We start from the raw sequence: 60948 nt of genomic DNA, 5'->3' as shown, positions 1-60948 counted from the left end.
TAGACGGCAGAGCCTCTCTTATGAACCAAGCAATAGATAGCCAGTAAGGACTCTATGTCCAACAGCTGTGTTTCAGGAACATTACTGAAAATGCTCATTTGCACTCTTGGAAGAGTAAGCATCAGCTGGGAGAAGTTGAACCATACCAGGACCTCTCTATGGGGCACACTCCAGCCTTTGGGGACACGAAAGTGTCCTGCTTGATCCCCGGCATCAAAACTTGCTGCCTGGCACCCTTACGTTCTTTCTGGTATTCGTAATTTCCAGTTCACTTGGATCACTTTTACTTCTTGGAAACTCTTTCTGTCAGGGCCATGAGAGGAGACCCAGAGCATAAGACACCCAAGACGTCAGGTCCCTGGAACGGTGCATTACACCCACGGCAGGTGTCCCTTATTGGGATGCTGCAGGCGGGTGGGGTGGGGGCGTCTGCGCTTCGTCCTCCACACGCCTAGGGGGCGAACGCGGTCTCAGGCTCACGCTCTCCCTGGCGGCGCCCGGCTTGGCCACAACCTCTACCCAGAAGGCGCGTCAGAGTTCCAGGCCAGCCAATCACAACTGTCCATGTACTAACGGGGGCGGGGCTGCCAAGGGAGGAGGAAGATGGCGGCGGGGGCGAGGTGAGGTGTTGGCAGTAGAAAGGAGTTTGGGCGCGGGGGGTGGGGGGCCCCGGAGCGATGGCCCGCGCCGGCAGCAGGGGCGGATAAAAAGCTGTCGCGCCGCGGGTGTGGGAAGGAGGGAGAGGAGGGCGCCCGAACGCCACAAGAGTATGACGGGGCTGTACGAACTGGTGTGGCGGGTGCTACACGCGCTGTTCTGCCTGCACCGCACGCTCACCTCCCGGCTCCGCGTTCGGTTCGGCACCTGGAACTGGATCTGGCGGCGCTGCTGTCGCGCCGCCTCCGCCGCGGTCCTAGCGCCGCTCGGCTTCACGCTCCGCAAGCCGCCGGCGGTCGGCAGGAACCGTCGTCACCAGCGGCACCCTCGCGGGGGGCCGGGTCCCGCCGCCGCCCACCCGCGGCTGCGCTGGCGCGCGGACGGTTGTGCCCTGCAGAAGCTGCCTGTGCACATGGGCCTGATCGTCACTGAGCAGGAGCAGGAGCCCAGCTTCTCGGACATCGCCAGCCTCGTGGTGTGGTGTATGGCCGTGGGGATCTCCTACATTAGTGTCTACGACCACCAAGGTGAGGCCCGGTGGGAGGTGGGGTGGCTGCACCGGGTTTCCCGGACCTCCGCGCCGCCAGTTCAGCTTTATTGAGCATCTACTAAGTCCCTGCATTTGACTCTGTAGGTTTTTAAGACTCTAAGACTATCTCCTAATCCTTCATAATACTCCAGTAAGATAGGTGTATTTGTGTACCTTTGTTTCACAAAAGCGGGAGCCGAGGTTCGAAAACATTAACTGATTTGTATAAGGTCACAAGGGTAGTAATGGGGAAGTGGGAATTCTAGCCAGTCTATGCTTTTTTCACAGTCTTTACGATATGATGACACCTGAGTGTCTTCTGAGGTCAAGGCACTGCACGTAAGTGCGGTCAGGCTGTGTGGAAGTACTGCAAATTGGAGCGGTTGGGGTCAGGTGTTACTTGAACTGAGTTTATGAAAAGTATGTGAGAAACTGGATAGGACAGGCAAAAAGGAAGATGAGTTTCCCTTCTGTTTATGGAAGTCTGTGATTATGTGATCCGTAATCTTCAGTGGCCTGTACTGTATCAACTGTCTTCCCATCAGTTCTGATTGAGGGAATGAATTTCATTCATCACGGAATTTTGCAAGTACAAAAACGCAACACTTACTTGGTGGCAGCAAGCCTAAAGCACAGTGGCAGGCATATTCCTTGGAATCTTGCTTTTCATCCCATGAACTCTCAGGCTTGTGGGGAGAAGGTCATATAACTCACCTACGTGACATGGGACATTTAGGGGAGTGAAGTCAATACAGAAGGGAGAGAGAAGTTCTGAATAAAGGAACTTGAGAGTTCATGCAAAGGAGTTGGAATATGGTGGGACACTGAAGAATACTAAGATAAAGTTGAGGAAGGCTCTAAGTGTCGGATTTGGATTTCAATTAAATTCTTAATGCATTGGAATTTTCTTAAAAAGATGTGGTGATAGTGATTTAGGAGTATCAGTATGAAGGAAAGAAAATGAATCTTGTTTTCTGTTCAATAACTGAAGTTACCTGTATGCGTGGAGAAGTTACAACTTGAGTTTTATCTTTAAGTCTTCATCAGGTAGGTAGATCTAAGAGCAGGACTTTGTCGGTATAAGCAGTAATCTCTGCCTGCCCTATCATCTTCCTTGCAGCCACAAGGAATGTGGTTATGGAATATGGTTATGTAGAAACCTGTCATCTCAAGTGATGATTTGCTCTCTAGGGTAAAGTTTAATATATTCAGAGACTGATGTGGAACTTTCTGATGAATTTAGCAGACCAATAGAAATCCTGAGGCTGTTAGGAGGTGACACAGCCCTTGCCTGAAGCAATGCAATCATCATTGTCTGGGGAACAAAGTAAGTGAGCCCGAAATGGAAATTAGTTGAAGACATTAAGCAGTGTGGTGGACTGATTTAAATTCAGGTGATTCTTTGAGTACCTTTATCTTCCAGTAGGGCTGGAAAACATATAACTAAATTATTTGACTTGGTGACTGCCTCCAAGCACGGATTATAATGTTGTCACACTTCCTTGTTCCTGTAGTTCCTGTTACTGAATTTCTGATGTGATTCAGACATACTGTGTCATACCACTTAAAAGAAGAATGGTGATGAAAAGGAAGAAATCAAGTCAAACCAAGTTTTGACTGAGAAAAAGGAGATTTATGGTGCATTTTTCAGAGAATGGATTTAGAGATTTTTGTGACATAAAAGTTTTTTTTTTTTTAAACAGATAAGTGATAATTTCATTGCTTCAGTAAGAGACCTTCAATTGACCTGTCCTTGTTTTTGACTGATTCATTCATTCAACAAGTGACTGTTGGGTATATATTAAATACCACATACTCTTCCAGGGATGGGCATGCAGGAGTGAACAAAACAGACAAAATTCTCTGTGTTCACCGAACCTTAGGTTCTGGCATCTAATACAAATGGATAAAACATGAAGTATTAGAAGTATAATGAGGAAATATAAAGCAGGAAAAGGAGATAGGAGTGTTGAAAGTCAATGGTGTAGGAAGTGGTGCAGTTTTAAGTAGGGTGACCCAGGAAAGCCTCAGTGACTTGTTGATAGACTTGAGTTAAGGAAGCAAGCCATGTGGATATATGAGAAAAATCCACCTTTTTTTCAATGTAGATACTTATGTATAGATAATAGTATAGATATGTAAGCTTTATTCACTTTTTTCCCTAAGCATGCTTCTATTTAAGCCTATTTTCATATAGATAGTTAGCTTATAAAAATCCTATTGACATACTCACAAATCTATATTTATTGAATACCTATTGTGGTATAGAGCACGGCAGTACTAAGAAGTACATGAATGCTGCCTCTTAAGAAGTTCACACTAAAGGAGGGATAGCTATGAAAAATTAATGCAAGCTAATATGCAGACTTTATTTAAGGAGATAAAAGGGGGGAATTCCCTGAGGAGCATTATTACCCCAGTGTGTCTCTAGGAAGAACAGGAAATAACATTTAAGCTGAACCTAGCAAAAATAGAATTTGAGTCAGCTTGAACAGTATAGTCTTCTGTGAGTCTATGTGAATGGGGAATTCCCCAAAGGTAGCATTCCCATTAGACTGTCCTGAATAATATCATTGAATAGAGTGTTGGCAATAGCTAATGTAACAGATACGTTTATGTAATGAAAAGTACTAGAGTTAGGTATAGATGAAGTTTTGGGCAACTGTTCTATTTATTTATTGCTTTGTAGAAATCTGTTACAAAGTACAGTGTTTTGAAACAATCTTACGTATTTCTCAGTTCAGTTGGGCATTTTTCCTTGAAGTCACTTACATGATTGTGGTCATATTGCAGGCTGGAACATACAGGTTTCTCAACATGTGTCATCTGTCTGTGATGCTGGAATACCTGAGAGCAGATTGTTCCATATGGGTAGCTTAGACTTTGTCAACTTAATAATGGCCTCAGGGTTATTAGACTTCTTAAAAAGTAGTGAACTTCTTCCAGATCAGATGTTCCCAGAGGCTGAGCCAAAGACCAACATGGCACAGATTCTTCTGTCCTATCTTAGGAAATCAAAGTCATATATCTGCCCGTAATTAAGGAAATGAAGAAATAGGTTTCACTTCTCACTGGGAGAAAGGTAGGGAGTTGGGGGATAGATAGCAGCCATTTTTGGAGAGAAGCTTATCACCTTCATTCTTCCCTGCCCCATTCTGCTTCACCCAAAAATTTATATTTAAGTAAATATTCTAAATATGATTGGATTAGGTTATTCTTAATCCTTAGGGTAAACTATCCACTGATATTTACCTTGATTTGACTCTGCTAGCAAACAAACTGATGTTTTTCGTTTTAGTTTTTTGAAACAGGGTCTCAGTGTGTTGCTCAGTCTGGTCTCAAACTTCTAAACTCAAGTGATACTCCTGCTTTTGCTTCCCAAGCAGCTGGAACTATAGGTGAGCTCCACTTAGTCAGGCTAAAAAACACTTTTTTCCTCTCTTGAGGATCAAACCTTAGACCTTTTGCATGCTAAGCAAACACTCTACCACTAAACTACACTGAGCCCTAATCTTTTTATTTTTCATCTTACCTGTAGTATATCTTGATTGTAATAAATTCTGCCAGTGTTTCTTTCATCTAAAGATCTTTCAGAAACCAGAGTTGTTTTCTAGCAAGAGTGGTCAGGAATCTTTTTTGAGCTCAGGATTCTTGTAAGGAGATTTGGCCATTTCATCTACATGATTATAATTTTAAAAAATGACTGTAACTGGATTGTACAAATACTAGGCTTTGGGGCAAAACTGTGACTTAAGGCTTTTGGTGTTGCAGCCTTAGGGATGCTGTGCTTGCTAGTGTCTCACTTGAGGTAAGTTATCTAGATATGTGTTATCTTCAGTGATGGAACCTATTCTTGTTACCCAGCTGTATTGGTGCTGTGCTGGGAAACTTGCTGTAGGTCAGTATTTTTTCAAAGCACCTGTGGATGAGTCATCAGGGATGCTTACAGGAAATACTGATTGAACACCTTGATTAGGCTGAATTAAGGGAGTAGGAACTCTTATTTTTGTCAAGCTACTTAGGTGATACTATGTACACCTTAACACAGAACAAAAGGTACTCTACCTCTTGTCTGCTTCCCTTATTAAGATTATTCATCCTTCATATTCTCCCCCTTGCCCCCCAGTACTGAGGATTGTACCCAGGTTCTTGCATATGTTAGGCAAGTGTGCTACCACTTGAGCCACCAACACTCCCCTCCATCCTCCCCTCACACAAGTCCTTCATGTTCTTTTTCAGAGTGAGAATAACTTGGGATGCGATTTAGTGTTGCTTACTTTTTAGTTGGGGGCACAGATTTCTCACACTACCCTTAAAAAAGGTCTGCCAGTGCCATCCCAGCCTTCCCAACCTATTTCTTACAACTCTGTACCTTTTATTTTATCTATATCTGGGTAATGTGATGTTACCTCCTTCTGGAATGTTCTCTTTTTTTTTCTGGAAAATGATTGTGTACTTCCAGAAGACTATTATCAATCCTGAGTCCATCTGATCACCTTTTATTACTCTCTCTCGACTATTCCTCTATCTTGGTCTGTCTTTGAATCTCCTCAGAATTTCCTGGATCTCTGAAGGTACTTCTATTCTCTACTTTGTATGTATGTGTATCTGAAGTTTCTTGATGCTATCTGTCCTTCTCATTTTTGCTTCTCTTACAGAGTGTGACTTGGTGTTATGCCTTTAATGGGTGATCAATATGTATTCCTCAAATTCTTCAGGACTGCATTTCCTGAATATAAACATAATGAACTGAGTTGAAATTTTTGTTTCCTAACACAAGCCCTAGAAAGCTTAAGGAAAATGAACTTAGTTAGCTCCAGTTTATAATTTGTCACATTGACACTGGGAGGTATGATTCTTATGATTGTTCTCCTTTTGTTGAAATTCTCAGGTGCTAGAATTGTTAAAAGTCCAAATATGAGTATATTTGATACACTGAACAGTACAACCTGGAGTGCTTGTGTCCTGTCATGTGGAAACTCATGTCAGGGAACCTTCTCTTTCTAATCCTCACTTCTGTATAGTTCAGTCTTGTCCAGAATTTTTTCATTTTTCTCAACATCCTGAAATGTCCTCTTCTTTTTCAGGTAGCAGTCTAGCTCCTTGGCAAAAGGTTATCATTGATTCTTGATAAAACTGTTCCAAACTGTCACCTCCTAGGTAGGATGTTTTCAACTATGTCATTTCCACGCTTTCTCTGTCTTTGAATGGATCTATCCTGCATTTTTCTAACTTTTTAAATGATTTCATTTTCTGTGTATTCTTCTATTTAACTATAGTACTAAGTCTATGTATTAAAAGTAAACCTTTATCTTAAGACTAATAATTATCCTTTGTTGAGCTTTTACTCTGTACCCCCATACTATACAAAAATGCATTAGATTTAGTGGTTTTACAGATCAAGAAACTGAGAATTAAAAGTCAAGACCTGGCCGGTCGTGGTGATGCTCACTTGTAATCCTAGTTATTTAGGAAATGGAGGTAAGAGGATCATGGTCTAAGGTCAGCCCTAGAAAAGCCTGGTACCCTACCTGAAAAACAAAGCAAAAAAGGCTGGGGGGTGTGGCTTAAGTGGTAGAGCCCATGTGATGCCCTGAGTTCAATTCTCAGTACCACCAACCAAACCAAACAAACTTGTATCTATAAGGAACAGGTCAAGAATTTGAAGCAGATTTTATTCAAAAGCATTTGTACTTACATCATTTTCATTTTACAGAGAATATGGTCACAGTAGTCACTTTTAGTACTATACTGATTATATCGGGCCACCTTTTAAGGCCTGGTAAAGTGGTACTTATCTACAGTTATTTATAAAAGAAATTTAAAGGCAAGTAGTTTTCTTTATACCACTGATTACAAACATTCATTCTGAGCTATAGGACACTTTTTAATCAACTCAATTTAATTTTGTGGAGCTCTTGCTCTGTATTGAACTATTACTTTGTCAGAGGGGCAGAGTCTGTGAAGATATTTTCGTGTTTAAAATGTGCATCCTGAGTTGGGGATGTTGCTCAGGGGTAGAATGTTTGCCTCATATGGGGGGCTTTGGATTCAATCCCCAACATTGCTGAAACAAACAAACTAAATAAATAACTAAAATGTGCAACCAGAAGCTGTGAAAGCCCACATGGCTTATTATTTGCATACCTTTTGTGCTAAAAAAGGTTTGGAACTTATAACCCAACACTTGTCCCATTGTACTGTGCCACCTTTATGTATATTTTTTCCTTTGCTATAGCATGCTAATTCCAGTGTTATTTTTGTTCTGTGAGGTATCCCAAGGCTCTCTTGAAATAAAAGTTTAATAACTTTAAGATTTATTTTTTATGACTATGTTAGTCATATAAAATTTTAATAGATTTCTAAGTAATTGTACTGTAATTATGTATTTTCTTCTCCAAAGATTCTCCTGTAATAGTTGGTTGTTAGATAAATTAAATGAGGGTAACCACTAGATAACGTATGTAGTTGTCTAGTTAGACACGTAAAAAAAGGCCAAGTTGAAAACTGGGCATTTGTATATAAATGAGTATTTTTTTTAATTCTATAGCAAGAGAAGTGCTTTATAACTAGGAGAGATTGTTTCAGTGTTTAATTTTTTTCCCTCTTTGTCCTTATAAATATTTATTAGCTATTTCTTTTTTTTTTAATTTTAATTTTTTTATTATTCATATGTGCATACAATGCTTGGGTCATTTCTCTCCCCTGCCCCCACCTCCTCCCTTACCACCCACTCCACCCCCTCCCTCTCCTCCCCACCCCCTCGATACCTGGCAGAAACTATTTTGCCCTTATCTCTAATTTTGTTGAAGAGAGAGTATAAGCAATAATTGGAAGGAACAAGGGTTTTTGCTAGTTGAGATAGGGATAGCTATGCAGGGAGTTGACTCACATTAATTTCCTGTGCATGTGTGTTACCTTCTAGGTTAATTCTTCTTGATCTAACCTTTTCTCTAGTTCCTGGTCCCCTTCTCCTATTGTCCTCAGTTGCTTTTAAGGTATCTGCTTTAGTTTCTCTGCGTTGAGGGCAACAAATGCTATCTAGTTTTTTAGGTGTCTTACCTATCCTCATATCTCCCTTGTGTGCACTTGCTTTTATCTTGTGATCAAAGTTCAGTCCCCTTGTTGTGCACCCTTGATCTAATGTCCACATATGAGGGAGAACATACGATTTTTGGTCTTTTGGGCCAGGCTAACCTCACTCAGAATGATGTTCTCCAATTCCATCCATTTACCAGCAAATGATAACATTTCATTCTTCTTCATGGCTGCGTAAAATTCCATTGTGTATAGATACCACATTTTCTTGATCCATTCGTCAGTGGTGGGGCATCTTGGCTGTTTCCATAACTTGGCTATTGTGAATAGTGCCGCAATAAACATGAGTGTGCAGGTGCCTGTGGAGTAACCTGTGTCACTGTCTTTTGCATATATCCCCAAGAGTGGTATTGCAGGATCAAATGGTAAATCAATGTTTAGCTTTTTAAGTAGCCTCCAAATTTTTTTCCAGAGTGGTTGTATTAGTTTACATTCCCACCAACAGTGTAAGAGGGTTCCTTTTTTCCCCCCGCATCCTCGCCAACACCTGTTACTAGCTATTTCTTAAAAGGTGTGTTTTTGTAGAAGAAATGAACAACTACAGTGAAATAATTCTAACTTCAGATTTAAAAGAAGATATATTAAATATGTATTTTTAAAGTCTCATTTTATAGAGCTGATTATACGTTTCACATGAATTTTTAAAGAATCAATATTTAAGGAGTATAGATAAGATTTGTTGACTGTATATAATTAAATTCCTTGTTACTTGGTTCCCTTAATTTGAAGAAGGTATGTATGTCATGACTTTTATTACCGAGTTACTGTGTGCATGCTTTGGCATAGGAGTAGACTAAATGTTGAGACTGTAAACAGTTCCAAAGTGTCATTTTAAGTCTTCTAGATTTAGTAGACTCCAATAAGGAACCTGAAAGCAATATATAATCTAATAGGAGATTGGGCATGGTTAATTCTACTCTCCTTGAAGTATTTTCTGCTCATTTGTTTCACTTTTAAATGTTGTGACATACTAGAGTTTTGAGCTGTGTGTATGTCCTTTTCTTTCTGCTCAATTCTGCCAGTGTAGCCTGAGAGCATAAATGACTAGGTATGGCTATCTATGTTCCAGTAACAGTAGTTAGCTGACCCCGTTCCAGAGAATCTCCCAATTCTATGATTTTAAGTATCATCTGTGTGTATTTTCAGCCCTGATCTTTTTAATAATTCCAAATTTCTGTATCTAAAATACCTAACATGTCAAAAACTGTAGTTTTGAATTTTTTTCTCTCAAACTTCCCCCTCACATCTTACCCCATCCCAGAAAATATGACTACTTTTCATCTAGTTGCTCAAGCTAAAAACTTAGATAAATGTGAATCTCCTCTTACATTATGTACAAATTGTCATCAACAGGCTCATTGGTCTTACTTCTAGAATATATCTCAAATCCTCTACTTGTTTTTGTCTCCATTTGCAGCTGCCCACGTTTGAGTTACCATCATCTTTCACCGTGTATCACATAGGTCACTGGTTGGTCTTTTATAATCCATTCTCCACCAACCTGCAAAGTGATCTGTTTTTTTGGGAGGGAGGTGGGGTAGGGACTGTGCTGGGAATTGAACACTGGGCCTTACACAAGGTAGGCAAGTGCTCTACCACTGAGCAACATCCCCAATCGTTGGTTCTTTTGAGATAGGGTCTTTCTGTATAGCTCAGGCTGACATTGAAGTCACTGTGTGGCCCTGGCTGGCCATGGATTCTTGGTTCCCCTGCCTCCTCCTGAGCTGGGATGGTAAGTGTGCTACATGATTTAAACTCTGAATAAAACCTTCTAGCAGTTTCCTACTGTACTTAGAATGCTTTCGAAATAACACCCTTCTTTCCACTTTTTTTCTTATGCTCATGTCAATATTTTCAAGATGAACTCTCAATGCTGAAAAAACATGCAACAGAGTGAGCTCTATAATAGTAATCAGCTTGGGAAATACTAATGAATCAATCCATTGATTGATTTTTATGGTGCTGTGGATGAATCTAGAGCCTAGAGCATGGTAGTCAGTGGTCTACCACTGAGCTACATCTCTAGCCCTCAAAATACTGATTCCGATATCTTAAGAACTGAACAAAATCAGCAAAGGCCTTTTTTGTTAAATAATGCAGGGTTAAAACAAGGATTAGAGTGGTGCCAATGAAGGATACATGCAATATAAGTGAAAAACAGATACAAAATTGCACGGTCATGTATACTGGGAATACATGTGCATGTGGACATGTACTAGGGAATATTAATAGGTAGAAATTGGTGCTTTTTTTGTGGTACTGGGGTTTGAACTCAGGACCCACTTCACCAGTCCTTTTTTTTTTTTTTTTGATGGGTTTTTTTCAAGACGGTTTCTCAAACTGTTTGCTGGCTTTGAACCATAATTCTCCTTATCTCTGTCTCATGAGTAGCTAGGATTACAGGTGTGAGCCCCCAGTACCCAGCTAAAGTTGTTTTTTTTTTTTTAAATTTACTTTTGTCAGCACTGGGGTTTGAACTCAGGGCCTCACATTTGCTAGGCATATGCTCAACCACTTGAGCCATTCCACTAGTCCTGTGATTGGTAAGGTTGGGGACATTTCACTGTGTTACTGAAAAAGGTTAGGGAATGTTCTCTTACTGTCTAAACTTGGAACTTCCTTTTTATAGTTTATGTCATTGATACTGTAGTTTACAACAAGCATTTCTTAGAACGTAAAAAGAAATCGATATTCGGCCCACAAAGTGCATAGCTGTTTGTCAAGAAATACCAAAAACATTGTAGTCTTTCTGAAGTGCAGTTTTTGTAGAATATTTTATTATTTTCATGGAATTTGGAGATTTTCATGCACTTGTGTTTTCAAAAATGTCTTTTTCATGTATCTTTTGTATATATAATGGTTTACATTTTGGTAATTGTGGCTTCATGAGATAGTTGAGGAGCAGCAAAACAATGTGAAGTTCCTTATTCTTTATTGCAGAAAACTTATCTTAGATTTCCAAGTTATTCTTAAAGAATTAAAAATATCTGTTGGCCCTGTGAAGCCTCCTCAAAACCTTTTAAGAAAGAGCTATCATGGGAAAAAAAAAGAAGAAAGAATAGAACTGCAGTCCTAGTTGTTTCAAAAAATAGTACTCATAAAATTAGATAAATTTTATTTAATAGAGTTCAACGTTTTTAGAGGGAAATTCAAATTTTAATGGTACAGCAAGTTTAGCATTGTTCATTTGTCAGAGTTAAAAATAGTTACTGTGTGAGTGTTAATTAAAATAGGAGTCCTAGATTTCACGCCAGATTCTTAGCTATTGAAGGACAATTGCTTGACATTTCTGAGTCTATTGTTTCATCTGTAAAAAGATATAAATTTTTGTAGCTTAATACTACCTGATTCTATAAAATATATTTTTCTCAAAATTGTATTTTCACGTGTTTTTTCCTTAAATCGGTTATTTCTGCATGAATATGTTCTAAATTTTACAAAAAGTGGCTTTATTTATTTATTTATTTTTACTTTCAATTCATCATTTTGGCTTTAGTTTAGGTTCTAGAAAGCAAGCAGGATGGATTATGATATAAGAACAAGAATCTATATATACTGTGCTATAGCTAGAGAAATTTCCTATTTGAATCAAAGCCACCCTTATAGCTTGTTGCATTTCTTATATATTACATGATATACATACATACATATACATACATATATATGAAGAAAATTGTTAGCTGATAATATTGTTTATGGGTGAAATAAGTACAATTGTATATAATCTGATTTCTATATGGGGGTCATGTTGTAAGGTCTTAGGAATCATCTTGCTCATAATCTAAAAAGTAAACTATTAGTTTATTAAGGGGTTTGAATAAAATGTGAGCCCGTGGAGGGGTGTGAGTGAATGAAAAGAGGAATGAAGCACATCTGACTGGAGCAATTGGGAAAGGCCTGTTGAGGATAGATGACATTTCAGTTGGCCTGTGAAGAACTAGGAGAATTTTATAGGTATGGGTTTGGGAAGGTAGCATAAATTATAGGGGCCAGAGTCACATCTGGTTTTGAGAAACATATGGCAAACCTAATTTTCTGGTGGTGATGAGTACTACAAAAAGTAAATTCATTTATTTCATAAAGACAGTTTTCTTCTACCATAGAAGCATAGACTGAAGCATTATTGTTGGGCTAACCAGTTTGTTACTAATACTGGACATTTTAGGAAGCATTAAAAATACTAAAGATAGAATGTGCCAAGATTGAAGATGTACCTAAAGATAAGTCTAGTGATATATACATTAGAGGAGGAAGAAAGACCCGTGGATGGTTGTTGAAATATAAACAGTGACTTGAAATAGTGGGGCATTGGACAAATGTAGATACAGAAAACATTGCTGTAGAGGAGCTTAGCCTTTTAGTAAGGTGTGTGGCGGGGGAGGGGAGTGATACTACTAGAGAGTAGAGAAGATGGCCTCCATGACTGGGCCGGTAGTGATACCTTTATTATTTTGTTGGGGTTTGATCTGAGGGTCTCATTGCTGTATCATTTGAGCCACTTGGCCAAACCTGTGATACCTTTAATAGAAATAGAATGCCAAGCAGAAGGGCTATGGGTTTTTAAAAAAATTTATATGAACAGCTTTACAGCAATTATAATTTTAAATTTGTTGTTGTTCCATCACCCTCATACATTTACTATTCTCTTTTTTGCCTCTTCAATACTTTATCCCTAAGTGCATATAAGTTTTACTCTTAAAGTTCTACTCCCTCTTTTTCAACTTGATGTACTTTAAGTGTTCTGAGAGCTAGCTTTATGAGGTAAGCTGGCAAGTTTTAGCTTTGTTCATGATCACATGCTTCAAGGTAGAATTAGGTGTGGGAATAAACTAAATTTTAAGAAACAAATAATCCCTTTTTTACTTAAAATTTTAATGTTTTATCATGAATGCTTTCACATTAATTTTTACAGTTATTGCACTGGGCGGGGGAAATGGAGGTAAAGGAGAATAATGCAGGAGGTGAATGTAAGATATATTGTGAACATTTTTGTAAATGTCACACTGTATCCTCAGTACTACAATAATATAGTAAAAAGTGAAAAAGACTTAAAAAAAATAAAGTTACTGCACTGCTATTTTGCCATATGCATTTTAACCTTTTCCTGGTCCATAGTGTTTTCAAAATCTTGTGAATGACTAGACTCAAGAAGGAGAGGCATGTGAACATCAAGAGAGGGCTGAGGAATAATCTTCATTTGGGATGGAAAAAGGAAGAGGATTCAGTTGGAAAGTGAGAGGAGACTATTCAAGGAGCTAGGAGTTGACTCAGGAGAGGACATTCAGGCATTCTAGGGTGAGGATGGAATTCTGAGAAGGAAACAGAGTGCTAATTAATGGTAATACTTCAGAAAAGCTGAGAAGAAAAAAGATTGAGAAGTGATAGGACTGTTTTGGTGATTAAGACTGTCATTCTGTAGAGGGCTGGTCTAATCCCAGCATTTGGGAGACTGAGGCTGGAAGGTCTTGAGTTTGAGGCCAGCCTGGTCTACATAATGAGTTCCAGTGAGGCCTCGGCTAATCCATTAGAGGTGCCTACCTAGCTTGCAGGAGGCCTTGGGTTGCCTTGAAGAGACAAGAGTTCCTCGACAATTACGATTTTAGTCTGGAGGTTAAAGTAAAGGTGAAAGAATTCCTAAGAACTAATTCTTTCAAAAGAGGAGTATCAGCTAGGCATCAGTGGCTCACACTTGTAATCCTAGCTACTTGAGAAGCATAGTTCAGGAGGATTGCGGTTTGAAACCAGCAAGGGCAAAGAGTTCAGGAGACCCTATCTTGAAAATATCCAACACAAAAAAAGAGCTGGCGGAGTGGCTCAAGTGGTAGAACACCTGCCTAGCAAGCATGAGGCCTCAATTTCAAATCCTAGTCCCTCAAAAAAAAGAAGAGTATCAGAGGAGGGGATCCATGTGATTGAAATAGACAAAAAGCAAGACTTCCTAGTGTTGAGTTAGTATTAAAATGAATAAGTCTTAGTTCACATGGGAAATAGATTTATTCACCATTTTTAAAAAATAAAATCTCACTGGAATGTTGTAGAGATTTTTGCAGTTAAATTAGGAAATTTTTGAAATTCATATGAGTTCAAGAATTTATAACATGTATAGTCTGTATCGTACATTTATATACCATTTGCAGTGGCATATACTTTTTTTTATCATGTTTGCGTTTTGATTTGGGGCTAATGATTATATCTACATCAGTAGTGTCACGGCACAAGTGTGACTATTGTAAAGATAGCACTTTCATTATTAACCATTTTCCTTTTAAATTTTTGCTAGTATTTAGGAATTTTCTGTTAAATCTTGCAGTGAATATTGGTGATCCAGACTGTTCATTTTATGTTTCTAAATGTAGAACTCTGTAATTGTGGGCATTCATAAATCTTAACCCTCTTTTTTTTTTTTTCTATTATGCCCACTTACCTTTGGGTATCTTAGTGTTTCTTGGATATATAGTTCTCTCATCTTAAGGAGGATGACTCTGGATGTATATCTATAGCTCAGTCTCTGACCTCCCCTCTTTCAGCAGACATTTGTTGAGTATTTGCTGTATGTCCCTGGCACTATGCTAGGTCCTGATGGACTAAACAGACAAGATCCTTATCCACATGGTTCTTGTATGACCTCATGTCTCTTAATCACTTTTATAGGAACCCCCCAAATATTCTATCATTAGCTTTCTAAAACTGAGCGTATCTTTTCCTACTAACCAGTTCTTTCTTAGAATACCTCTACCCACTTTTAAAATTTGTTACCATTTTCTGCTACCTAGGATAAAAGCCATGGAATAGTTCATATTCACCTCTAAATAAGTCATGTGCCATTTTTTCCTCAGTTCTTCCTTTGTGGTGAGCCCTTCTTTTCCATTGCTTCAACTAAATTGTATATGGAGTCTTGCAGTAGTCTGCTATCTGTCCTTCCTTATGCCTACATTAGGTACACTCTCCTTGGATTAAATTGCCATACATTTCCACATTGCTCACAAATTGTTGGTTACCTGTTTGGTAAGCAGTATAGAATAAAATTAGAACTGTTCCCTCACCCCTTTTCTCATATTCCTTGTATCAGCAGCATTTGTTTTTAAACATCATGCATACACATACACACACACACACACACACACACAAAAGTGTGTCAGCGCTTGGTAAAGATTTTAAAACGTGGTCTTGTGGTTTGGGGTTTTTTCTTCTCCAATTACAGCTCTATATTAATTTTATATTAAATGTATGTCACATAGTTCCTTTGTCTTTCTCAACAACATGGTAGTAAATTACATGTAAACTTCTGTGTGTAGTTTGTATCTGTGATTTGCTTAAATTTAAAATTTTTTCTCTCTTCTTTTTACATAATATTAGTTCCTTGTAAAAATAAAAAAAATCAAATTGAGGCAATAGTATTTAATTCACATAGTAAATCTGCAGAGCAAATGTTAGACTGAATTTAGAAACAAATAAATTCTTGGCTAAGCCCTTTAGGGACATTGGGTTTCATTTCTTAATCAGTAATAAATGATTCAAGTAAATGAACTCTTAAAATTCCTTTTTAATTTTAAGTTTCTGTCAAGTTCACTTTGCCATTAAGTAGTTAACCCCTGTCCTTTGTTTGACTTTACCCTAAAGCCAGATTCTTTACTAACAAGTTTTGTTGTCATGTTTTGCCTTTAGACTCTGGTTTAGGTTCATGAGATTTGTTCAGTTCTGGATCTAGTATTGTATTCACAACAGCATCCATTAATCATTGAAGAGGTTAAATTAATCTACTTGTGATTTATTTGCTTTTAATTTTCTTTTTAAGGTATTTTCAAAAAAAATAATTCTAGATTGATGGATGAAATTTTAAAACAACAGCAGGAACTTTTGGGTCTGGATTGTTCCAAATACTCAACAGAGTTTGCAAATAGTAATGACAAAGATGATCAAGGTAAGCATGAGTATAAAATTGAATATGAAGACATGTATTTTGTGTTTCAGGGAAAATAATGTCAGTAATTTTTTATTCATTTTGGTCTTTAATGTCTTTATTGTTAATATCTTTAATTACCAGATTTTCCCTCTTTATTTTGTTAAAAGATAACTTTTAGAAAAAAGGTAAAATAACAATTCATATTAAAAAGTGAATACATGTTAAAGACTTTATTTAACCAAGCCAGATTTTATAACTGGTTTAACAGAATCAAAAGAGCATATACATTTATAGGTCAAAAAATTAAATGAGTATGTAACTAGAAGCAAAACTATTTTTTTTGTAAAGGATGAAGGGAAAGATAAGGAAATTATGAGTCTAGAAAGAGCTTGCTGGTCTGTAGGTAAACCCTTATAGGGTTTAAACTCAGGACCTTCTACTTATTAGGCTCTACCACTTAAGCCACACCCAAAGTCCCTTTTGCTTTAGTTATATTTCAGGTAGTGCCTCCTGCTTTTTACCCAGGCCAACCTCAGACCATGTTCTTCCTACCTGTGTTTCCCATGTAACTAGAATTACAGGCATGTACCATAGCATCTTGCTAACATAACATATTTATCCCAGGCTAGCCTTGAACTACAGTCTGCCTATCTCTGCCTTCCAAGTAGTTGGGATTATAGGTATGAGCTATCGTGTTTCACCCTTAAAGATTTGCATTGTTACTAATTAACCTTGAATCCTAGCAGTTTTAAAGTAGCTCCTACAGAATTAGATAAGGTGTGTGTACTATAGACAATATATATATTCCATTGAAACACAGGATTTTTTTTTAGTGTCCACTTTTTTCTTTTATTCTGTGTTACTGCTAACTCTACTATGATTATAAATGGAATTTTAGGTCAGAAGTTGTCAGGTAGCCTATAATTAAAATTCCTATTCTAAAAGATTTTTTCACAATGCAAGGTTATTCTGAGGACTTGGGAAAAAAAAAGCAGTATATAAATAAATATGTAAATGTGATTTTGGGTGTGTAAGTCTTTTCAGAGGAGAGTAGCTAAGTATGGTTTGAGACTGTGATTGCTGTTTACCATAAAATCTGTATCTTTATTTTGCTCTGAACTTACTATTTTATAAAACTGACTTTGAAATAAGTCTAGAAGTGTTTTTACAATATTTTATTTGCTTTTTCCTCTAGTTTTAAATTGCCATTCAGCAGTGAAGGTGCTGTCCCCAGAAGATGGAAAAGCAGATATTGTGAGAGCTGCTCAGGACTTTTGCCAGTTAGTAGCCCAGCAGCACAAGAAATCAGCAGATTTGGATGTAGATATGTTAGACAATTTACTTCGTAAGTCATACGTGTTTTTTAGTTTTGTCCCACAAGGATACAGTATGAAAGAAAATGCTTAGGTTTCTTTCATTCTGTAAAGCCTAATTTTATTGTTATACTTTTTATAGTTATGAAATTTGAAGACTTACATGTGCAAATGGTATTACGATGATGAAATTTGTAGATCAGCTTACTTACATGAGGACTTAATGGTAAAGGACAGGATTTGGGGACAGTTTTTTTAATTTCGCCATGATGACTTTTTTAGAAATAGGACTTCTGCTTGTCAGCCTTCTTTCTCCTCCTCTCCCCTAGTGTGACTTTCTGTGAAGTTTGAACTTAATAGCTTTTTATGAGGTAATTCCATAACTGTTCTCCATTTTTAATATTCGTTGTGTTATATAAGTGCACCCTTGTATTTATCATATTATACCAAAATATAGCATTATGTATGCATATATTTTTCCACACTGTTTATACAAGCCTTTGGTTTGCTTATTCTCTAGCACCCAACTAGGAAGTTTTGGCTTTAACTTTATGGCTCTTCTTCTTAGCATTATTCTTGACCCATTTGAGGAAAGGCAGTCTTTCAAACAAATTTGTGTCCATTGATACCTTCTGCAGCCATATGATAGCACTTGTTTTTTATTTATTCACATCAGGTATCCATTTACTCTACTTGTTAATTATGCATTTTCTGTCTTAATTCAGCTCTTCATTCTTCATTTCTTCTACATGACCATCATAGAGTACAGACCTTTTGTGGCTTCTTGTTCTCACTCCCTACTTTCATTTACTTCTCATCTTTTACACTACTCTCATACTCCCTTTCATTGTGTAACTATATTTGAGCTCAAGGAGCAGTAGACCCTTGTAGTGACTGTCTAATTGAGATTACTTGGATATTGACTGTTTACTGGACCCTTTGAGGCCCAACCAGAGAATAATTCATGAGGACATACTAAAAGTTGGATGTCCCATAGGTGGCCTTCAGGTGTCCTTTGGGAAAGTACTAAAGTGTTGAGCCTCTTCATGGGTTGTAAACTTGTAACAAAAATGTACACAGTACCTAACACTAACTCATCAATCTGACATAAACAAATACCCTGAATATCATCACTCTCTAAAGTTCCTTTGTGACTGGGGTTCAGTCCCCTCTTGTATCTCTCAAACCAGACAACCACTGTTTTGCTTTCTGACTTATTTTCATGTTTTCTGGAAATTTTATACAAAAGGATTCAATATGTAGTCTCTTATGTCTTGCTGTTTTTACTCAGTATAATATTTTGATATTCATCCATGTTTAATTAAAAGTCACTTTTTATTATTGAGTATGCTATTTTATGTATATAACACATTTTGTTCATCTGCTCATCAGTTGGTACACAATTGATTGTTTCCAGTTTTTGAATAATGCTGCTGTGACTGTTAACATATATGTCTTGATGTAGACATCTTTTTCTTTTCTCTTGGGTAGATAGCTAATAGTGGTACTGCTATGTCATGTGGCGAGTGAGTGAATGTTTAATTTTTTTAAGAAGCTGCCATACTGCTTTCCAAATAAGGTATGCATTTTACATCCCTACCAGCAAGGTAAAAAGTTTTTCCACCTCCTTGCTGAACTGTGGCATTGTCTAGTTTTTTTTTTTTTTAATGTAGTTTGGCCATTCTAATATGTATGTGATAGCGTTTTGTTGTGGTTTTAATTCTCATTTTCCCAATAATGTTGAAATTTTTTATGTGCTAATTTATTACCTGTATCTTCTTTTGTGAAATGTCTTTAACTATTTTGCCCATTTTTAATAGATTGTCTTACTGAGTTTTAAGAGGCTTTTACGTATTCCGGATACACTTCTTTTATGCACAATAAGATAAATGTTTTACAAATACTTTCTCCTCTTGGCTTGTTCATTTTCTAATTGGTTTCTTTAAAGTTTTAAATTTTTATGCACTCCAATTTATCAGTTACTTTCTTTAAAAGATTAGGCATTGCTTTCTTATCTAAGAGATCTTTGCCTAACCCAAAGTCACAATTATTTTTTCTTGGTTTTCTTCCAAAAGTTTTATAGATTTTGCTGTGACATTTAGGTCTGTAATCCATTTATAAGGTAAAAGAACCAAATAGTTTTTCTCTCTACTCTTTGTTGAGAAGACTGGCTGTTAAGGAGCCTGGCTTTTCCCCTTACATTACTGTGGTTTGTTTGTTGAAAAAAATCATTTTACTATAAATCTGTAGGTTTAGTTCTGGGCACTCTATTCAATTCCATTGGTCTATATGTCTGACCTTATATAGCCTAACTGACTTGATTACTATACTGTAGTGTAATAAGCTTAGAAATTAGCTTCTAATCAGATAAGGCCATCCACTTTTATTTTTTTCAGAGTTGTCTTGACTCTTCAGGGACCTTTGCATTTTTCATATAAATTTTAGGGTAGCTTTTCAGTTTCCCAAAATCCCTACTGGGAATTTTATATGGATTGAATTGAATCTATAGCTCAGTCTGGAAAGAATTACCATCTTAACAATATTGACCTTGACATGAACATAGTTTTATTGATTTGTTAGGATGCTATTTTTCTCACAAAAATATTCTTATAATTTCAGGGTTTAAATTTTTTACTTTTGTTAAATTCATTACTGAGTATTTTATTCATTTTGATACTATTGTTAATGGAATTATTTTCTTAGTTTTATTTTCAGACTGCTAGTAGTATTTGGAAATAAAGTTGTTTTTTAATATTGATTTTGTATCCTATAATCTTGCTGAAATTCACTTAATAGTTCTAGTAGCTTTTTTGGTAGAGACTTAGGATTTTCTAAATATAAGATCGTGTGTCTATAAATAAAGATGACCACTGCTGTCTGTGCTCAGTTTTTGAGTTTCTTTTTTGGTCTGGCTTGTATCTGCGTAGTTTAGTAGTCATCTAGTGATTTATACGCTGTTTGTGCTCAGACACAGTTGTTCTTTGGGTGGCAGACAGATATGTGTTCTGCCTAGCCAACATAAACTTTTAAACGGACTTTGTCATGGAAATAACTTCTCACTATTGCTGCTAGGTCGGCCTGCCTAATCCAGTCTCCTTACTTTTTGGGAGATGAGGGAAGGAAGGTGGTGTTGCAGGGGATTAAACCCAAGGCTTTGTGCATGCTAAGCAATATCCCCAATCCCAGTCACTTTGCTTGACAATGAAGAAACTAGGCCCTGGTAAGATCATGTGACAACTAATTTAGTGGCAGAACTGAGGATGTTAGAAGTTGTTAGAATGTGAGTCCCTGTTATAGCATCATTATTGGTTACGTTGACGACTCTTCAAACTATCTTTCTCTTTGTTTTCTTTCTTTCATTCACTGTGATAGGGTTTGAACTCAGGGCCTTGTGCTTGCTAGACAGGCAGTCTGCCAGTTGAGCCTTTCTCCCAGTGCTTTTTTACTTTAGTTATTTTTCAGATGGGATCTCTAATTTTTGCTTGTGGTCACCCTCAGACCTTGATCTTTCTACTACAGCCTCTGAATAGCTGAGATCACAGGCATACACCACCATGCCCAGCTTATTGGTTGCCATCTGGTCTCCCTAACTTATTGCATGGACTGGGCTCCAACCACAATCCCTCCTGATCTCCACCTCTTGAGTATCTGAACAAACTTTATTTTTAAGTAGTTGAAACATTCATAGCCATTTTTTTTCCCTCAAAGCCAAGTCTCATATGGAAAACGGTTTATGATACAGATAAAAAATGTTCAAGTGCTTGTTGATTCTGAGATACACTCTTACTCCTCTTTTAGGTCTCTTGGGCTCTAGAGAACACTGAAAACATTTGTATTTTATGGCTGTGAGTTGGTCTTTCTGGGTCCTTAGCTGTAAAATATGGGGCATTGGAAGAAGGAAAGAGAATAGATACTTTCGGACATCTTTTTCATTTCTGAAGTTATTTGATTCTGTGCAATTATACCTCAAGAGCAGTACCTTTCCCAGGATGCCAAGTGAACACTTAAGTTGATACTTAAAAGATCGAAGAGGTATGGGGACTCTCATAGGATATAGAGTGGGAATTGTGTTCCTTACTTTACCAATTTAATTAACAGATTTTGCCCTTGAGTTTTTTTGGGGGGGGTGGTATAAGCAGTGCATATTAATTTTATGTGTGTGTTTTTATTTCCAAGGTTCAAATGGTTTTCCTGATCCTGATTTAGTATTGAAGTTTGGTCCTGTGGACAGCACATTAGGCTTTCTTCCTTGGCAAATCAGATTGACTGAAATTATGTAAGTACTGACTGTGTTTTGATTCAGCACATATTTCTTAAGCCTATCACTGTGCTGGATCTGAGGGCAATTCCCAAATAATATATTGCATCCTTTACCTTAGGTACTTTACAGTATGCATGGCAAAATGAAGACATAAATGAGTTAGTCAGAAGAAAGCGTATGGTTGTGCCGATGTTTCTTATTAACACTAATGAACATAGATCAGAAATTAACAATATATGAGCCAAAGTTGTTGATTTCACAGAAAAGGTATAACTTATCCATGTTATATGATACTGATAGATTTTTGTATTTATAATAAAAGTGGGGTGTACAAGGGGAGAAGGGAAACAGGAAAAACTGGGGAACATTTTAAACAAGTAGGGAACTAGTTCCACTAGAGCAGAGTGTTAAGTAGTAGTCTGAAATGAAATCAAATAGTCTACGGGTGTCAAAGTTTGGAAGACTTTAAATAGCAACAAAAGGAATGCGTGTTATGGTAGACAGGGAGTGGGAAACAGTTGAGCCTGTGGGTAATATAGGAGTGGTGATTTTAGAAGATTTCTGTGGCTGCTATGACTAGAATGAATTAGATTAGCGAAAAAAGTGAAGTAAAAGTACAGGTGAAGAAGTCATAGCTATAATTTAGGGAAGAATACAGTGAAGAAAAAGAAATTGCTTATTTAGAATAGGGTTTGGTAAACTTTTTCTCAAAGGGCTACATAGTAAATATTGGTCACGAGAAGTACTTGTTAAGTATGATTGTATGCCTAACACTTTAGTAATTGTAGTAATAGTTAGAGAAGAAATGAAATGACTCCTAAGTTTTTAATCCCAAGCAACTGGGTGAATTATAGTGTTAGTGAGAAGAAATCAGAAAGAGAAGGGAGCACTGATTTTCTTTTTTTTTTTTTTTTCTTGTACTGAGGTTTGAACTGAAGGCCTCAAACTTGTGAGGCAGGCACTGTATCACTTGAGCCATTTTGCCAGCTTGGGAGCACTAAATTCTGAAGGGAAGGAGTGGATGACTTTGAGACCATAGTCTGGTTAGTCTGAAGCGGTAGATGATGTAGAATTGGTGATTAGATAAGAAGTCAAGACTAAAGATGTTTGTTTGAGGATCCTCAGTATCTAGGAAGTAGCTGAGCCTATGAGGATAGAGAATCTCTCCAAAGGGTACACAGGGATCCTTTAAGAAATGCCAATTTGGAGAGGGAGAGAAAAATATCAGACAGACAGAAGAGAACACATAGTGTGTGAGAGTAGGAAAGAACTGTGAATCATCTGATCCCACCTCATTATACAAGGAAGAGCTCTTGTTCAAACTTGAAACAAAGTGGAATTAGAATCCAGATCTCAAAACTCTGGGTGTCCTTTTGGTGGTGTGCATACATGTCTCTTATTTTCCTTGAGGCTTTTTCAGGTCATTTCAGATGTTTTTTAGGTGGGTTCCATAAATGGCAGTAGTGATACCTTGTGAACAAGAAAGTGGTTTGGAGGGAAGAGCATGTTTTACAGCAGACAGACCTTGTTAAAATCTCAGCTATGTAGTTCAATAATGTGACTTTGGAATGTGCATTGTAATGTAGAGTTGAAATTTAAATCTGAAAAGGAATGGCAGATACCTAGCACATAACAGGCTCTCCCATGGACCTATGTCCGAATGTCTGTCATAACTCTCTCGTGTTGTATTGGGGTTTTCTCTGTATTTTTCTACCCTTCACCAGACTGAGCACCATAGAGTCAGAGCTGTCCCTCATAAAATGGAAAAGTAGAGGTTTGGGCCCTGATAGAACAGATTGAGAAATTGCAAGACAACTCTGAGGCACTGAGCAGTAATGGCACTCATTGTTTCCTGAAGCGTATAGGGGATGAGGGAGTTGATAAAGGGCATAAAATGAGTAAGATTTAGGAAGGTGGGCATTTGAGGTAAGCTTTAGCCAGAAGAATATCATTAAGTGTGTTTTAAGGATATCATTTGAGTAGAGTGACTAAGACCAAGGTTGATGCATGTTATTTAGTGTTATTAAGAGATGATTAGGAGCCAGATGCCCATGGCTCACACTTGTAATTCTAGCTACTTGGGAGGCTGGGAGTGGGAGGATCATTGTTCGAGGCCAGCTGGGCAAATAGTTCACTAGACTCCATCTCCAAAATAACCAGAGCAAAATGGACTGGAGGTGTGACTCAAACAGTAAAGCACCTGCTTTACAAGCTCAAAGCCCCTAGTTCAAACCTCAGACTCACTCACCCCCCAAACTCCCTCTTAAAAAAAAAAAAAGAGAGCGAGATTATTAGGAATTAGAAGGAAGTGTAGGAGCTGTTTCAGAATTTCTGGTGGTAAGAGGAAGGACAGTGAAAAGGCTTAGCTAAAGATAACTCACAGGATCAACAGGAGTTCTTTCATTAGGCTAGCTGGTTTCTTTTTCTTTCCACTAGTAGGGTTTGAACTCAAGGTCTTGTTCTTGCTAGGCAGGAGCTCTACCACTTGAGCCCACCTCCATCCTTTTGTTTTTGTGCTTTAGGTTATTTTTCAGATACAGTTTTGTGTTTTTTGCCCAGGTTGGCCTTAGATCGCAGTCATCCTAGTTATGCCTCCCACATAGCTGGGATTACAGGCCAGCTTGTTGTTTGAGATGGGGTATAGTCAACATTTTGCCCAGGCTGGCCACAAATCTTGGTCCTCCAAATCTCCGCCTCATGAATAGCTGGGATTACAAGCATGATCTACTAATCCTGGTCTGTCTTTTTTCAGGGGAGATTTGGGGGTATGCATATGACTAGAACTCTGAATGTGATTCTTGTAATCTGACCATGTGTTTAACTCTGTTACTGTTTGGAATTTCTAAACCTCATTATAAAGCTGTATAAATTAAGAGATTTTTTTTTATGTTAATTATTGAATATAAGTATTTAAAATACTTCAAAAAGAGCCCTCTGGTTGTGTTTTCACTACCTTTAAAGTGCTTGTCTTCACAGTATAATTGTGTGGATGACTAGTTGGAAATGGTGGAGTTAATGTTCATTTATTGGTTGTTCACCACATAGCTTCTTGTGGGGATGCTGTGCAACTCAGCCCTGCATTAAGCTTGGCTTCCATAAACTGTTCAGGTAGTACTGGCTTTACTCTGACGGTCAAGAGTTCTTAAAGTGGATTTGAGTGAGATCCTTTATACATAGGTATGTAGCTTTGTATTAACCTAGGATTTTGCTTTAACAGGTTATGAATCTAACTCACTATAGTTGCTTTTCTTGTGGGAAGAAGGGAAGGTTTAATTTTTACTTGAATTGTATCACAGTGAGTTCAATGATCTTTTAGTGGAAGTGGCTTGGCATATTCTGCTTATGATGTACTTTCTTCTGACCTTAATCTCTTTTTGGTCATCATTCTCTGGTTTCCCCCACCAAATTGCAGTGCATCATCTAATTGCTTTTTCTGCTTCTTTTCAGCTCTTTGCCTTCCCACCTAAACATCAGTTATGAGGACTTTTTCTCTGCCCTTCGTCAGTATGCAGCCTGTGAACAGCGTTTGGGAAAGTAATGATCACTGGTTGTGTAATTTGATTTCAGGCTTTAGAGAAAAGGACCCAAGTGACTCTGATGTTTACAAAGCACCCATGAAACCCTGTACACACTTTATTCATATTCCTCATAATTTATCAGCAAACAAAAAGTGTCTTACTTGAGAGTGACTGAGAGAGAGAGAGAGAGAGAGAGAGAGAGAGAGTGTGTGTGTGTGTGTGTGCATGTGTGTATATGGAAATAAACTTATAAATGTGGGGAGAATTGGAAAATGCAGTACATAAACCTACAACTTGGAGCAATTAGCAGCAGTGTTTTAGGAGCTGAGATTTCAGACTTAAAGGCTTCAACTCTACTACTTCTCTGTTTTTGTGGGGAGTGGAGGGAGTGATTAGAGCTGTTTGGGGAGGGGAATACTTTCTGTCCAGTTTTTCCTAGTGACCAAACTTATTTTTAAGAATAATATATTGATTTAATAAATGGAAGTATTTTGATTTGGGGAAGCCTCAGAAGACTAGAATCCTGTGTCACTTATGTGTTAAAAGCTTCCTCACCTCGAGAGGAGAGGGTAAACCTGTCTTCAGATATCCGTCCATTTTCATTTCTTCATTATAGTCAAAAAATGTGACTTGAGAGTGTTGCTCTGGTGTTTGTGCTCTGAGTTGTGAAGATCATTTGAAAAAGAACTCTCACTCAGTGTATGGAAATACAGAATTTTAAATTAATTATTAAGTATTTAAATATTGAATGAAGCAGTTAAAAACAAAAAAGAAGTGAATATGTTGTCATCTTAAAAGTAAAGGTAGATAATTTACCAAAAAAGAAAAATTTTGATTTCCTTTGTTTTTGTGTAATGAGTAATATGCCGTGTAGTACCCAAAGTTGATTTAAAAAAAAAAAAATTTCCAGTAGCTATTTTTATTTAAAATAAGCATTTGAGAGAAGTTACCAAGACAGCTCTTTTCTTTGAAAGTAATCTGTTCCTCTTTGGAATAACACCTAAGATTTTTATTCAGTAAATACCAATGGTAACTTTGTATAAAAGATTAAGTAGGATTGAGACCTGGGGAGGGAATAAAATATTACCAAAGTGTATAACAATAATATTACATGTTCTCTTTTATGACAGAGAACAGCACTGATTCTGTTATTTTAAAATAGAGTAAGTGATTTCTTGATAGGTGTTTAATATTTTTCTCTCAGTGCTGATCCTTGGACAGAAACATTCCTTTTGAATTTGATGGATGCTTTTTAAGAAAACTCTTACCAAGAAATGTACCACAGTTATGTTCATTTAGAATGGATTACTTTAAATACTAGGTCTCAGAAGTCTGAAAAATAGCAAAGAAGACTGGATTTGGAAAGCATGGTCTGGAATTGCTTGTCAGATTCTAAAGTGATGAAGAGTAAATGTTTCAACTTTGGATTATAAAACCCCATTTATGATTTTTTAAAATATACTTGAAATAAAAATGATTAAACTAAATTTTGGCCCAGTGACATTACTTTGCACTTCATAGTTGTTCATACAACTTTTTAAAAAATGTCTTAACTTATTGCCAATTTTTTTTGTAAAATTGTAGCATATTTGAACTTTTTAAGAGAATTTCTCATTTCTTTTGCCCATACTGTTATCTACATTCTGTTTAGTATTTTTTGTTTCATGGGGGAGGTTAATTTAATTTATAAGCATGATAACTGTAAGTGGTATTTATAAACTTTCTGACGTATATACAATTTTAATGAATTAAATTTAATGGGCCCAACTGAAATGAGGTGATTTCATGTTTATGAAAATGAAGTTAGTCAAATAAATTATCCATTGGGACATAGCCCAAGTCCATAGAGATTTAATATTTGAGTTTCTATACCCTTCTCTAGTATGTGCACAGCAAAATAAATATGTAGTCCCTGACTTAAATGTGTTGTAGTTCTAGGAAGAGATGCTTAAAACAAGTTGCTAAGGGTTTTGAGTTTAAGTGTAAGCATTCCAGAACCTTCTCATGTGAGCTCAATGCTAGTACAGTGTACAACTTGATTAGCATGGGTCATTCTGTAATTCCTGACAAAATCACCTTAAATTCTGCATTATCATCATCATCACTTCTTTGTGCTCTCAAGAAGTGGTGTGGTGATAATTTTAAAGAAAACTCTCTGTGTATTGAAGGAGATTGTCATTAAATTGTTTCTTCTTGACACTCCCTACCATAGAAAAATTACCACATTAAACCTACTTGATGGGTTGCAGCTTGGAGCAAAGCAAAAAGTTGAATTCCATTCCCAATTCTGTTTGTACTTTGCTTCTTAAAACTAATTGGTTACTGTTAAAAAGCTGAAAAGCTGGCTTTAATGTGAATAACAAATTATGGTATATTGTGACTAAGACTTAAAAATGCTGTTTCCAAGAAGATGATGTTCTAATACTAATGTTCAGTGTCAGATACACTGTGCATATCTCTGATTTAATCTTTGAATGTATGTTATTTAATTAGCTCCCTCCTTCTGTGTGATGGTCCCATACATAGAGACAATTACATTCTTGTGATGTTTTGTATAGCTGTAGAACTGGGCAACATGTAAATAATATGTACAGCAAGTTTTTATGATTAAGGAATCAAATTTATTGAATTTTATTATTAAAAGTTGGAACTTAACATGTATGTACAAAACACAATAAAATATATGCTCTTTTCATGGACTATAGTATTATGTGAATGTTAAACTTATTCTGACCATTCAGAGGCTGGAAAAATGTAGAGAGAAATTCATACGACCAGATAGCAATACTATTTTTTTTAGATAATATGCTTTTGATTGAAATATATTCTTATTTTTACCACGTTAAGCATTTGAAATCTTATAATGTTACTTGCTTTTGTTAGATAATAGTAACATAAAATTCAGCTTTGCCATTGTGAGAATTGTCAGATTCCACAGTAATTAAAATCTGAATTGATTTTCACTGAATATGAAAGTGCCAAATTAAAAATGTAAATGTGTACCCTCTAAAAAGTGTTCTTACCAAACCAGGAAATTGAAAGGTAGGGACTATGGTTTGTCTTGTATTGCATAGAATACCCACTTCCTTACTTCAAGACTACTGTAACACAGTTGACTTTTTATATATAATTTTCATCTAAAATCTAGTTTATCAAAGGTCACATTAACGCTGGTCGATAGGAAATGCCACTAACTGGTGTGAGTTAGGATAGTTCAAAGTAAAACCCAGGAAAATAGTGTTAGCAGTTGCCCAATATCTTGATAAATTGTTAACTGGTAAAATTGCTGGAAAATAGGAATGCAAAAAGAATTTGCCTAAGATTTAAAAAAAGTTATATACAAAAAAAAATTAGAGGATTCAGAGACGCAAAAGCAAAGGGAAAAATTCCATTGATTACATTTTTGGTGACAATCCTGAAATTTTCTTGTACTTTTATTATACAAACATATGCTACTCTATGAGGTTTAATAAAGAGATTCTTTAAAAACTGTGAAGTTAAGTTCAGAGTTTTACTTTCTGTTTTGTATTTGATTATTGTGTCTGGTTATAAACAATTAGATCAGCTGGTGAAAGTGTTTGGAAAAAGTATAATCTACATTTAGTTAACTTTAGTGAGTATTTAACTTTGTCCAAATTCCTCAAGTAATTTTGTGCAAGTTTCTTTTGTTCATCCTGTAATAGTTCATAATTTTATCTTTACTTATAACCTGAGGATTGCAAAAAAATATTTAAAAAATGCAGTCTCTTGTTTGGGTTATCTGTTAACCATGTTTATATTCTGTTTCATTAATACTAGTTATTTAAGTTGCTGTTGGGATAAGAAAAAGTCTTTTGAGCTTGGAAAAAGAAAGTAAAATGAAAAAAAATTCAAAATGGCTAAGTACCGTCAGCACAGTCCTATACTTATATAGAATAATGTTTCCATTCTGATGAGGATTTATTTCAGTAGCTATGTCTTTTAAGGGCTTGGTTCTAGGAGTCCTGTATTTTAATAAAGGTATATTTTATTTTAATTCTCAGTAGCAACTGTACATAACCATTGTGTTAAATTTCTTCTACATTTTATGGAGAAGTAGATGGATAATAGTAACCAACTGCTTTCTTAGAGTTCAAATAATTAGAATGTAGAACATAAAGAAAAATGTTGAAACTTCTTATCTGGAGATTTTGGACATAGCATTTGCCCAGTGCAGTGTTTCTGAACTGGAGTGATTTTGCCCCCAATGAACATTTGACAGTGTCTGGAGACATTTTTGTTTGTCGCCATTGGGAGAGAGAAGGTGACTATTAGGAGGACAGGGATGTGGCTGAACATGGCGTAGTGCTCAGGACAGCCCTCATAACAAAGAATTACCAGCCTTTTTGAGTCAGTACTTCTAAGATTCAGAATCATTGGTCTAGTGTGCTTCATGTGGTTTTGTCGCTTTTTGTTTGAGGAGTGGGGATACTGGATACTTAAAGTCTACTAGGTAATTTAAAGAAATAAAACAAACTTTTAAAAAAGATTTTAGAGATAGAAGATTATGCATATTTTAACTATATGAAATACTATATTCCATCTGCAAATTTTACTCATTATATTCACATTCATCATTGACATTTTTGTATCAACCATCTTTCTTCCAAAGCCTGTCAGCTTGTTATTTGAAAGAAAAGAATGTTTTTTGGAAGACAGTAATGTTTACTCATATATAATTATAGGAAATGGAATGCTTCAAGTTATCCATTGTATAAGCATTAAATTAGCAATCTCATTCATCCTGTAGGTGGTTGTCGTTTCCACAATCTAATCACTTACAGTTTTCTTAAAAATAAGCTTATAGCCTCCTAGCCATCCCATATAATCTGCAGTGTCCTCACTAAAGTTACTGACTTGGTTTTATTTGCACAGTTTTTGTGTTATGTTTTCTTCGTGATTCTGATGAGAGTATTTCTCTTTCCCCTTTTAATGTGTAATGTCACTTGATCTAATATATGTGTAGGAGCACTACACCATTCACTTCCAGTAATGCCCATGTAAGATACACACCTGTGTGCAACTTCTAGCCTGGAATACCCTTCATATGGAAGATTAATGAGGGAAATCTTTATATTCTGTATAAAAGGAAAATCAAATTTACATACTAAAATCATTTGCCTAAAAATTTAAGTTTTTAAGTAAAAACTAAAGTGCAAAAAATCATGTGATACACACTGTACTTATTTTTAAGGCCACATCCCTAAGAATAGTGACTGCTAGCTTTCCATCACTATAACAAAATACCTGAGAAATAATGAGGTTAAGGGATAAAAGATTTGTTTTGGTTCCTGATTTCAGAGGTTTCAGTCCAAGGCTCCATTGCTTTTGTGCCTATGGTGAGGCAGAGTGTCTTGGCGAGGAAACTTGGAACAAAGTGGAACACTTCATAGCCCTGGGAAGCAGAGAGGAGGGGCTAGAGTTCCATCCTGGCCTTAAAGGGAGCTCCCCCAGAGACTTCACATCCTTCTACTAGGCCACATTTCCTCAAGGTTCAGCCACCTCCCAGAGTAACATTATAGGCTCACAAACAGCCCAGATCTAAATGATAACAATAAATCTTTTTTTGCCTTGTTTTAAAATAATTCATCTAGGGGATTTATTTAAAGCGTAATTTTATTTTCTTTTTTTTTTTTTTCTTGATGGGACTTGGGGTTTGAATTTAGGGCTTTGCACTTGCAAAGCATGTGCTGTACTGCTTCAGCCACACCTCCAGTCCATTTTGCTCTGATTATTTTGGAGTTTGGATCTTGGAACTATTTGAGCTGCCCTCCATTCTCAATCCTCCCAATCTCAGCCTCCCAAAGTAGCTAGGATTACAGGATTAAGCCACTTGTCCAGCTTTTTTTGACCTTCTGAAAGTACCATTATTTAGGTGGTTTCTACCAAATGTGATTTTCCCAAGTATTAAATTGTAGTTCAGCTAATTAGCATGTGCCTTATAAAAAAGATTGCGTTTGGCCTGAAAGATAAGGAATAATTATAGGGAAATAAACCAACTTATATTCAGGTACATGAATATAAGTACTTGAATGGAAATAAGAATGAGAAAATAGTCCTTATAACTTTGTCATTGATTTCAGAGTATGCAGTGCACATAAAACATGAAGAATTCAGATTTTCACGGAAAATCTCTAGGCAAATGATTTCATTAATATTTATGAGTTACTTAGAAGCTGAAACTCTATACACTAATAAGCAAAATGTCAAGTTGCCTTGTAAAATCAACTCCTATCAGATATTAAGACCAGCCACAATGTCCGTGGTATATTAATTAGTGATACTTCTAAATTGGTTTCCAAGTATTTTATTTTTTGTTAGCTATTATAATGGGGTTGTTTTCTTGATTTAGTTCTCTGATATTTCATTGTTGGTGTATAGAAACACTATATTTTATTTGATTTTTACTTTGAATGTTGACTTTGTACCCAGGACAGGAATTTTGTTTTGTTCATATTTCAGGTATTTAGTATTTGAGTGAATATTGATTCTTAAAAACTTGTGCCAACCTGCTCTATTAAATAATCAGACTGAAGCTTAACTAAGGTCAAATCTGATTATTTATTGTATCTGTGAGTGTTTAAACATTTCTCTTTTGGTTTCGATAGTCTCCCACTTTATTGGGATTTATTCATTTGGTTTTTTTTCTAAAAAAAAGATGAATCCTACAAAAACCTACTATTACTTTAACCTGTTTATTGTGTTGAATTCAAAAGTCTGCAAACAATTATGACCACCTTATTCCAGACACTGAGGACATGAAGACAAATGACAGCACTACTTTAAAAGATAGTGTGAGTTGAGTTTTCACAAAAAGAAACACTTTTTCCTCACAGACAAGATAGTTTGTGGTTGGGGAAGACAGACACATAAATGGATAATTTATGCAACACGGTGAGTGTAGTCTTGGTTTCTTCACTATGTTGGATTAAGAAGGATACCTAATCCAGTATGGTAGCTGGAAGTATGGAATAAATTCCAACACAGTGACATCTGAACTGAATAGAATTGCATATTAATAGCAAATAAGACATCTCAGGAGAAAAATTCAAAAGAATTACAGAGTGATCATGAGAATCTCAAATATTTGGTGTTACTGGAATTGAAGTGTGAAGCAGAAATAATAAAGGGAAGCCATGGAGAAACTCATGAGCCTTAAATGCTAAGTTTGAACACTTAAACTTTACTTTTGTGGATAATAGGTTAGTGGGTGAAAAGGTCAAAATTACACTTAATCATTCCACCAGCTGCAGGAAGAAGATATTTGAGATAGAGCAAACTTTATGTAAGGAAAGTAGCCTTTGAACCCCTCTCATTCTACATGTGTTCTTCAACGTAAACATTCTCGTGGGTTCAGCTGCTATTTACAGATGAAAGTTCTCAGTGTTTCTGTTCTCAGCCTCTCCTGAGTTCCAGATGCCTGGTTCTACCAAATCCTGAACATCTTAGAAAGATTTTCTAGTTACCTATCTAACCTAAACTAGCCCTACCCTCTTCAAAATATTTAGGTAATTTGTCTTTCTGCTCTCTTAAGTTCTCTCAGTCATTTCGTCTTTAAAATCTCAGTCATGTTTGAAATATGCATGCCCTTGCCCCCAGTGCACCTTATTGCTCAATTTTAATTTGTGAGTTCATTAACATACATTAATAATATAAAGGAGTCTCATTGTAACTCCATAGATGCATGCAGTGTACTTTGAACAAGTTTACCCCTCTATCATATTCCCTTAATACCACCTTCTCCCCCCCACCCACCCTTTTCTAACAGTATTTGGTGGGTTTAATTATGCTATCTTAAAACATGTAGTGTACTTCAATCCTCTTAAACCATCAACACTCTCCATTTCCCCTAATTCATCGCACAGATACCACTCCAGACAATCGTTTTACACTCATACTCCATTACTATTACTACTACTACTACCACCACCACCACCACCATTTTAGGTGTAGATTGTGCATATGAGCAAAAACATGCATTATTTGGCATTTTCAGCTTATCTTGCTAGCATTGTGATCTCCAGTTCCATCCATTTTCCTGTAAGTGACAAAATTTCACTCTTATTTATGGCTGAATAATACTCATTTGTGCATTTTATTTGCTCATTCAATGGTTTTTGGACACCAAGGCTGATTCTACAGCTTGGCTACTGTGAATAGTACTAAGATAAATGTGGGTGTGCAGGTATGTATGTCTTGTGTATGTTGATTTATACTCCTTTGAATATATGCCCAACAGTTGTATGACAGAGTCATAAGGTAGGTCTATTTTTAATTGTTTTTAATTTATTTTTTTTTTAAGCAACCCTATAACATAAAACACTCAGACAACATCCTCACCCTCTTACTTTTTCCAGAGGAAGAGAATAATCAGCAATGGCAAATGCCAGTTAGAGGAAAGCAACACTATGAGTCAGCTGCACACTCTTGAGAGCATCATCTCCTACTCACAGCTTCTGATACTCTATACCATCAAAGAAACTTCTTTAGTAATAGACTATAGAAATAATCCCTGAAAGTATAGGCCTTTATTTTTAATTTCTGATGAACCACCATACTGATTTCCATAATGGTTGTACTAGTTTACATTCCCACCTACAGTGTATGAGGGTTCTCCCTACCACCCCACAGCCTTACATTTGTTGTTTGTTTCCTCGATGGTTGCTTTTCTGACTGTGGTGAGATGCATTTCTGTTATAGCTAAAAATATTAAATATTTTGTTTATTTTTTAGCCTGTTTTACATCTGAGAATTGTCCAATTCATTTGCCCATTATTTGTTCTTTTTGTATTAGATTTTTGGAACTCTTGTATGTTCTAGATATTGGTCCTTTGATGAATAGCTGGCAAATATTTTCACCCATTCTGTAGGATGTCTCTTGACTCTAGAAACTTTTTCCTTTTGATGTGCTGAAGTTTTTTTTAATTTGATGCAATACCATTTATCAATTCTTGCTCTTATTTCCTGAGCAATTATAGTCCTATTCAGAATATAATTGCTGATTCCTTTATCTTCCAGGGTTTTCCCATAGTAATTTCAAAATTTTAGGTCTCATATTAAGGTCTTTGATCCATTTGGAGTTGTTTTTTGTACAGAGTGAGAGAGAATGGTCTAGTTTCAGTCTTTTATATGTAGATTATAGATAACCAGCTTTTCCAGCATCATTTGAAGAGGCTGCCTTTTTTCCAGTATATGTTTTGGATTCCTTGTCAAAAATCAGATGACTGTAGCTGTGTGGATTTATTTCTGGGTCTTTTATTCTGGGTTCCATTGGTCTTTGTATCTTCTGTTTTTGTATTAGTACCATGCTGTTTTTGTTACCTTAGATCTGGAGTAAAATTTGAAGTCCAGTATTATGATATCTTCAGCATTGTTCTTTTTGCTCAAGATTACTTCTGTTGTTTAGAGTATTTTATGTTTCCATATGAATTTTAGGATTGACTTTTCTATTTCTGTGAAAAATAACACTGGGATTTTGATGGGAATTGCCTTAAACCTGTATATTGCTTTCTTTAGTAGAGCCATTTTCACCATATTAATCTGCTAATCCATGAACATGGGAGGTCTTTCCATTTCCTGATGTCTTCAGTTTCTTTAAGATTTTATAGTTTCATTATAGAGATCTTTCACTTAATCTTTAGTTAAATTTATTTCTAGGGCTTTTTTTTTTTAAGCTGTTGTGATTGGAATTGTTTTCCTTATTTGTTTCTCAGCCTGTTCATTGTTGGTATATAAAAAGCTACTGATTTTTTATGTTAATTTTATGTCCTGCTACATTGATGAATGTGTTTCAAAGATCTAGGAGTTTTTTGGTAGAATCCTTTAGGGACCATATCTTACCCTGTCCTCAATCATTGTGTCCATTTCCCAGCCAGACACTGGTATGTCCCAAGATTCCCTGATCCATGACTATTCCTTGTTTTCAGGCCCCCAAAGTAGCTCAGTCTCAAACAATAGACTTCCCCTCAAGGTGACACCTTGCTATCACCCTCCAAGATAAGGCGAGCTAAAGAATGCTTTTCTTCACTGAAGCTAGCCTTCCACACTAGAGCAGTCAGTTTCATGAATCCCCACACTAGGTTTAAGGCTTGTAGGAGGTGTGGGCTTATCTTAACATTAGTACTGCCAGTGTAGTGTTTTGCCAGGGCCTTCTGGCTTGCCTTGTGATGGCATCTTTAGCTTCCCCTCCCCTCCTGGGGAGTGAGATATGGGCTTGGAACTATTTGCTGCTTTTTCTGTTGCTTCAATTTCTCCATACTTTTCTGATGTCCTGCACCTCTTTAATGATGTGCAATGTTCTTCCTCTTTCTTCAGAATATAGTCTCTCCTGTGTTACCTGACTGTTCATTCATGGAGTAAAAACCATGATGATCTCTGATTCTAATTCACCTTTCCTCACCTTCTTCTGAATCTTTGTTTTGTTTTGAGGCAGGTTTCACTATGTAACCTAGGCTGCCCATGAATTCAATCTCAGTTTAACCTCCTGAGTTCTGGGATTATAGCTGTGTACAACCATGCCCATAGATTTGTTTCTTTAATGGAGATTTTGGGGTTCTTTTTGGCAATACTGGGGTTTGAACTCAGGCCTCATACTTGCTAGGCAGCCTTACTGCTTGAGCCATTCTTCTGGCGTGTGTGTGTGTGTGTATTTTCAAGATAGAGTCTCTCAAACTATTTGCCTGGGCTGGCTTCAAACCATGATCTTCATGATCTCTGCCTCCCCAGTAGGTAGGATTACAGGCATGAGCCACTAGTGCCTGGCATTTAATAGAGATTTTTGTTTTTCCATTTCCAGGTGAAGTGATGACATTGATTTTTTTTTTTTAAGAAACAATATGTTTTACTTTTCTGGCAATATGTTTTACAGCTCTGGAGAATGGTTCCATACTAAATTTAATGAAGGTTACAAAGAATGTTTTATGCATGTTAGAGGGAGGAAAGGGAAAGAACCACAAAATTTAAAACAAAAAAAATCTTGGGTAATTTTTCAGCATTGTTTCTGCTAAACTCACTTGGGAATTCCTAATAGAAGGAGAACAGAAAACAAGGTGGACAGGGAAGAGTATACCGAGAAAAGAGAAAGGTGAGGGGGGAAAACAGTCTGGAAGGCACCCAGGACAAAGCTGTCCCTTTGGTGCTGGAAGGACACTCCCATGGAAAGCTTCACCAGAGTTATTTCCCTCTAAAGAACACTGGGCATTGCAGCTACCAAAGGGAAGAGGAGAGGCAGTTTGCCAGTGGAGGCATGTGGAAAGGAAACACATTTAAACTGAGGGACTGGAAGGAGGAAAGGAGAGAAAAATGTGGTTTGTATACTGGGAGAGATACTATGCAGAAGAGCATTTGAACTGAAAAACAAAGGCCTAACCTCCATTATTTTTAAAAGAAAAATTTCCCCTCTATCCCCACTGCTTGCTGAACTTAGTGCTTTTCATTCATACTCTGTTCTGAGGTCATATTTTGGTTTTTCTATATACTGGAGTTGAAAGAAAATAGTCCAAAGGTCTGAAGATGGATTCTCACCTAAACTAAACAGCCCAGCATTCCTGTTCTCTTGCCCCAAAGACTAAAGTGGATGCCAAAATCCCTACAATATAGTACATTAAACACACACACACACACACACACACGAAGCCCAAATCAAAGAGCAAGAACAGAAAAGAATCCTGGAAGAAGCCAGTCCAAAGGACACAAGCATACAGAAAGTGGTGCAACACATGACCTATGGCAATTCTCAAAGCACAGCTGCAGATTCTCAGAAGTAAGTACCATCTGGGGATAGCCAAGTCCACAAAAATAATTTTAAAAAATAAATTAAAAAAAACACCTGTTGAGGACTGTAAAATAGGTACAGTGTGTGTGTGGGGGCACTTGTGGGAGGGGAGAAGATGAATGAAGAAGAAAGTGAGGGAATATGGTTGATGTACTTCATATACATACATGAAATAGAGCGAGGAAACCTTTTGCAATTGCTTTAAGTGAGATAGGGAGGGGATTGCGGGAGGAGGAAGATGGTGGGGACAATCTAACCAATATACAATGTAAGGCTATTCAGAATTGGCACAATTAATCCCTCCCCCCGAATAATGAATATATGCTAATAAGAATGAAAAAACCCACCTGTTGATTAAAGGAATAATTTGTTTTTAGGTAAACCCATACATTCTTGAAGTCTCCCTCCCCTAAAGCTAGGCCTCTGTTCTATTGCATGATGAACAGTCAATCTTCCTGGAGTTCCCACAAAGCAGTTCTCAGGACCCAGAATCTCATCTTGACAAGGATTGACACATTAAGGGAGGCCGTGGACCTTCCATTCCAGGTAATGCTAGTCCCATTCTGGGGGCTTGGTTGCCCATTATCCCCTGCATGTGTGAAAATCCAGATCCAGGACCCTGGGGTTGTTTATAGCCTGGGACTTCCCCTTGAGAGAAATATTGCATTGTTTGTCTAGGCTTCTCAGATGGAGTAGTGCAGAACAGATCAAACCCAGGTATTCTGTGGCTCCAGATCAGATAACATCCTGCAGAGCTGGGTCTGTAAACTCTGAAGGCAAATTGTTCCCCAGCACACTAAAGGAATCAGACCCCGTGGACCTCCAGGCTTGCCACGTGCTGTGTCTGCTGAACTTTTGGGCAGGTTGCTGGGGCACCCAAGAGGGCCTTCTTCTGGGAAACCTATCCTTCCTGGGAGGTTGCTGTGTCCCCTCACTGGAACAATTGTGCAGGAATGGGAACTGCTTTGAGGGAGATTGTACTGGAGGGAAACCCTGCCGGCTGGGAGTCTGAGGGAACTTGAGGTTCCCTGAGTGGAAGCCCAGCATCCGGAACTGGACTTGGTGCATTGTGGGTGATTTCAGAGAGTTAATGGCTGGGGAATGCACCTGACTGCCTGCCATAGATATATCCAAGGGCTTCTGCCAGAGGCCTCATTGGACTGGAGGAGGCGTGTTGAGGCTAGTGTGGTTACTGGAAGGTTGAAAGGTAGTGGTGGCATATGACTGCGCTGGCTGTTAGTCCTTTGGTCGGGCCTGATTGGTTCTCTGAGATTCCGTAAACCACTGTTGCTGCCTGGACCCTGAAACATGGGAAGGGATGGCCTGGGGCCATGCCATACTCCTGCTGAGGGTGCTCACCAAATGGCAGGGGCACCATCTTCTGCTGGGCAGGCGGCATGTCTGAGCTACCTTGGCATATTTTCATCATTTCCTCAGGGCCTGCTCCAGACTCTCTCATCTTCTGAGGGGTCATCTGAAAATAAGATCCCATATTGACATTTGATTGACATCTCCCTTCATCCCACCAGTAACCATCCCAAACTCAAGTTCCCGACCAGGACCTATCTGTGGAAGCAATTCTTTTGGAAAGTCACCCCTGGAAGGGCTCAGAGGGCCCTTGACTAGTATCTAAGAGAAAAATGGGATTATTCCAAGGTCCACGTGGCAGATGGGAGCCTGGGATCATCCTGTTTATTCCATGCTGGGCCTGATATGCTCCATGCTCATCCTTGGGTTGAGGTGTTTCTCTGCCAGCTGCTGTTGAAACATCTCTTCAGACAGTCCTTGGGGGTTTGGGAAGCGTCCCCCTAGACCAGGACCACTGAAGACACCCTGGCCAGGAGGGAAATTTCAGCCATCTGGGATTTTTGGCACATCGTCTGGCCAACTGGCTCCACAAAGACCTGGTCTAGATGCTGTGTTGGGGACATTTGGCCCCACCATTTCAGAATTTATCGTTCCTGCAAATCCAGGGAGGCACATCTGGGTTCTTGACATGTTGGGGTGGGGACCCATGCCCCGTGGAGACAGAGAATGTGAAATGTTGATACCATCAGGAAATGGCTCTGCACTTCCAGGTGCCCAGCCTCACTAGGGGTCATCTGGTATGGAGGGGGAAGCCCTTGAACCAATATCCCTGGCCAGCACTGATGAACCATCATGTCCTGGAGGGAGCACTGCTGGACAACCACTTGTTCCAGCTTCCTCCTCTTCTCTTCATAAAACTTCTGCTTCAGTTTCAGCCATGCTGTGGGCCAGGGTCATATAGTCCATGGAATCAGGTCCTAAGGGTCCAGACTGGGAATTCATAGATGGTGGAACCATTTCATCTGGAGAAAAGGGCACATCTCTATGTCCTTGAGAGCCAGATGGGGCTCCTACAGCTGTCCAGGGTCCAGGTCCCTTACCTAGGGTTTGAGATTGAGCCATCATGGCCTATATTGGCCTTTCTGTTTTTCTGAGGTCCATTTAATACCCCAGTATTCTGCTAGGATTCCCCACTTTGAGTTCCTGTGAATTTTTTCTCTTCAAGGAAAAGCATACTCTGGATATTCCTGAGAGTTTGTGAGGAGTGTTCCTGGTGCTCCAACTATTCCTGACGTCATTGGGGTTCTCTCCAAGCGTGGGGAAGGGCTTCACCTTTGGATACTAGTGAGAGTGGGGGCTTTCGGATCTGCAGAAGAGCTATTGCTCCCCTGGGAGACAGGGGTCATTGCTCCATTGTTGGGAGTCAAGTTTGACCAGGTATCATCTGGGGGCACTGGAATGGAGCCAGCAGGACTGCCTACAGGAGAAATCAGTTTATTCTTTACCCCAGGACTGTCTTGGTCCAAGCAGCAGTCTTAGGTGCTGGTGCCAGAATGAGTGAAGTTGGCTGTATTCTGGTGTTCTGAGAATTCTGGCTGCTGTGGGAGAGGTTTTGGATCATTACAAAGGGAAGGTATCTGTGTGTTCACAGGGGCCATGCTTCTCTCTGTAGGGCTGTTAGACATATTCTGGATGTGGAAAGAGATAATTCTTTCAGCCTGGCCCTTCAGTACAGCATCTGCAGCATTACCGGCCATCTCAGTAGAAAACACATATATCACTTTGATTGGAGTCTTCTGAGCAGGTGTGGGCTCAGGGGCAGTAGTTTGGCTATGAGATGACAGAAGACCTGGGAACTGCAGCAGTCAATGGAGTCATTGAGTGCAGTGTGTGGGAATACTGTGACTTTATGTGGTCAGCAGAATTACATTCTTTCATGTCAGAGTCGTCATTTAGAGTCCCAGGATCTCTCTGATCAAAGGAGTCAGCAGAAATACTTCGCCCCATTTTCCCTTTGCCATTGGCACCATTTCCAGTCCCATTTTTCAGCCCCATGCTCCCACCTGGACCAGGGAGTCTTTGGTAATATGTCCCCCACTCTGTGAGTCGCAGGCTGAACTCCCCTGTTCATTCTCCTGATTGGAGAATGTAGAATCCAGCTGGGGATTTCCATAGTAGGGAGTAGGAACCATCACCTTCTGCATGACTGAGGGCTACTCTGTGTTTCCTGACTAGCGTTCTTCTCTTTAGGGTTACCTGAATGTATTGATTGAAATCCTGAGCTTGCAGTCACACACAGGGACAGGCTTATCCAGTTCCTCTCAGGTTGCTGCAGAAGCAGCTGCTGGGGGCAATGGCAGTGGCCACTGCTTGCTTGGTATTTTCCTTAGTGCAGGCCATCTGTATACCTTTTTCCTCTTTGTTTTTCTCTGCCTTGGAAGCAGTTCCTTTCCCTTTGCAGCTCTGGCATTTTCTAGGTGTGTGCCTCCTACTGCCCGAGGAAATACTCAACACAAATGCCAAGATCACGACTCTGGTGCTCATCCTGGAAGCAAGGGGTCCAGGAGCCCCTTGCTCAAAGGTGACCCTCACCTGTCAAGAGGTCCAATTTTCTCTGTCTTCTACATCAGAACACAGAAGTCCTTTCCAAGAATGATCAATGTCACCCAAACAGAAGGGATTTTTTTTTAATTTTTTTTATTATGGTATAGTCATTATATAGAAGGGGATGCATAGTGACATTTCCAATTAGGCTTATATTGTACATTAGTTACACTGCCCCCTTCATCTGTTCCTTCAATCCCCCCTCCCACTTAAAACAATTGCAAGAGATTTGATTTCTTTGTTCTATTTCATATAGGTATATTAAGTCCATCAACCATGTATCCTTACCTTAATCTCCTTCATTCATTCCCTCCCACTTGTAACCCCCTCCCCACTGTACTACTTTACAGTCCTGTTTTTCCTTATTAATATTTGCGTTGATATTCAGAGGGTTTCTCAATGTATCCCTGCTGTGGGTCTACTTTACTTTGGTCCATTCAACCCCTTCTATTACTCCCCCTTACACCTTACCTCCCAACCCCCATTTTTCAACAGCTTTCAGTACACTTCCTTATACTCCCAGCATGACATCCATGAAGGCAGAAGGGAATTTTTAGGCTAAAGTGGAGTGACACCCGCTAGTTCAACATTCAGTGCCTGGGAACTGGGGTGGGGCGGGGTGGGGCGGGGAGGAGCATAACTGGGAAGGGGACTTTGGTCTCCCCTGACACCCAGCAGGGTCAGCAGCGGTTCAGCGGCACCCCTGGCGGTGGTGGCCCTGTTGCACATCCGCAGGCACCTCCAATGGTGTTGATTTTTATTTATTTTTTAAAATATGGACTGCTTCACGAATTTGAGTGTCACTCTTGCACAGGGGCCATGCTAATCTTCTCTGTGTCACTCCAATTTTAGTATATGTGCTGCCGAAGCGAGCACTAGTGTTGCTTTGAAAAAAAAAATTTATTAGCTTTTAAGTTGATAATATTGTGATCAAAGAATATTGTTTGTGTTTTTCTACTTTATGCAAAGTTTTGAAGTTTTTTTGTGAGATTTTTCAGTCTCCTTGAATATTTCACATTGTTTGAGAAGAAGACAAAATTCCCTAATATCAAGTACAATTTTGGAGATATAGGTTGTCTACCTTATTTAGTATGTAGGCCTTTTAAATGTTTTCTTATATTTTTTCACTTGATCTGTCTTGAGCTAATATGATGTATTACTATTATTTCAGTTTAGTTTTCCTTGCATAGTCTGTAGTTCCTGCTTTATGAGGATAATAATTGTATTATTTAGTATATGAATATTCAACACTACTATACTTTCATTATGATTTATGTCCATAACATTCTAAAGTGTCTTCATTTGTCTTACTTATTGCTTTTGGGCCTGAATTCGCCTTTGTCAGAGACCTTAGCTTTACTTTTATTTGCAATTGCCTAGTCTACTCTGCCTATTCCTTTACTTTTAGCCTTTTTTGTAAATAAGTCAAATGAGTTAGATTCATTTACATTTATTGATACAACTTATTGGTAAATCTATTCAGCAGTTAGCCTAAGACTTTCAAATTCCTATTAGAGCTACCACCTAGGCAACTTACAACTATTTTCCTTTGTGAACACAATTCACAATACTGATGTTCTTACCTACATTTTCTTGACTCTCGTAAGAAATATTTTCATAAATCTATCAAAAGAGTATGGCAATCTTCAATCAACTTAAAAATGTAATTTCAAAATTACTGAAGAATAAAATGACATACTTTTGAGTAGAAGTGAGAAGTAGGCTAGAAGTAGGAAAAGTTTGGGGCTCATGTAGGTTGCCCAGGGATGGCCCAGACCACCTGCACCTAGCCGGGAACCGCCCATGCCTTTCCCCACTCATTGATTATTGGATGGGAATCTCTTGGGTCTGCCCTTATCATGGGTTAGGGTAGGATTTAAAAGCACCTGAAAAAGACAAGCAAGCTCTGTCAGCAGACTCTACCTGTTCCCCACCATGCTTCCTCTGTATTTCTCTTTCCCAAACATTTAATAAACCCCATTTACACTCACTCTTTCTGCCAGGACGCAAAACGCAAAGTAGTCTGGAAACACTGCTTGCTGTTAACAGAAGGATTATATTTTTTATTATGCAAGTCCAGATGGTCCAGCAGCACACCCATCACGTCCTGTAGAACAGCATTCTGGGGGAAAACTACTAGAGACAAGATAAGTAATGTGGTGGTGGTGGTGGTGGGGAGACACAACCTAATTCAAGGTTTGGTGGCTATGGTGGGTGAATGTGGGGGGGGGGAGGCTGTGGGCTGAAGTGCTTCCCTTCCTTTTTTGTAATCATGGTGCTGGTCTTAGGTGATATGGTATACAAGTAGCAAGATTTGATTTCCTTCCTCTGTCATGATCAGGACATCAGGGTCCAAGATTAGGGGTTAACTCCCCCTCTCTGAGAAACTAGCCTGTTAGGCAAATTAATTATTAACTCTCAATGTCCACTACAAAAAGATCATTGGTTGTCAATGCTTATTTCAGAAGCAACATGTGTTTATGTAGAATCTCTTAATTTTCATTGATAGATCATCATATCCTAATTTGAATGTGGTCAGTTGTGACAGGGCTGCTTTTGATAGTATCATTTATTTTTTAATGATTTTATTAGCATATACTATTTGTATAGGGGGATACACTGTGATAGTTACATATGTACTTTCAACATATCCTAGTTAGATTTACCCTGTCGTTCTTCCTCTTCCCTCCTCCCCTGATGCTATTATTTAAATGTGGATGTTATTTCCATGAGAAAAGAGAAAAATAAAAATTCTCTTTAAAAGGAAGTAAAGTGGCTTGGATATGAAATTTGCTTCCTTTAAGGGGAAAATATATTAGTGCAAATAATTTTCAGCACAACAAACTTGTTATACCTGGTTTTTGTTGTACTTCAGCTTTTCTAACAAGTGGTAGCAGGTGAAGTATCTTCTATAGATTGATAAGTGGTAACCTGATTCAGAACAGGAAATCAAAGAGAAAACAAGTTTTGAGTTGGGATGGATATTTACCTCATTTCTTCACATATCTGAATGTAAAATGTGACTAAAAATGAAACTAATAATTTTATTTTCTATGTTCATGCTTCCTAAATTTTCAATAATTGTTTTTATGAAGGAACATCTATATAGCAAAAATTTAAGAAGCCAAGATCTATATTTCATGCATATGGTATGTATTTTATTTTACTTACATAAAATTTATATATATTTGATTTTTAATTTAAAATATTGTATATGAGCTTTATATTATTCTTCAATAGTTAAAAATCAAATGTATTTGTTATTTTCATGACATTTTACTTTGTCCCTTTTCTTTCACTATCTTTCATGTACATAATAATGACATGTTCATGGTGGGTTCTTGATGAATAAAGGTGAGTGAATGACTGTTACACTCCTTCCCTAAGGTAACTGTAATTCCTGCTGTATGTCTGCTGGAACCAAATTTGCTGAAACCAAATCTGTGATATTTAACTTTGTATCAAGTTAACTGAGCCATGCAGTGCCCAGATATTTGGTCAAATGTTATTCTGGGTGTGTCTGTGAAGATGTTTTTAGAAGGGATTAACACTGGGACTGATAGGCTGAGTAAAGCAGATTGACCTTCGTAAGGGCAAGCTTCTTATAATCCATTGAAAGCCTCAGTCGAACATCAAGACTGGAAACTCTTGCCAGTCTGCTTTGAACTGGAGCATTGTCTTTTTTTTTTTAATTTCCTTTGGGTTCAAATGGAAACTTTGGCTCTTTGTGGGTCTCAAGGCTGCTGAAGTTCATAGTGGAATGTGCATCATTGGATTTCCTGACTCTCTAGCTGACAGCAGATCTTGAGATGTCACAGACTCCGTATTATGAATCTCGTTTCTCTCTCTTTCTCCCTCCCTCCCACCCCCATCCCTTTCTCTTTCTCACACACACACACATACACACACCCAACTGCTTCTGTTTCTCTGGAAAGTCCTAAGACACCTGGCCACCATATTGTTTTCAAGCATAATTTAAAATATTAATGTTCATCATTTCCTTGAATTGAATTTTCCTTAAGCCAAATCTGCCATTTTTGTCTTACTGGATACTTTAGTTTGTGATGTACACATGAAACTTTTGAAGAAATGAACTTTTAGATTATATACAGAAATAGATTATTATGATATGGTAATAGATACCCAAAGATATCATGTTTGAATCCCTAGAATGTATAAATGTTACCTTATTGGGAAAAGAATCTTTGTAGATATAATTAAGTTAAAGATCTTGAAAATAGGAGATTACACTAGATTATCTGAATGTCATCACAAATGTTCTTGGAGAGGCAAGGGAGCTAACACAGACAAAGGAGACCACAGGGGCAACAACTGGAGTGATGCAACCATAAACCAAGGAATACCTGCAAGTCACCAGAATCTGGAAGAAGCCAAAACAGATTTCTCCTGGAGCCTTCAGAGGGAATGTGGCCATATTGACACCTTGATTCAGAGTTCAGTCTTCCAGAACTGTCAGAATACATTTCTATTGTTTTGAGCCACCAAATTTTAAAAAATTTGTTCCTGACCGCCTCAGGAAACTAATACAGATGGAAAAAATGGAAACCATACTTAACTGACCATTAAAATGGCTATTATAACAGAAAATAGATTAATGTGTGTCAAATAAATTTACAAGTAACCAATTTGTGTTGCTATATTATTAATGAAAATCTTTCTATAACCTAGTGCTATTTGCTTGCATAATCTCTGAATTCATCCAAACAATTGTGGTAGTATAGACAAAGTTTTGAGACTAATTGCTTAAAAGACAGAATCCATTTCAGGCTGATGAAATGTGAATTTGGGTTTCTGCAATAAATAAGATATGGCTCATCCTCATATAATTGAACTGATAATCACCTGGGTAAACTTGCTCTTCAAACAACTAGTTGTAAAGTGGAGGTTAATACTCCTAACAGTAGCATGAATTCCTAATATCCTAATAAATCCCCTTTAACTTGAAATAACAAGCATTCGTTTTTCTTCTTTCAATTTATCCAAATAGTCCTAAAAGATATAATGATTCTTTTTTAATATTTATCTCAGTTCTTAATATTTTCTTAGCAGTTTAGGCTTCATCAATCCAGTCAGTTTTCTGGTTCAAGATTATCAGCTGGAATCTATGGCCTTAAGTTTATGTGTGTTGATCTCTTTTCAAGCTATAGAAAATTGCATACAGAAATTGAAACATGCAAGCAGTCTTTTTGTGACAAGCTAGCACAGTTCTTTACATAAATGTATCACCCAAGAAAACAATTCTGATTAATACCGAATATAAGTAGAATAAGATAGTTATGTTATGCACATAGTAAGTTATATAGTATATAAACTTATTACTGAGAGCTTACTTCACACCAGTCCTTGTTTTAAGCATTTTACACATTTCTCTTATTTAACCCTTACAACAATCTTATGAGGAAGATACCATTAAAACTTCCATTTTGCAGATGAGGGAATGGAGGCATTGGCAAAAACAAAGCAAAAACAAAACCAGAAGGCGACTATTACTAGGTGTGGGTTTTTTTGTTATTGTTGTTTTGTGGTTCTGGGGGTCAAATCCGGGCCTTATATTGCTAGGCAACTAGTAAGGCTCTGATGTCACTGCTATCAGTCAAGTCTGCCACTGTCAAGCTTCAAGCTTTATGTGCACTTTGCTGCATAAGCATGGATCTCAAAACAGTATTACATACAGATGGTGCAGATGGCCTAGCAGATGCAGATTGAAGCCATCTGCAGAATCTCACAAATGAATCTGTAGTTTAATTTGTTCAAATTTACTGTTTTAACATATAACTATTTTTTAAGCAATACCTTCCTCATCTAAAAAATCATTTGAGATTACTTAAAGCAATCTCAATTTTATAGCTCAGCTGGAAACAAAAGGAAAATCTTGTTACAGAAGTATAGGAAAAAATAAGTCAGTGTGGCTTAGATTTCATGACCAAATTGGCAGAAATAGATATCTTTTTTCTGGGATGCTGGAATTTGAACTCAGGGTCTCATGCTTGCTAGGTAGTTACTCTACTACTTGAGCCACTCTGCCAGCCCTTTTTCATGTTGAGTATTTTCAAGACAGGGTCTTACTTTTTTTGCCCAGTTTGGCCTTGAACCCTGATTCTCCTCATCTCTGCCTCCTGAATAGTTAGGATTGCAGCTGTGAGCTACTGTGCCAGCTAGAAATAGACATCTTTTGAGGTTGTTCTGCCTTTGTACTATACATGACCCATTGATATGTTACCTCCTTGGTGTGGTGGGTTAAAGATGTTGTACAGATGGCATGGATTGTCTGAAGCACAAATATGGATTTCTGGCCTCCTCCTGCTTCTTCAATATATGCATCTGCTTCAGTTTCCTTTGTTCTTTACATTTCTATTCATTGTCATATCACCTCCTATCCCTTTCTTTTTCTGGTTCCAACTTTCCTTCTGGAGTTTAATCCACTAGGTATGTTTTAGCTATCTAGTGCTACGTTTTGAAGCACCCCAAAAATTACTGGCTTAAGACAACTTTCATTATTTTTCACTCTTCAAACAGGGAAAAGAAAAGATGATTAATCTTTTAATCAGGGGTTAGAATGTCCAAGATAGCTTCCTCACTTCTAGGTCCAAGGTCTTCACTAGGAAGTATCCAGAGGTTTGTGTGTGTGTTGGGGCGGGGGAGAGACTGGCTTGAGTGGCTCTCCTGAGGCCGTATATTTGTTTGGTGCCTTTGGTCTTCCTGTTAGATGGCTTCTTCAGTTCCTCTCCATGTAAAGCTATGACCTCTGTCTCCATACCATGTCTCCAACAGGGAAGCCAGGCTTCTTACATGGCAGCTCAGGGATCTCAGCAGTACAGAAGCAGAAGCTGCCTTATTCTGTTGGTCAAAACAGATACTGGGCAAGTACAGATTCAAGAGAAGGAGATTACACAAGGCCTGTTTTCACAAAAAACTAGGTAACCACATGGAATATGACAACATCCCTTGTGTTTGTGTCCAAACATGGTGTGTGTGCACATGCTAGACATTTGACGAAAGCTTTTTCTCTGTTATCCTTCCATCAGGTTAGATACTTATTTCAATCACATATACACAGTTGTTTAAAAAAAAAAAACAACCCTCACATACTGTTCTTATCATGCATTACTGCTTCTCTGTGTTAGATCAGATTTATGATCGTTTTGGTCATTTATATCTTTTTAGCTATATATTTCTGTTTATTTTATACCAAACTCATTTTGGGAGAAGAAACTAAAATTTATTTCTTTTAAATGGACATGACCTTTTAGAGCAATTTTAGGTTTAAAGGAAAATTGAGCACAAACCTTTTTAAAAAGTCCATTTTAATTACTCTCATCAGATATCTGAGGTGGGTAATTATAAGTAAAAGAGGCTCATTTTGGCTCATGGTTCTGGAACTTCGAGGTCACCTGGTTAGAGCCTTATTGCTGGCAGAGTTCTAAGAGGGTGTAGAGCTCCACATCACAAGAGATGGGGAGTGCACATGTATGTCTGGGTGTCTCTCCCTCTGCTTGTAAAGCCACCAGGATTCAAACATGAGGACTTTACCTTAATGAACTTATCTAATCGTAATCACTTCTCAAGGGCTCCATCAATAAACACAATAGTCAGATAAAGTCCAGGGAGACAAACCATATTTGAACCACAACATATCTCTCCTCCTCACTGCCACTTCCTCCCCAAACTCACCCTGCATCAATACCCTATGCCAGAGAGCGGTACATTTGTTATAACTAGAAGTCCATAGTTTACATTAGGGCTTATTCTTGGTGGTGATATGTATTTTTATGAATTTTGACAAATGTATAAAAGCATGTATCTATGAAAATAGTATTATTCAGAGTATTTTCAGTACCTAAAATCCTCTGTACTCCACATAATCTACTTCTTCCCGCTAAATTTTGGCAATCACTAATCATTTTACTGTCTCCATAATTTTGCCATTTCCAAAATATTATGGAATTGGAATCATATTGTTTGTAGCCTTTCAGATTATCCTCTTTCACTTAGTAATATGCATTTAAGTTCTTTCATGTCTTTTCATTGCTTCATAGGTCATTTCTTTTCAGTACTGTATAATATTCCACAGTCTGGAAGCATCACAGCTTATTTGCCTACTGTCTTCATTGACTAGGCCAATTAAGTAACAAAATGCTATAGTTTAGATGACTTAAGCAACAGAAGTTTGTTTTTCAGTTATAAAGGCTGAAGGCCAAGATTGAGGTTGAGTAGTGTTCAATGTCTCATGAGGACTGTCCTCCTGGCTAGCAGATAGCCACCTTCTCATTGCATCCTCACAAGACCTTTTCTCTGAATGAACATTGCAGGTGGGGTGTGTGGAGGGGAGGGGGAAGATCTTTTTTCTTTTTCTTTTTTTTTTTTGAGGTACTAGGGGTTGAACTCGGGGCCTGATGCTTGCTAAGCAGGTACTGTAACACTTGAGTCACTCCACTGGTTATTTTTGAAATAGGATCTCACTTCATGTTCAGGTAGGCCTGGACTGGGATCCTTCCTGTTTTTGCCTCTCAAATACCTATTACAGGCTTGAACCTTCGTGCCACTCAGATCTTCCCTTCTCATAAAGCCATTAGTCATATCAGATTAGGGACTCATCCCTTATTATCTCACTTAACTTAAATTACCTGCTAAAGGCCTTGTCTCCAAATTTGGAATTAGGGCTTCCATATATGAAGTGAGAGAGGGGAGAAGGTATGGAAACAATTTAGTTCATAGCATTTATTGTTTTGGTGATTAATAAAGCTACTAAAACAGCTGCATGCAGGGTGTGTGTGTGTGTGTGTGTGTGTGTGTGTGTGTGTGTATGTAAGTTTTTAACTAATTTGGGTAAATGCCATGGAGTATGATTGCTGGATCATGTGGTAAAGTTATGCTTATTTTGTAAGACTCTTCCAGACTGTCTTCTAAAGTGATGGTACCGTTCAGCATTCCCACCAGCCACGAGCAAGAGTATCACAGAATCCTCATCCTTGTTAGTATTTACTGTTAGCTATGTTCTAGGTTTTGATCATTCTAATAAGAATATATGATGGTGTCTCTCTGTTATTTTACTTTGCATTTCCCTAACGACATGCAATTTGTAGCATTTTTTCCATCTGCCTATTAGCCATTTATCTATCTTCTTTGGTGATATTTCTATCCAAGACCTTTGCCCATATTTTAAAAATTGACGATTGTAGTTTTTGACATTGTGAAGTCTTAAGGGTTCTTTGTATATTTTGGGTAGTAGACTTTTATCAGATATTTGTTTTGTAAATATTTTCATGAAGGCTGTGGCTTATCTTTTGAAAATCTCATTTTTATATGGTGTATTTATTCAGATTTTTACCCTCTCTGATACAATTAGTGGGTTTTTGTTGTTGTTTTGTTCTTTTGGTGATACTGGGGTTTGAACTCAGGGTCTTGTGCTTGCTGGACAGGGACTCTAACACTTGAGCCACTCCAGTAGTTGGTGGCTTTAGAGGAAAGGGAGGAGATATTTCCACACCCCGTGCTCCTCTTTTCTTCCTGTGGCTCTAGACTTCTATTTGATATCATTTGTCCTAACCCAAAAAATTATTTTTGGAAACTTTTTTTGTTTTGATAGAAAAGCTCTTCTGGAGATAAATTCGCTCAGCTTCCTTTGAAAATGGCTTTATTTAACTCCCCCCTCCCTTTCTTTTTTTGAGACAGGATCTTGCTATGTAGCCCAGTCTCATCTCAAATTCATAATCTTCATGCCTCAGGCCCCAAGTGTTAGGATGCTGGAATTATAGGCATGCCATCATGCTTGGCTGCTCATCTTTGAAGGCTGTTTTTGCTGGATGTATTATTCTAGGTTACCAGGACTTTTTTTTCTTAGAGCACTTAATGTATTCTGTTCCATTTTTTCTACTGAGAAATCATTGATAATTATTATTATTCCCTGCATAAAATATTTCATTTTATCTGACTCCTTTGAGGTATTTACCTTCATCTTTATTTATTTATTTTTTTGACAATGTGCCTAGTTTTAATTTTCTTCTGTTTGTCCATCCTTCTTGGGTTTTTCTAAGATATAGGTTGATGTCTTTCATTTTTCTCTCTGGTCATTTCTTCTGCCTTTTTTTCCCTGTATTTTCTTTTCTTACAGTGCCCCATTAAAAATATGTTACATTATTTAATAGTACTTATAGAAAGCAGATGATCTGTCCAATATTTTTATTCTTATCTTTCTTTTTGTTTCAGATTTTTAATTGATCTGTCTTCAAATTAATTGATTATCTTTCCGTATCTAATCTACTATCAAACTTGTTAAGTAAACACTTATACTCATCAAATTAATCCTTAACTTCTGATATTATATTTTAAATTTTTGGCACTTTCATTTTTATAGTTGTCATCTTTCTGTTGAAATTCCCCATGCTTTACAAATGCAGTCTACTTTGTCCACTATATTGTTCCATGTGTCTGTCATAGTTATTTTAAATTCTTCTCTGATCATTCAGACACCATGACCATTTCTCAGACTTCTTCTATTGACTGCTTATTTTCTTCATCCTGCTGTGTTTTTCTTACTTTTTCATGTCTCATAATGTTTTTGGTGAAGGCCAAACTATTATCATCCCCAGGCAGTGGAGATACTTGTCCCCATGGCACTGTTTTTTCCGTGTGTGTGTGTGTGTGTGTGTGTGTGTGTGTGTGTGTGTGTGTATGAACTTAATCTTTAGTTGAGTTAGTTTATTATGGCTTTAATGAAATTCATCTCAACACCGACTTCAAATATTTAGAGAGAAGGGTAAGGACTTTACCCTAAGCAGGAATTCAGATGTGAGCGTCAGTAAGACTGCAGTGATTTTAGTTTTTAGAGCTCATGTGCCATCTCTTCCAATCATGAGAAAGCTCTTTATGATTTATAGCTCAGCTTCTGGTGTTCTAGTTCTGTGTCTTAGTCATCTTTACATTACTGTAACAAAATACTGAGAAAACTTAAACAGAGCAAAGATTTATTTTGGTTCACAGTTTCAGAGTTTTAGTCCAGGATCAGTAGGTCCCATTGCTTTTGGGCTTATGTTGAGGCAGAACTTGTAGTGGAAAGTCTCACACACACACACACACACACACACACACACACACAGAGAGAGAGAGAGAGAGAGAGAGAAGCGGGCCCAGGGTCCCAATATCCCCTTATAGGGCACTCCTCTAATGACTTAACATCCTTCTACTTAGGTGCTACCTCTTAAAGGTTCCATCACCTTCCAGTAGTACCGTGGACTGGAGGCCAAGCCTGCAATGCATGGGTCTTTGGGCCATATATATCTCTAAAGAGTTCTCTTTGTTCTTTAGTCTAATATCTGCTTCTTTCTTTCTTCCTTTTTTTTTTTGATTTTTTGTTCTTGAAAGGTCTTTTTTTGCTTTGCTATACTGACTTCATCCTGCTGCCTTTCATTTGGTGAGTTCCATACTGTCTGTTTGAGATTTTTCTTATCTCTTCCTCCATACCAAACTTCAGCAGTTGCTTGCTTGCAGTTACCTAAGTTCTAATTTGTATCAGGAAGTTTTGTTCACTTCTCCTTTACTGCTTCTATCCTGTAGCCAACTTCTTCCTTATACGTAGGGAGGGAACTGTGTATCTCAGGGCAGAGCTCTCTCGGTTCTCTTGACCTGTCTCCAGTCGTTAGCAAATTGTATGCATCCATCTGAGGATGAACCAAGGAGAACAGTTGGTGGATATGTTCCTATACATAACTATTAAGAGGCAATTTAAAATATTTTATTTATCCTAACCTATGATTATGGTACATACACCATTTTTTTTCCTGGATGAATGAAAGTAGCCATTGATTCCTTCTCTCTGAGAAAGAATTTGTTACTTTCTGGAACTTGGTATACTTAGATTTCTTTGCAGTCTTAGCTATTAAGGATCTAAAAAACCCAATATTTTTTGTATCTTATCTGATTTGTTTTTATTACTAGGAGCAACAGTTTCTTGTGGTTTGTTGATCTATTAGGAATCTTATATTAATATATCATCCTATTATTCCACCTGCAAGGAATTCTCTGAATTTAAAGTAATTAATGCAGAAGAAAGATTTTTATAATAAAATACTCAGTGTTTGTCATCTATCTCCGTCATCATCTATGTTATATAAGCACACATTTACCTTTTCCTCCTCTGCTTTTATATCTATTAATTTTATTTATTTATTTTCATTTGTTCAAAGACATCTTAATTTTGTGGATTTACTACTATAGAAGGCTTTTTGGCAGAATCTTTTCTCAATCATATCCATACACATTGTTGACAGAAGGTGGCTAGCAAAGCTTATATTCATCTGTTGAGTCTTTGTTCTTTTGCTTAGATAAGTATCTATTCTTTCCTGCACATCACCAAAGTAATATTTTAAAAACATCAATTTGTTCATGTCACGTTTGTGCTTTTTGTGATCCATAAAACCATGTGTGGTCTGGTCCCTGTCTTTCCCTCAAGACCCATCTTGAACCCTATATCAGTCCATTGTCTGTTGCTCATTTTAAAGTAAAGGTTTATTTTGGTTTATAGTTTTAAAGGCAGAGAAATTCAAAATTAGGTAGTGCATCTGGTGAGGTCCTTTTGCTGTGCCATACCATGGTGGACAAAAGTGGAAAGACAGGCAGGTGTGTGTCAGAGAGTGAGGAAAGATGCCAGGCTTACTTCTAATAATCTGCTTTGTGATCACTAGCCCATTCTTGTGAGAACTACATGAATGCTTTCACGACAGTGAATCTCCTTTGATGTAATTATTTCTTAAAGGTCATATCACCTCTCAACACTGCTATATCCTGACCAGCTCCCCAACACACCTCTCTCCTCATTTTCTGAACTTCAGTTCCACAATTTTTAAAGCTCCTTTAATGTGACTTTTCTCCTTTAGCTTCTGAACTTTTGCACATGCAGTTTCTTTTAACATTTTTGTGACTTTCCTTCCCCACCAATACCCACCATTTCACCTGTTAAATTTCACTTATTATTCAGTTCTTCTATTCTACTTAATTTAGTTTCACTCAATTTAACTATGTTTCTATTAAATCTACTCAAATGTTACTTCTCAAGCTTGTCTTCTGTTACCTTTAATTCTCCACCAATTTCTTCTGTTGTTGCTCTTAAAAGTTATTTGTTCTATTTCAACACAGCACTAATCAATTGTGTTTATATTTTCTGTGGATGTTTGATTAAAGTCCATTTCTTTCAATAGACTGTGGTCAGTTCTTCACAAGGTAGACTGCTTTTGCTCAGGATTGTTTCTTTCATACTTGGCAAGTAGTTCTTGATTTTACCAGGTAAAATGATCAACAGTAGAAGTAGTTATTTTTTCAATTTTTGCATAAAATAATTATTCACCATTGATTATCTTATATTTACTTAGAACTACTATTCTAATGCAAGCTTAAAATTTATAGATTAATGAAGTTGAAAAAATATCTTGTTGCGTCTAGGAAGATTTTTTTTTTTAAAGTCGAAGCAATTTATAAATTATAGTCTTTACGGCTCTGAAAAATTTGACTTTTTTTTTCACTTGGAAAAGTTTGGTTTTTTGAATTGTCATAGGCTTCCATTTGGGTAGACCCATCATATATACAAATTAGAGCTACTTTGTTTATTTAAGCAACAGTGACACACATGTTGAGGAAAAATATGGAAGCATCTTTTTCTTATATCTCTAAGAGCAAGACACCATTTCCTAGAAGTCCTTCCCACTCCTACCTCTTACCTCTGACCACCATTCACATTCATTCATTTAGATTGTGTCACATATCTTCTCAAAACTCTCACTGAAAACAAGAATCATGATTGGCTTACACCAATTAGGACCCAGAAATAGAGCCAGTTTCCTCTGAATTTTTGGCTATAAGGAAGAGGTGGATATCCTAACAAAATCAAGGTACTATTGTTAAGAATAGATGTCAGTGGAAAACAGCATCTGCTAAATCTCATTTGCACAAACGTGGCCATTTACTGTCCTCTTAGAAAGAAGAAAAAATCTGGCACTAAGGGAGAGTTGTTATACAGGAATAAGTTCCAATATGAAGAGAGAGAGTCAAATGGCAGAAAAACGGTGCAGAGAGCATAGGAGCAGTGAACCCCAGGTAGGTGCTGAATCAGGAAAGGATTCAAGCAAAGACAGGGGTCATGAAGCTGATCCTGGAGGAGGAAAGGAAACTTCAAAGGCCAGCTTGGCTGATTGCAAATTTTGCCTTGGCCATCATGCACAAATGTTTGTACAGCTCATAAATAAACCAGCAGCTCTAGACATTGAAGTACAGTTATAAACTGAGGGTCAAGACTATAAGCTATTTCTTAAAATAATAAGTTGGGGATGGAATCTCACCTATTGGGATAGTTATAGGGTATTATTTACTGCATCAAGGGATTGCATATATACGTGGGATTGAAGAGCAGGATCAGTTACACAATATTCAGGGCTTTGTGCAAATGAAAATTTAGTGCCCCTTATTAAAAAATTATTGTGAATTTAAAGATGCTGACAGCAGAGCATTAAAACCTGGGACCCTGTCCAACTGCAGAAATCACACACCCATGAACTCATTTCTAGTGGGAAATGTTGCTTCCTGTAGAGTCTGAAAGGGTACCAAGCGGTTTTCAGACATCCCTTTAGTGAATCTCCTATTTTGATACGGCAACCCCAATTGTGGTTTCAGAGTTTAGTATGGGGAATCAGAGGAAGCAATTCCTGGCTTCAGTTCTGCAACCAAGGACACATTTAACTTTTTCTTATTTAAGGTTGTTCATTTGTCAGAATTGATCAATAGTGTTCAAACCCATTATTTTAAATCATAGAACCTCCTTTTCCATCAAATTTTATTTGAAGTTTGAGATGGTCTGAATTTTGTGTCTCCTCAAAATTCATGTTGAAGCCTAATTTCTAATGTGATGGTATTAAGAGTTGAAACCTTTGGGAGGTGAGTTGTTCATGAGGATGGAGCTCTTATCAATGGAATTAATGACTTTCTAAGGAATCGAACAGACCAGAGTTCTTTCCTTCCTTGAGGAGAGGACACAGCAAAAAGATTGCCATCTGTGAACTAGAAAGTGGGCCTCACCAGACACCAAATCTTTCAGCACCTGGATCTTGGACTTCCCAGCCTCCAGAACTGTAAGAAACAAATTTGTGTTTAAGCTACTCTAGTCATGGTATTTTGTTATAAGAGCCTAAATGGACTCAGAGTTCTAAATACAAAATGGTGAAAAGGAGCTTTTCTGATTAAAATCTCTCTGATTCCTGGGATTCCACAGAATAATTTCATTACCATACTTAGATCAAATTACAGCCTTCAGGTCATATCCACTTGATGTTTGTTCTTTTATCAGAACATTGTACCCCCATTTGTTTATATATCATCTCTTATTGCTTCATTTCTACAATGTTAGAGTTGAGTAGTCTCAGCAGAGCCTACATGGATGCAAAGCCTAAAATACTCTTCAGTTCTTAGCAGAAAAAGTTTGCCACCTCCTAACCTAGACAATTTATTTTCTCATGATGCCGGGAAAATGCCAAAGACAAGGCTTAGAGAAATGGGCAGGCTATAGAGGTAGAAAGGTAGATAACAGCTAACAAACTAGAAACCTAGTTACTGGAACTGGTGTGTAGCATATAGGTATAGATTCTGAAATAAGACAGACACCATTACCATGATAGAGATACAAGGCTGAAATGAGAAAAGCAGCAAGTTTGCCTAGATGGCAATTGGCTGAAGTATAGATTATTCCTGAAAGTTATCCCAATAGTAGTCTAGATCCAGAATTCTGCAGAATGGAGTCAGAGAATAGAGGAGTACTGGGGCAGGAACAAAGTGGGCCCTCATCAGAGTTACAGAGATGAGAAGCTAATAGCCCCTATATTGATATGAGAGCCCAACAATGAAACGCTCATGTCAGTAATGAATTGAGTATTGAGAATAAATAAAAGGAATAAAGAGAATAGACAGGCAAAGACACTTCCAAAAAGGAGAACTATAGGCCAATCTCCTTAATGAACATTGATGCAAAAATCCTCAATAAAATAATGGCAAACTGAATTCAACAACACATAAAAAAGATCATTCACCATGACCAAGTAGGCTTCATCCCAGGGATGCAGGGGTGGTTCAACATACGAAAATCAATAAACGTAATAAACCACATTAACAGAAGTAAAGACAAAAACCACTTGATCATCTCAACAGATGCAGAAAAAGCCTTTGATAAGATCCAACATCATTTCATGATAAAAGCTCTAAGAAAACTAGGAATAGAAGGGAAGTACCTCAACATCATAAAAGCTATATATGACAAACCTACAGCCAGCATTATACTTAACAGAGAAAAACTGAAACCATTCCCTCTAAAATCAGGAATGAGACGAGGATGCCCACTATCTCCACTACTATTCAACATAGTACTGGAAATCCTAGCCAGAGCAATTAGACAAGAAGAAGGAATAAAAGGAATACAAATAGGTAAAGAAACTCTCAAAATATCCCTATTTGCAGACAATATGATCCTATATCTTAAAGACCCAAAAAACTCTACTTAAAAGCTCCTAGACACCATCAATAGCTATAGCAAGGTAGCAGGATATAAAATCAACATAGAAAAATCATTAGCATTTCTATACACTAATAATGAACAAACTGAGAAAGAAAACATGGAAACAATTCCATTTACAATAGCCTCAAAAAAAATCAAATACCTAGGTGTAAACCTAACAAAGGATGTGAAAGACCTCTACAAGGAAAACTATAAACTTCTGAAGAAAGAGATTGAGGAAGCTATAGAAAGTGGAGAGATCTCCCATGCTCATGGATTGGTAGAATCAACATAGTAAAAATGTCTATGCTCCCAAAAGTAATCTACATGTTTAATGCAATTCCCATCAAAATTCCAATGACATTCATTAGAGACTGAAAAATCTACCATTAAATTTATATGGAAACACAAGAGGCCACGAGTAGCCAAGGCAATACTCAGTCAAAAGAACAATGCTGGAGGTATCACAATACCTGACTTCAAACTATATTACAAAGCAATAACAATAAAAACAGCATGGAACTGGCACAAAAACAGACATGAAGACCAGTGGAACAGAATAGAGGACCCAGATATGAAGCCACACAACTATAACCAACTTATCTTTGACAAAGGCGCTAAAAATATACGATGGAGAAAAGACAGCCTCTTCAACAAAAACTGCTGGGAAAACTGGTTAGCAGTCTGCAAGAAACTGAAACTAGATTCATGTATATCATCCTATACCAATATTAACTCAAAATGATCAAGGATCTTAATATCAGATCCCAAACTCTAAAGTTGGAACAGGAAACAGTAGGAAATACTCTGGAATTAATAGGTACAGGCAAGAACTTTCTCAATGGAACCCCAGCAGCACAGCAACTAAAAGATAGCATAGATAAATGGGACTTCATAAAACTAAAAAGCTTCTGCTCAATGAAAGAAATGGTCTCTAAACTGAAGAGAGCACCCACAGAGTGGGAGAAAATATTTGCCAGCTACACATCAGACAAAGGACTGATAATCAGAATATATAGGGAACTTAAAAAACTAAATTCTCTCAAAATTAATGAACCAGTAAAGAAATGGGCAAGTGAACTAAACAGAACTTTCTCAAAAGAAGAAATTCAAATGGCCAAAAAACACATGAAAAAATGTTCACCATCTCTAGCAATAAAGGAACTGCAAATTAAAACCACACTAAGATTCCACCTCACCCCTGTTAGAATAGCCATCATTAGCAACACCACTAACAACAGGTGTTGGCGAGGATGCGGGGGAAAAAGGAACCCTTTTACACTGCTGGTGGGAATGTAAACTAGTACAACCACTCTGGAAAAAAATTTGGAGGCTACTTAAAAAGCTAAGCATTGATCTACCATATAATCCAGCAATACCACTCTTGGGGATATACCCAAAAGACTGTTATACAGGTTACTCCAGTGGCACCTGCACACTCATGTTTATTGCAGTACTATTCACAATAGCCAAGTTATGGAAATAGTCAAGATGCCCCACTACTGATAAATGGATTAAGAGAATGTGGTATTTATACACAATGGAATTTTATGCAGTCATGAAGAAGAATGAAATGTTATCATTCGCTGGTAAATGGATGGAATTGGAGAACATCATTCTGAGTGAGGTTAGCCTGGCCCAAAAGACCAAAAATCGTATGTTCTCCCTCATATGGGGACATTAGATCAAGGGCAAACACAACAAGGTGATTGGACTTTGATCACATGATAAAGCGAGAACACACATGGAAGGTATGAGGATAGGTAAGACACCTAAAAAACTAGATAGCATTTGTTGCCCTTAATGCAGAGAAACTAAAGCAGATACTTTAAAGCAACTGAGGCCAATGGAGAAGGGGACCAGGAACTAGAGAAAAGGTTAGTTTGAGAAGAATTAACTTAGAAGGTAACACACATGCACAGGAGATCAATGTGAGTCAACTCCCTGTATAGCTATCCTTATCTCAACTAGCAAACACCCTTGTTCCTTCCTATTATTGCTTATACGCTCTCTTCAACAAAATTAGAGATAAGGGCAAAATAGTTTCTGCTGGGTAGCGAGGGGGTGGAAGGGTAAAGGGAGGGGGCAGGGGGGTAAGGGAGGGGGTGGGGGAAGCAGGGAGAAATGACCCAAACCTTGTATGCACATATGAATAAAAGAAAAATTAAAAAAAAAAAGAAAATAGAGCAACAATTAAGAATAAACACAATAGGCTGTTACCTAAGCATCTGTGATAGGTACTATAAAATGAATGGAATTATACAGATTCATAAATCAGTATCTGACTTCAAAGAGTATTTCTAAATTTATTTATTGTATTTTCTATCAGAAGATATACTGCCAAGAAATAAAATTCTGTGCATTTGAGGCTTCCTGTGATAGTTTTAAAATAAGTTTTTAAGGGAGATTCCCAAATATACTGAATCCAAATCTGTGATTGGGGCTTTGGCAAATGTTATGGACTTAACTGTCATTCCCTCCCACATTTATGTATGAAGCCCTAACCCAGAGTAATTCAGAATGTGACTGTACTGGGGATAGGACCTTTAAAGAGGTGATTAGATTAAAATAAGTCCCTCAGGATGGACCCTAATCAAATCGAAATTTCAATATTCAGAAAGATATTAGTCATGTACATGTACAGAAGGATGACTTCCTGAGGGCACAGAGAGAAGGTAGCCACCTGCAAGTTAAGGAGGCCTCAGAAGAAACCAGATCCGCTAAAACTTTGATTTTGGACTTCTAGCCTACAGAACTGTGAGAAAAATAAATTTTTGTTGTTTAACTCACCCAGTCTTTGATGTTATGTTATAGCAACCCCAGTAAATGAATGTATAATATGTGATATTTAGAAATTTGAACAGGATGATGGTGCAAGGTGGCAGATTAAGAAAATCTGCCATTTTGACTCTGTGAATAAGAAGAGTCAGATAACACAGGAGAGGCTATAGTCTGAAGAGAGAATGAGAAGAACATGGGGAATTATGAAAGAGGTTGCAGGACAGCAGAGAAGCATGGAGAAACAGAGGTAATAGAGAAAAGCAGCAAACATTTCCAGAGCCCCATGTCCAGCTCTCGGAGGGGTAGAGGCTGTGGAAGGTGCAAACACAAGGTAAGCCACATGGCCCTGGTAACATGATGGCAATTCTAGCTGTAGGATAAGCCCATACTCCTGCAAGACTCAAACCCACTGCAGGGATTTGGTGAGACAGTGACTTCTGTGGTATGGAAGACTAGCCTTGATGAGGAGAGATATTCTGTTGCTCCTTTCATCTCTGAGAGCTATAGCAAGATGACATCTTGACAGTGATAGCTTGGGGGATTGAAAACAAGGAACAGTCAATGTTTAGCAAGTCTTGGGACACCCTGACACCATGACTGTGTGGAAGACATCCATAAGAGATGGTTTAAGAGAGGAAG

At 37.6% G+C, this 60948-nt stretch overlaps 1 protein-coding gene, 2 non-coding genes and 1 pseudogene across 3 annotated transcripts; 1 reads left to right on the top strand and 3 right to left on the bottom strand.

Moving 5' to 3' along the window:
• Positions 1-658: 658 nt before the first annotated feature.
• On the top strand, positions 659-27978 carry Nus1 (NUS1 dehydrodolichyl diphosphate synthase subunit). Its single transcript, XM_020175393.2, has 5 exons — positions 659-1184; positions 16080-16205; positions 17383-17532; positions 21677-21776; positions 25209-27978. Exons 1-5 carry the CDS (start codon positions 770-772, stop codon positions 25297-25299), a joined length of 882 nt encoding a protein of 293 aa, XP_020030982.1. The 5' UTR covers positions 659-769; the 3' UTR covers positions 25300-27978.
• A 5638-nt stretch (positions 27979-33616) lies between these two features.
• LOC141415829 (small nucleolar RNA U3) lies at positions 33617-33825 on the bottom strand. The gene has a single exon (XR_012440788.1). It is a non-coding gene; the product is annotated as a small nucleolar RNA U3 (small nucleolar RNA).
• A 3699-nt stretch (positions 33826-37524) lies between these two features.
• Positions 37525-43083, bottom strand: LOC109693831 (B-cell CLL/lymphoma 9 protein pseudogene; annotated as a pseudogene).
• On the bottom strand, positions 41752-41858 carry LOC141416116 (U6 spliceosomal RNA). The gene has a single exon (XR_012440998.1). It is a non-coding gene; the product is annotated as a U6 spliceosomal RNA (small nuclear RNA).
• Positions 43084-60948: the final 17865 nt, after the last annotated feature.

This window comes from Castor canadensis, chromosome 1, assembly GCF_047511655.1.
Source record: "Castor canadensis chromosome 1, mCasCan1.hap1v2, whole genome shotgun sequence".
Taxonomy (NCBI): Eukaryota; Metazoa; Chordata; class Mammalia; order Rodentia; family Castoridae; genus Castor; species Castor canadensis.
This window is presented reverse-complemented; position numbering and strand designations above follow the sequence as displayed.

Coding starts and splice junctions, on each gene's coding strand:
- Nus1 (XM_020175393.2), top strand. CDS start 770: ATGACGGGGCTGTACGAACTGGTGTGGCGGGTGCTACACGCGCTGTTC. Junction 16,206..17,382: donor TAATGACAAAGATGATCAAG/GTAAGCATGAGT, acceptor TTTTTCCTCTAG/TTTTAAATTGCCATTCAGCA. Junction 21,777..25,208: donor ATCAGATTGACTGAAATTAT/GTAAGTACTGAC, acceptor GCTTCTTTTCAG/CTCTTTGCCTTCCCACCTAA.